This window comes from Dama dama, chromosome 3 (genome assembly GCF_033118175.1).
Source record: "Dama dama isolate Ldn47 chromosome 3, ASM3311817v1, whole genome shotgun sequence".
NCBI lineage: Eukaryota > Metazoa > Chordata > Mammalia > Artiodactyla > Cervidae > Dama > Dama dama.
The window spans coordinates 68,982,188-69,054,276 of NC_083683.1; the positions used below are offsets into that span (position 1 = coordinate 68,982,188).

Sequence of the window (72,089 nt, forward strand, 5' to 3'; positions counted from 1 at the left end):
AAGCAAGTACTGAGTGTTTAGCTCTCATTCTTGTCCTTGGATGTTAAAACTGACAGCTTAGCACCTCTGTTACTTTTTATCGGTTGAGTCATTGCCCTTGCCAGCACTCAAGATAAGAAAGTCTCACACTTGCCAGAGGGGGAGAAAAAAGAAAAAAAACAGGAAAACTGAGAAGTGCACTGGGGCTGGGCTGCACTAACCACAGAACGGACGGTAGGAGGCTGTTTGGCAAATGGATGGGCCTTGCCATTCTCCAGGACAAAGTTATAAATGAGAAACTGTCTGGTGTGATTTAGGTCATTTCCAATGGAGAGTCAATTTTCAACTGCCCAGTTAACCAGTTAAACCTCTAAGGAGCAGAGAAATTCAGCACTCGAGCGTTTTAATCCAAATGTTAAAAGACCTACATTCAAAATGAATCTGATCACCTCACACTAAATCCTTATTTATGAAAGATTAGACACAGGAGCTGAGAATTGCCATTTGATACTACAATACTCTGTGTGTGTGCATGCACGTGTGTGTGTGCGCATGTGTGTGCATGCACGTGTGTGCATGCACGTGTGTGTGTGTGTGTGTGCGTGTGTGTGTGTGTGCAGAACACCACCACCATGAGAGGGTCAGAGAATTCAGTGACACATAAAGGGTGTTTTGGGGATCATTGTTATTCACTGATAAATTTTGGGAAATTACACAAAATGTTATGTTTCTTTTTTCCCTCCAATACAGACCATTTTTCCTGGCACTGTGCCTTCATCCCTATTGTTCAGATATCAATACTAAAGGAAGCTACCAGGGCTGTGAGGGATCTCAGAAACAATCTGTTCTCACCTGCTCAGGGAGACAAGCCATGGAGGTTCTGCCCTGTACTCTGTGAAGGGTTTGGGAAGTTGGTGAAAACATTACATTGATTTAAATTTCCCACATAGAGCTAGTTCCTCTCTCTGCTGACTGCATGGCTCAGGATACACTGGGATGGTGTTCCTGCTCAGTCGCTAAGTTGGATCCGACTCTTTTGTGATCCCATGGACTCTGTTCCGTGGGATTTCCCGGGCGAGGATACTGGAGCGGGTTGCCATTTCCTTCTCTAGGGAACCTTCCTGACCCAGCGATCAAACCCAGGTCTCCTACATGGCAGGCAGATTCTTTACCCCTGAGTCACCTGGGAAGCCCACTGAGATGGAGAATAGCCATATTTAATGTGAAACACATCCTTCCCATATCATCATTGTCCACTTTCTCAAAAACCATGGGAAGTTCTGAATAAGCACAAATCACACCCATAAAACACCCCCCGCTAACTGATTCCCAGTTTAAAATTTAAAGTGGAACAAGAACTTAAAGATGCTTGCAAAGCAATCGGTGTGAAGAAATCTAGATTTCTAATTTCTCCCCAGTTTTTACAACTGTCTCATGCAAATCTAATCTGATAGCACTGGGTATTAGTTATTATCTGTAAAGAATCTTTCCCAAGCTTCAAATTCATTATGATAGAAATGAAGTTACTTTCTGGTTTCACTTGTATGTGGTTGATGCAATATTTAATTTAACTGTGTAATTACAGATATGAACAAGTCTGGAACTACAATGAGCAGGAGCAGACATGCACACAGAGGACTGGGGAGGGGCTGGTAGCCACTGGATTTCCGCTTGTCTTGGGAATTAGTCCATAAATCTTACAGGAGGGCAGAGAATGACAGCTAATGCAGTAAACAGATGAATGGAAATCAGGTAATAAGAGAGTGTTTATTGTATTCCCAACTTACAGATGAAGAAACTGAGGTACTGAAAATTTAAGTAACTTAATCAACAGCACAAACTTGGTAAACCCTTAAAGGATATACAGGAAGCGTGGTTATGTGGAAATAATTCTAAGCATGAGTTAGGAAGTACTAGAGTAGAAATGGCCAGTGACATTCCAGTGAACACTGGATGTTCTGGGAATGCATTAGAGGGATAGCCAAAACAGGACTCATGGAAACCGTCTCCAAAAGAAGATGCTTAAGTTGAAGGGCCAACCAATCAGACAGACCAGGGGCAGAGAGTGATCTGGACAGAGGGACCAGTGTGTGAAAGAAAGCCAAAGGCAAGGAGCACAGCATGAGAAGAGAACCGCAAATAGGTCCTAGAGTAAAAGAGAGACGAGCAAATAAAATGAGTTAAAGAGGCAAGCAGAGGCCAGGCCCACGCGAATACTGCATAAGTCACCCTCGGGAATTTAAACTCTACTTTGAGGACCATGGGAGCCCGAGAAAGGAACTAGGCAGTGGAATTACAGGAGCAGATTTGAGCTTTTGTGATATCACTTGACTGCACTGTGGAGAAAGGAGTGGAATGCCAGATGGGAAAGAGTCTGTGGCAGTCAACCAAGCAAGAGCTGATGAGGGGCTGAGTTTGCGTAATGTCTATGGAGATAGGAAATGCCTTTAGCTGCTAGCTTCATTAGGACTTGCTAATTGACCGATTGCAGCGGTGGTGGTGAGAATGAGGAAATCTAAGGGGCAGCAGTCATCTGAATGGAGGCAGGTATCCTTCCTTGAGATAGTAAATTCAGGAGGAAAAGGAATAAGCTTCAAGGGTGGTGAAATTCAATTCTAGAAATGTTGTTATATTTGAATATCCAATTTGAGACACCTATGAGTGGTTGAATATATGGGGCTTGAGTTTAGGAGAAAGATCTGGGCTAGAAATATGGATGTGGCAACTATCAGCATGTGGATGTAAGTGGAATTCCACAAAAGAAGATGAAATAATATAAGGAGAGGAGAGAATGCAGAAGGAAAATGAGCCAACCCACCCCCAAGAGGTAGCTATCTGTCACAGGCGTGACACATCAATGAGCAAGCCACCATACTGTGGCACCGTGCCATTACCTAATGGCATGTGTACACTGGCATCTTTCTTCTTTTTAAAAACTCCAGTTCAATTCACTAAGCCTGATTTTCCATATTTAAAATAGAAGAGAGCGACTGAGCTGGAAAATCTATACCGTAACTGGGGTATGCCTCGACCACTCCCAAGTAGGCAAAATGATCACTCAAAACTGAAGTGCCTTCATTATAAATATTTTCTAACTGTACTCATCAAAAAAAAAAAAAAAAAAAGTGGTGGGCTGGATGTCAACGGTCGCTGGAAAGAAGAAAATGGGATGTCACATCTAAACTTCCGAGTTGAATCTTTCTCCACCCTCATGAATCTGACTGTTCATTCAGGTAATTGGCTACAGTGGAAATCAGTGAGTGTGAGTTGCAATTAAACTCACTTCTCCGAGCGGCTTCCACTCTTCAGTAATGAGCAGCCCCAAGGGATGCTTTGGCAGATGACAGACACTCAAGAAACAGGTTGTGGAGGTGAATGGTTTTTGGGGTTTTTTTTTTCACTCTTTAGTTTTTGATTGTACCAAACAGCAGGTGGGATATTATTTCCCTGACCAGGGATCAGTCTGGTGCCCGCCTCCCTGCTTTGAAAATTGGAGTCAACCACTGCATTGCCAGGGCAGTCCACAGGGTGAACTCACTGCTGATCTGGTGGCACTTTATTACTTTTTGACCATGGCCACACAGCTTGCAGGATCTTAGTTCCCCGACTTGGGATCAAACCTGTGCCCCCTGCAATGGAAGCCCACGGTGTTGTAACCACTGGACTGCCAGGGAATTCCTGAAAGTTTAAAGTAAGTTTTCAGTTTTTGCTACAAAGAAGTTAGTTACCTTCTCTGGGTGTATCTCTTCACCCAGCGGAGGAGGAGGGCATTCCCATTTGGTCTCTGAGGTCTCCATCATTTCCTGTGGCCACAGTCACCTGCAAGGGTAAGTCAGGGTACAGACTTCACTGGTAAGTCCTGTAGGCCTGAATCATCCCCCAGCAGAGGGAACAGGTAAGTATTACTTCTAGTCTGGTAGCATTCTCAATCACAATTTGTCATCACTCAAGGCACAGGTGAACTATGGTGCATATGTCAATTTTTCCTCCAAGGTCCTTGTTTTCATTTGGCTTTAAAATATTATGGTGACTACTTTATTTTGTTTTGTTTTGTTTTTTACTCATTGCATGCAATCTATGATTGCCAATGCAGTATACTAGGTCATTTCCCACACTTTCCTCCCAGCTCTATCCAATGCACTAAGGCTGGCTATTTGTAACTCAGTATACCGTTTCTAATACCATGACTTTTACATTTTATAATTCGTTTTACTATTAGAGCTGACATATGGGAAAAAACCCAACCAGTGTTTAAGATTAAAAAAAAAAAAAAAAACCTGTATTTTTATTTAAACCATTGTTTCCTGTGTGGATGGTAAGATAATTTATACTTCTTTTTAAAATTTGGAATGCAAGGTCTCCTAATAACAGAACTTAACTTTGCTCTCCTGAAGTGCCCCGAAACACCTCCTACTCCGAAAGCTGGCCTAAAAAGTGCTCACTCGTTTGCTCACTCCTTTTTTCTCTTCAACTCCATTTGATATATGCTTCCCAGGACGTAGTGGAGACTTGTGGCCCGAGAGGCTGGAAAATATAACTCCGAATTTCCTACAATCTCAGCTCCACTTTCTCCCGCGCTCCGGCCGGGGGCGGGAACCTTGTTATTGTCACGTGGCCGCGAAGGCCACAGCCCCTGCTGGCCAATGGGCGCGCGCGGGCCTGGGCAGCACCGCCCCTCGGCCCCGGCGCACGGGGACTTGGCGCTCCGCGGCGAGGAGGAGGCGAAAAAGTTTCTTTTGCGTGCAAGAAGGGCCTCGGTGCGCGGACGCTGCTCCCACTGCAACTCTGCCACCGTTGGCCGTGGTTTTCGGTTTCCCTGTCGCTGCCCCGGGGCACGAAAGAGCTCCGCTGTCTGGACTGAGAAAAAAGGGGCTTACCTGCGAGCGCGCGAGGGGGGCGCGCGCACGCGGCCCCGAGCGCGGGCGTCCACTCCCGGCTGGAAGTTGGTGCCGGGCCCCGAGTGCCCGCCGCCTGCGGAGACCCGGGCCGAGCGAGGGGCTGCGGGACCACGATGGGCGCGCCAAGGCTCCGCGCGCTCGCGGCGGCGCTGGGGCTGCTGCTATGCGAGGTGCTGGGGCACGCGGGCCCGGCCGAGGGCGGCGGCCTCGAGGCGCTGGGGCCGCCTTCTGGGGTCGGCGCTGAGCACCAGTGTCCCGCTCCGTGCCGCTGTCTCGGGGACCTCCTGGACTGCAGTCGCCAGCGGCTGGCGCACCTTCCCGAGCCGCTTCCGACCTGGATCGCTCGGCTGTAAGTATTCTTCCAAGGGGCGGAGGGGGAACCGCGTGAGTTTCGTGACTGCAGGCTAGGGGCCGGGATGCTAGGCGCGCGGCAGCTTTTTCCGGGCACCCCGTCTTGGTCCAGGCCTCGAGCGGCGCCCCGCGGGGATGGAAAAGGAGTGACCGGGCCTCAGCCCCTCTCCATCCCCCGGCGCTTGGGGGACCGCGCAGGTGGGCCCTGGCCTGCCCCACCCGGCCGCACTTGGGCGAAGAGTTGGAGCTACTGACAACTCCCGGGGCGCAGAATCCGCGTCCTGCGTGGAGCTCGCCTAGGGGGGCTCAGATGCGCGCCCTTGCCCGTCCGGGGCGGGAGAGCTGGCACCCTTCGGCCGCCCTGAGTTCTGTGTTCTCACTTTACGAGTATGATCCCGCGGCTCAACTATAGTTTCTAACAGGTTTAAGTCACCTTTTGCGTTCCCAGCGCTATAGGAGCCCAGCGCGCTCTTTCGTTTGGGAAGCCCTTTCAACGGTTAGGTCACTATCCAAGCAATGGTAGACATCATTTTGTTGTTCTTTACCCTCGCTTAATTTCGCGTTAGTAAATTCCATAAACTCCCCTCTTCGACCAAACTGCAGCACATCCCCATTCCGGTAACAAGTTGGCAAGACTGAGCAGTAAGTATGGAAGGGAAGGAACTAGAGTTTTTTTTTCAGAACCGAAGGCGTGATTTCTGGGGCTTCTCAGCGCGACCGGGCGGTTTAGGAGAGAGCGCTGGGTGCTATTATGCAAGTTTTTGGATGCTAGCTATGAAGTCTTAAAAACCTGAAATCACTGCCAACTGCGTGAAAGAACAAGGAAGAAAATGTCGTTTAGTTGGAAAGGCTAATTTTTTTCCAAATGTCGTCTCCTCTCCGGGCCCTCGTTTTGTTAAAATTGGAGGACTGGTGCAAAATGTTAACAGTCAAAACTTGTATGTCTGTCTTTCTTTCTTTCTTTTCAAGTAGCTATCCTGTTGAAAAGAAGCAAAGTACATCGTTAATACTCAGATTTGGGCCTAACAGAGTGTAGTAGTGGATATTTGAAACTCTTGAAACTTCTAGTCAACTATCCTAACATTCCAAATAGTAGTGGTAGAAAGTTTGGACACGTTGTTTAAAAAACTGCGTTTTTAAATCTCTATGCTCACCAGAGTCTTTTTGTGAAATATAGAATTGTCAACTATGGAAAAGCATATGCTTTGTGTTGATGTGCCTTAATTTGTAAAGAAGTGAAGAGAGTTTTAGACTGATATGTAGTCTCTTATCATGGGATGTCTTGTTTAGTGGTCTTTATTACAGTTGAAGAAGGAGATAAGGACTTTAACCTAAAACAGGGAGACTTTCAATTAGTTGTGGCTAATTCTGTTCAATTGCCTCTTGCGGAGGTCATGCTGCCTTATTCATGAGATGTGAATGGCTCTGTTGACAACATGTGGAACTGAACATTTGAATGGCTGGAGGTGAACACGTATGAATAATAGAGGGTTGAGAAAGAATGGACGTGGTGCTTCCTGGGGTGTGTTGAGAATGGCTCAGATCATTCACATGCTCTGACTTTCAGTAGTTCTCTGAGTGAAGTGGCCTGTCGGATCGTGCCGGTGTGCAATATATTTTTGTGTGAATGTCTTTTTCAAAAATTGGACGTCTCAAAACTGTAGTGCTCTAGATTAAGAGTTGAGTTAAACCAAAAGGGGTTTGATACCTATTTAAACGTTGTCTTAAAAGTAGTTGACCTAATTAGGATTTTGTTTTCCAGATAATTTGGTGGCATACTAAAAACAAATTACAGTTTATTTGGTTAGCACAATCTTTAATTACATTTCCGCCAGCAGTAAATTGTCTCAGTACAAGTCCACATTCCTTAAATGTATGTGAAAATAAGTTCCACTTGTGCAAATAAGCACTAGGTCTGTTGTCAGAAGCCCCACCGTGATCACTCACTGGACAGTTCTGTCATTCTTGTACATGTGTGACTTGTAACCAACTTTGTAGTTGTCACCAAACCATGTGGTCTAGATTCTTTATTGTCAATGTTTCTTTTGTTTGTGCCTAAAGCTCTAGAGGTCTCCTTTCTCCACCTTTGAAATGAGCAGAAAAATGCATAGAATTGAGCTTTAACTTCTCTGTTATTTGGTGTTTGGAACAGGAGGCATAAGATAGCTGCTGCCTAAATTTTACTTAATTAGAAAAGCTTTTCGGTAGATTGGCCCCGAGTTTAGAAATACGTAGCAAAATGCATGTTGTTCTTCCCCATATCTTAACTTCCTTTTCCTCAGGTAATTAAGAAAGTAAAAGTTTGCCTTAGGAATATTTTATGAGAGCATTCTTCAGAAAAAGTTTGGTGTGTAGCTTCTGTTTCATTTGTTGAATTGGCAAGTTAAAAATTTAATCTCTTTAAGACACATGTGTGTATGTATTTTTTCCACTTTATTCAGTTGTGATTTAGGGCTATAAGAATCCCATGGGTGAAAAGTTGAATTGTTTGAGCTGTAAAATAATAATATCACAGTTCTCTCTTTTTTTTTTTTTTTTAAAAAAGGAACTTCTAATATTTTAATGAAAGTGGCTCTTAAAACAGTCACTATTTTGAGCGTTCCTTACAACTGTCTTTAAAGGCAGACTTGAGTTTACATCTAGGCTGTGTGCTTGCAAGGAGTTCTGAACCCAGAGAGGAGGGCTATTTAGAATATGTTTACTTAGCCAAAGGAGGGAAAAGTTGCCCAGTTGTTAATAAGAGCTTCAAGTAGTTTTAAAACCTCACTGGAATTTCAGAATTATTTGTCTTATCACAATAGAAAGGTTTGGGTTAGCTGAGCTCAGGCCGAAAAAAAAAGTTTGGAAGGTACTTTTTGCTGGTGTGACTTCTTTAGTGTCTGCTGTGATCAATCCTCTGGTCCGTACCAGAACTGGGGCTGGGGTTGGGGGGTAAAATCCTTCTGGTTTTCACAGCTGTTTTTCTGTATTTTCCAGACGAAAACTTGAACATAGCAGGCTGATTTATGAGTCACTTTGGATCAGTGTCTTAAAACAGCTACAGCCTGGCTTTTTGTTTTTCAGCTTTCCAGATTTCTGCTGAATTAGCAGCTCTGCAGGCCCCAGTGGGATTGATTAAGAGGCTGTGCCGGATTTGCATTTTAAAATTTGACTTGGAAGTCAGATTTCCAAATGCTAAAAGGAAGAAAACGAGGGCTGGGACCAAATGTTGTAAATGAATTATTTTCATATATATTTATCCGCTTGCTAATATGCAGGAAGAGAGACTTCTCTCTCCTATGTAGAGTTTGGTTTTCAAGTGTTTGGCCAGCTGAGTTTTGCGTAAATAGTTAACACCTCTCTGCCTCACCACCTTTCCCATTTATTAACCTCATTACAAAAAGTTTTTTTTAGAAAAGGTTTCCTGGGGAGGATGTTCATTACTGGAACTCCAAACACGAAGAATCTGCCTGCCTTACTGACTGTAGTGGGATTTCAGAAAACATTGACATGGTACAAGTTGAATCTGTTTTTAGTGTGATTTTTAGTGATCTAGCCATAAAAAACAATACAAGGGAAGATTTACAAAAATGTGACATCCTTGGATCATTTCTGAAACATAAACTGTATGAAACCTAAATTTAAGTGCATTAAAAGTTTCAAGGCTTCAAGTATTTAGCAATAAAAGTCACTTCAGGGGTGTTTCTTTTTCTCTCCCACATACGCTGTGGTTTTAATAGTATGCAAAACTCAGGAATGGAAGTGTGTTGCAGTAACTGAACTATTTCAGGTTACCTGCTCCTGCTTATGGATCAGAAATGAGGGGTCCCCAGCATGTGCCCTGTTCTCTGAAGGCAGTTTCTCATTTTAAAGGTCTTTTGTTGGAGATTTCATCCCACTACTGGTAGGGAGGAGGAAAAAGTTGAAGCACTCCATCTTTTTTAACTTTTATTTTTCTCACAGCATGGCCCTGAGAACAATGAAAGAGTGGAAGCTTTGTTTTTTTCTCATTAGAAAGGAAATCACCTGTGTAAGCTGGAAATGCCAGATGGGTGCCCCCTTTCCTCTGAACAATAGGGATGCAGCCTAACAGGCTGAGTGCAAGGTTCTTTAGTTAAGTGAGTCCAAATAAGCCTTTCTGTTGATTCAGGCTACCTCCCAGGTGAAGGCCTCTTTTCCTTGGTTGTTTTTTTTTAAAGCCCGTGGGAAATCTGTGACAGTCTGTGGTGCTAAAAGCACACAGGTTTTTGTCTGAGTCCCAACGTGAGTCGTTGGACTCACGGTTTCCTTGATGAACTCCAGATGGACTCGAGCTGGGCCGTGAGGGAAAGTGTCTGGCTCCAGCGTGGGGAGCATGCACGGCAGTGGTTGTAATTGCAGGACTTTTATAGTTTAAAGACTGTGCCAGGTTTTTTTTTTTTTTCTTTTTCCTTCATGTTATAACTCTACCAGAACAAATCTACTCGTGTCTGTTACTGTCTGGTAGGTCTTTAGGCAAACATGTTTCAAATAAAACCTTTGCAAAAAAAAAAAAATACTTTTTTTTTTCCTTTTAGGTGAAATAGAGAGATCCAGGTTTATTCTCAAAACAAAAAATGCAAAGACTTAAAAATGATCTCTGATTTCTGATTGTTACTTAATGGATGTACACTGGGCTTCTCTGAATGTGATTTCTCTGCGTTTTTCTTGGCAGGGGGCAGGCAGCAGGAGTGGCACACTTATGTAGATAGCACATGGTTCCTGCTCTTCGCCAGTCAAGTTTGGTTATCTCTCACTTGGGTTATTTAAAAATCCTCACTTTTAAACACTGCAGAAATTAACCTGGTAGGATTGGGTACACACTTTTCAGGGGCAGAGCTCTCGCCCATCCTGTTTGTCAGGCTGGTTTGCAGCAGATATTCAGCAATGTCATTTTCATTAGACCAGTTTGAAGGCACATAGTCATTATAACCAAGTATTTTGCCAGATTTTGTTTCACATTTTGATTCTTGAATGCGAGCTGATGGCCTGACCTAGAACCCTGAACATGTAGGAATTTGGTTTTGCTTTCTTTTGAATACTGATGTCCTGTAGAAATGTTACTAAATTATAAGGAATCTCTGAGTTAGAAGCAGATTTATTTTAATGATTGAAAAGAAATCTGATCACGGGTTCTGAAGAGTCTGCTTAACTGTGTTAGGTGGTTGATGTGCTTTAAGTTGCACATTATATTGAGATATTGAGATTAGGGGAAATTCAGGAAGGCAAAGTTTGGCTTGTTTCCTACCCTTGCAACACACGCACACGCACGCACACACACACAGAGAAGTTGGGATGTGTCCTACCCACTCAACACACACACACACCCCAGTACTTTAAATAATTTGGTGCCTTAATCCAGGGAAACAAATATGTATGAAAAGCAATTTCTACTTTCTTTGATTGTAATAAGGACTTTGATACTTAGTTTTACAATAATAAAAAGGTTTCTTTAGACGTTTTAGTTTCAGCAACCTGCCTAATTAGCCACTTTTCATAAGCTATGACTTCATCATATCAGGTTGGAAGTGAGGAGATGGCAAGGGGTGGGGAGGGTGAGGCAAAACAACCAGTTCACAAAGATCTGTTCACCCTGGGCCAAAAACCATCTCCCTAAAACATTTGCGGGTTGGAGCATTTGAATCTGCCAGCCTCCTAAACTAATTTTGTCCTCAGAGTTTGTATTTTGGATTTTGCCCTCTAGTTTATGGACAGGATAGACCAATTATTTCTCATGTTGTAGCTGGTGTTGAGAGAGAGAGTTCATAAATCCACTCTGTCTTGCACATCATTAAGCACTGTTAGTGATCTTTGGAAACTACTTACAATTTTATTTTTGTTTTTTTTCCACAGGGACTTAAGTCACAACAGATTGTCTTTCATCAAGGCAAGTTCCTTGAGCCACCTTCACAGCCTTCGAGAAGTGTGAGTTCAGCTCTTTCCTGTTTGAGGTTTGAATCAAATATATTACCCATCACAGTATTTGATTGTAAAGAGCATTTGGGTTACAGTAATTATTGGGTTGACCAAAAAGTTCATTCAGGTTTTTCCATACCATCTTACGGAAAAACTGGAGTGAACTTTTTGGCCAACCCAGTGTTTAAAACCTTTAACTTGGGAGAGGGATCTTTAAATGAATTTATAACGTTTTCACCTTTATGAAATACAGATTGTGTAATCAGCTTCTCTTTCTCTCTCTCTTTTTGGCATTTATAGGAAACTGAACAACAATGAATTGGAGACCATTCCAAGTTTAGGACCAGTTACAGCAAATATTACACTTCTCTCCTTGTAAGTGGATGTTAGAAGGATTTCACATATATGTTTGCATGGACCATGAGAGCAGTTTCATATGGGCTAGACTACTGATCTTACAAGCGCAATATGCTTCCTTTAAACTGGTTAACTTGTTTCCTAGCCTCTCTCTCTTTTTCTCTCACTCCTAAATTTTGAGTATCATTGTAGCAAAGACGCTTTATACATTGCCATCCTTTGCTGCTGTGACTTTCAAGATTCAGAGAAGCCACCTTCACATGAGAGATGTGTATTTGATTATGGTAGACTAGGACTTAAATTCGGGTATCACTATATGGTTGGCCTGGGATCTGTGGATTCAGTATTATATAGTTCCGTGGAGAATAATCTATTTGGGGAGGAGAAATGGAGTTGAAAAGAAAGCATTGGGGTATCCTCTTTTAAGTGTGGCGTCTGCGGTGGAAATCAAGTTGAGAAACATCAAATCAAACTATCTGCTACATACAGTTAAAATTCAGTAGGTGATTGAAGTTAGAAATATCATTGCATGTCCTTTTGCATATCTGAGTTTTCAAATAAGATTAAAACTGTGTTACATTTTTCTGTATTATTAGGGTTTTATTTTTATTAGGTGTGTTTATATTTACACATTGGAGATGTTTTAGAATAATTTTGACTTTCAGCCTTTAAAGTCATTTAGAAGTAGCATGGTTTGATGTGTAAAATGACGTAGTTTACCACATCCATCTTGATTAATTGAAAAATACATTTAAGCCACTGAAGTTAAAAATGTTTTCCTCCTTTAAACAACTTAAGGGAGAAAACCACCATTGTTAGTTGCATCTGGGAAAGGTGTTGGGAGGGTTGAAATTATACAGTAAATTTCAGGAAAGCTGTTCAATTAATTAAAGTGATCACTACCCAATTGCTTACATCTGGTGATTTATAGAGGTTTGTTTTTACTGAGAGCCCAGGTCAGCTAAGTCACGGGTGCAGCCGCTGTGTCTGCTTTCCTCTGTTTGAATAAGAACTGAGTGACATTTGATACTGATGTGGTTTTTCCAAAGATCAGAAACAGAAAGGAATAAAAGAAAAAGTTGGTATTTGACAAATAAACACTGAATTTAAAGAAAGATTTTTATGCTAGCATTCATACCTGTTTTGTCTTTCCCAATTGCTTAAAATGTTGGAGTCTGATGGAGTACTGCTTTTGGGATCTTTAACATCTTTAGCTGTTCTCGTTTGACCAAGGAGGCCTATTTAAATCCCAGGGAATGACACTTCCTCACCCCGCTGTCCTTGCCCTGTGTGTTGGCAGATCCTGTCAGCATGTTGAAAGGGTCTTGAGGGTCGTTGCATGCTTCATGGTTGAGAGGGTCTGCAGTAGGGTTTTGGAATCTGGGTGGGTTGAGGAAAAAACAGTATTCTTTTGGGCATGGTATAGAGTTGAAAGCGAAAGAACTTGTAAGGAAATTAGAAAGCTCTATCAGAAGTAAATAACCTGGTGGTTTTACATTTTAAAGCTATAATTTTGTAATTAGAAAACTGAAATGACATCTGGAAAATTAGAAACCTTCAATATTTGAGCTCTTCTCCATGTTTTTGTTTGCCTTTCACCTTAGTGAGTGCCGAGTAGTCTTTCCTGAATTTGAATAATCTCACTTTCTTTTCCCTTAATTTGTTGCAGTGCATCTAACCAGGGATTGCTTTGTTCCTGTAATAAAATGGTAGATACTGTTTATTACCTAGATTACACAGACTCTGTAAAGAGTAATTTATCTCATGGGGCTGCTAATTCAATGTGCATAGTAAAAATTGTTTTTATACCTATGAAGTGTCTTGAAAAATTCACTTTCCTGGCTGTTCTCCTCTATAAATGTTTTGTTTTCTTCTGTAGGCTTCTTTTTTTTCCTCCTGGATTTTTTAATACACAGTCATTGTTTCTAAAGCACTGTTAATTTCTGTCTGGTGTAGGGTAGACTGTTTTAGTTTATATAGATGCACTTGAAAAATAACCAGAGCTGAAAGTCAGTACTTAAATACGTTTCTGAAATTTCAAAAAAAAAAAAAGAAAATTGTTAAACTACATAATGTGGCTCAGATTAGAAATTTGCTATGGCACCACCATTAAATCCCATATTTTTCAGTAGGTCCCCAGACTGTTTGACTCCTGTCGAGATTTTTAAAAAACATTTTGTGAGGGAAGACATTTTTCTGGGTGATTTGTGCAAGTTAAGTAATTTGAAGATGTGTTGAAAAAAAAAAAAAACTCATTGGTAGTCTTGAGCATAAGATTTTTTTAAATTTTTATGTATTTATTTTTTGGCTTCCCCTGGTCCCTGTTGCTGCACCTGGGCTGTGTCTCATTGCAGTGAGCAGGGACTCCTCTCTAGCTGTGGTCCTCAGGCTTCTCCTTGTGGTGGCTTCTCTTGTTGCAGAGCATGAGCTCTAGAGAGTTCAGTCTTCATAGCTGTGGCACGTGGCCTCAGTTGCCCTATGGGACGTGGGATCTTCGCTGACCAGGAGTTGAACCCTTGTCTCCTGCATTGGCAGGCAGACTCTTAACTGCTGGACCACCAGGGAAGCCTGAGCCTGAAGGTTAATGTCAGTGCCCATACGCTTGCTGCTCTGCGTGGCGGGGGCTCCTCCCAGCTGGAGAGGTTGATGCAGGGAAGACTGTGCCTGCTAAGACCTTCCTCTTCTCAGCTGCAAGAGCCGGCGGCTAAGATTGTGTCAACGGTCACCCCTTGGCCAGGAGATGATTTCAGTCAGGGACCAGTTCTGGTAACGTCAAGGAAGCCTGGTGAAATGCCAGCATCGTGGGATGATGGGTGGATGAGCATTGAGCTTCCCCACTAGCAAAGCTCATCTCTGACCATCTTAGGGAACTTGCAGGATGTGAGAGGCCTGGATAGTCTTTCTTTCCTCTGAACCCCACACAGAGCTAGTTCAAAAGTCTGACCTGCCGGGAGCGAAATGTGGTTTGTGTTTTGTGTTTACTTTTCCTCATTTCCTAGCCACATGTGGCAGGATGGTATATTTTAAGGGAAGAAATGGAATAATTTTTGGAATGAGCATATTCTGTACTAAAACTGTTGACCTGGCATAAGCAAGGTGATTTTATCAGATGTGATAGTTCTTTAGGCGTCTTGTCACGTGGCATAAGCTGTCCAAGCATTGGACATTTTTGTTTTCCTCTTTTTGGGGGGAGCAGACATGTGAGATCTTATTAGTTCGCCTATCAGAGGTTGAACCCACGCCCCCTGCAATGGAAGTTGCGGCAGTCTTAACCGCTGGGCTGCCAGGGAAGTTGCATATTGGGCATTTTTGAAACCTGTGGCTTGAGTTAGGGCAGATTTGAATCTGTAAGTTACGTAACGTTACTGGTGAACCAAAGAGGCCTTATTGGTCATTCAGTAGAGCTAGTTGGGTCTTATCTTGACTGACGGTTTATATGATGCTGTCCAAAATGCAGATGCTTTGCCTGGTATCTTAAGACCTGAAAAGATTTAAGTCAAGGAATGTCAAAGATGTACCTAGATTAATGCTTCTTGGTGGGGCCCAAGTAGATCCGTTTTAAGACATCTACCTTGCTGAGACTCTGCTATTACATAAATATTTCTGAATTACTGATAAAGTCAGCTTATCAAGACTAAACAAGCCTTTTCTCATTATCATCTCAAAAGTGGATCATTTCCCTGAAGTCCATCCTTTTCTTCATAACCTGTCATTTTTCCAGAGATGACAGTATCATCCTTCTAGGGAGGTTATCACAAATATTGATCCCTTTTGCCAGTGGGACCTCAACATGCGTGCTCTATGGATGGGCTGCCATTGAAGAGATGTAAAGCAGAGTGAGACGATCAGTTTTGCCATTGGAAAATATCGCTCAGACTCTAGTGTGGAGAATGGCAGTGGCCAGGAGAGGGGCTTAACGGAGCCAGATGATGAAGGGGCCACTCCAGCTGCCCTGAAGTGATGGGCGCCCCGTTCTCCTGCAGCGCCCCTGCCATCAATTCAGCAGAACGGTGATTAGAAGCAAGACTCAAGTTGCATGGCTTGCAGTTAATTGCCAGCTCCTCTCTTTGCCAGTTTGCAACCTTGGGCAGGGTACAGTCTGTACTTCCTGCCCTGTAAAATGAGGAGAATAATAGTGCCCAACTCACTGGATTGCTGTGAAGACTGGGGGAGAGAATACAGTGAAGCCTGCCTGCCATAGACTGAGAGCTCCGTGGTCATGAGCCATGGGCATGGGGATGACGTCATTCATTCAGCCAGAATTTATGGAAGAAACCAACGGGGCCAGCTTCTGTTAGTGTGACGGGGACACAACCATGAGCAAAGCAGAAAAACTTCCTCTTAGCGTGAAGCTTCCATCCAAGTGAGGGATGAGAGAAAATTAGTAAACAAACTTTAAAAGATAGCTTCAGTTCTTCAATAATGGCTGTGAAGAAAAAGAAAGGGCCACGGGATAGAGAGCTAGGTCGGCTGCCCTTTCGGGGGGTCAGGAAGGCTGACGTTTGAAGACTTACCAAGATCTACTCTGTGCTCGGTGCTGTTTGAAGGCAGAGGTTCAACACTGAACAAATCAGACGCTGTGCCATCTTGGGGCTGACCTTCTTGGGGAAAAAGAAAGGAAGTAAAATAAGTGGAAATGTGGTCAGAAGATGCTCAGTGCCAGGGAGAGAGGATGTCAAGGAGTGTGTGTGGTAGATGAGGAGGGGGCTTTAGGTTTTAAATGGGATTGAATGGAGCGGCTCACTGCAAAGGTGACACTTGATTCAGGGTCTGCAGGTGAGGGAGGGAGTCAGGAGAAGGGTCCTGGGCGGTACGTGAGGGGAGGGAGAGGTCATTTCCTCAAGCCTCCCCGGTCCTGCCCGGTCCCTTCTTGCCTTGTATATCCACCTGTGATGTGGCCATGAACTGGTTTTGTCTTATTTTCCTTCTGGCAGGTTTTACGGCACACATACAACCATGCATGCACGCATGCGTGCTTAGTCACTTCAGTCGTGTCTGACTCTTTGTGACCCTACGGACTGCAGCCCGCCAGGCTCCTCTGTCCATGGGGATTCTCCAGGCAAGAAGACTGGAGTGGGTTGCCGTGCCCTCCTCCAGGGGATCCTCCCAACCTAGGGATCGAATCTGCCTCTCTCATGTTTCCTGCATTGGCAGGCAGGTTCTTTACCACTAGTGCCGCCTGGGAAGCCCCTATGGCATACAATCAGTGCTTAATTAATATATGAATTGATCTAAGGAGTATTTATGGAACAGCACCTACACTCAGTATTATTCAAACAAATCTCCTCCGGGAGACTTAGTCCATAGCAGAGGCTAACCATTTACAGTGGAGAAAAAGCATACCTGTATCTTATTGGTGTTCAGTTATGCATGCTTGGCAATGAATAAAATAAATGATAACAACCGCAATGATAATAATTAAAGGAAAGAAAAACACAAGAGAAGTCATTTAAGTAGCCACCGGATTCCGCTCACCAATCTTGCGTGGTGATCACATGTCCTGGAGTGTGTGTGAAATGCAAGTGTGCAGATGAAAGCTCCCTTTCTGTTTGCCTTTCAAAGTTTGTCTGTCTCAGCCCACGGAGGATGACTTTGGTCTTCAGAAATAGAGATGTTTTCTAGCCCACTGTGCCTGAAATGCATGTGAGTGAACTATTTCATCAGGTCCTGAGCTAAAAATTCAGAATACAAAACCGCAAAACACACAATTGATGTGTCCAAACACCAAAGGAAAAACTGGCCCTACAAGAGTTACTGAGAGAGACAGGGTACATGTCTGCATAAAAAAACCTCTGCTAGTGTTTCAAGGGTCCAAGGGCTTCCCCAACGGCTCAAGGGTGAAGAATCCACCTGCAGTGTAGGAGACACTGGAGAAGGGAGTTTGATCCCTGGGTCGGGAAGATCCCCTGGAGTAGGAAATGGCACCCCACTCCAATACTCTTGCCTGGAAGATCCCATGGACAGAGGAGCCTGGCGGGCTGCAGTCCACGGGGTCGCAAAGGGTTGGACACAGCTGAGCATGTGGTGGTGGCACTCGTGGTCAAGAGCCTGCCTGCAGTGCAGGAATGTAGGCGGCACAGGTTCAATCCCCGGGTCGGGAAGAGCCCCGGAGAAGGGCCTGGCAACCCACTCCAGTACTCTTGCCTGGAGGGTCCAGTATTCTTGAATAAATGGACAGGGGAGCCTGACGGGCTATGGTCCATGAGGTCACAAAGAGTTGGACGTGACTAAAGGGAGTTGGCACATGCATGCACGAGCATATGGTGTTTGTGGATTGGATTGGACCACTCGGATAAGGGTTCAGGGGTGTATCAATGATGGATGATTCCCACCCACCCCCCGCCCCCCACCACGGGCTTCAGAACCTGATGCTGCCTGAGATGTGGTACCATCTCATCACGTGTCCTCCTGCATGGGAGATGCTTTGGGGATGCAAGAAGGTGTGAGAGTCACGCCTTCCCTCAGAGGTCTGGTCAGATTTACATGCTACAGACAACAATCCGGGGTCATAGGGAGTATTAGCAATTCGTGTGGCAGGAACAGTTGTTCTTGTAGAATTTGGAGAAGGGTGATGACCTTTCTTCCTTCAGATATGAAAGTCCCACTGGTGAAGGCTATGTGGTTCTCCCTCGGCATTGGTCCCGTCTCACTGCAGGGTAGGACTTGGGTCTGTTCCCGCAGCAGCCCAGTCCATTCTCGGCCACATAGGAGGGTCTGATGGAACACCCCAGTGGACGAGAGGTCTCCCGCCCTTGAGTGGAAGTAGAGAGCTGAGCACGGGGCGGGGCCCCCCGGCTCCCTTTGACTCACGCTCATGACCCACCTGACCTGAGGCAGAGCTCATGAACTCGGCTCTGGCTATCGGGAGGAGCAGCGTGGATGCCTGCCAGTCCATCTCGTGCGGTCCCGGCGCAGGATCGAGTGTCAGGTTGTACATGAAAGGACTCAGGACGGCGCGAGCGGCCGCAGCTGCTGCGGATACCGTCAGAGTGCGCTGGGGAGTGGGGAGGAGGGGGCCAGCGCACCGTGGACTCTAAAACGGGAGGGTCACAGGAGGAAGGAAGAATTTAGAAACATCCTGGAGGCAATACATGAGGGAGGGAGAGAGAGCTTGGCGTGTGGGATGAGTGGTCAAGGAAAACTTTTGCTCTCTTCAAATAGTTTAAAAAGAAAATCAGTGAGCACTCAAATAAGAGCCTCCCATGTGGCTCAGCTGGTAAAGACTTTTCCTGCAATGCAGTAGATGCAGGTCTGATCCCTGGGCTGGGAAGATCCCCTGGAGGAGGAAATGGCACCCACTCCAGGATTCTTGCCTGGGAAATCCCATGGACAGAGAAGCCTGGCAGGCTATAGTTCCATGGGGTCACAAAAGTTGGACACAACTTAATGACTAAACCAAGACCACCACTCAACTACGATTAATAAATGAACAACTTTCCCAGCCAGAAGTTCCCATAACCGTAAGATGGATTCAAAGCACTCCAATGTGCTGCATTGCTGTTCAGCGGGTCAGTCGTGTCCGACTCTTTGTGACCCCATGGACTGTAGCCTACCAGGATCCTCTGTCCATGGGATTTTCTAGGCAAGAATACTGGAGTGGGTTGCCATTTCCTTCTCTAGGGGATCTTCCTGACCCAGGGATAAAACCTGCGTCTCCTGCATTAGCAGGTGAATTCTTTACCTCTAAGCTACTGGGGAAGCTCTATGTTCTGAATGCTGAACAAAGAAAAATAGCACTTGACCTCTGCTGTCCAGGGGCTTTGAATAAATGTAATGGGCAGACACAGTAAAGAATAAAGACATCTCCAAGGAGGAGATGCCCTGGGTGATAGAAGCAGAGGAAGGCTGTCCTTTCAGCGCGTAGAGTGAAAGGCTGAGTGAGGTCTAGACCCGAAAAGAGATTGGGTACTTTGACAGGCATCGGCTCAGGTGTTTTACAGGTTTGGGGAGTAGTTGACTTTTTTTTAAAGCAGGGGAATGAAGTAACTACAGTTCAATTTAGCACAGATTCTGCTTCTCTACTGTTGTTCAAGTAGTCATTAAGCAGGGTTCATATTCAGAGTCAAGGGCCATAGTCAACTCAATAAAGCAGCTTTGATAATTAACAGTTAAGACTTGCCAAGTACCTGTTATCCATCCACCTTTAGGGCTGTCTGTCCCCTGAGCCCTGCTATGTGCTAGGGCCACACTTCTATTTTAACACAAAAGGAAACTGACATGGAGTGGGAATCATGTAAGCCTTGACTTCTGTATGCTGAAAGGCGTAGAATTGAACTAATGACTAGAAATCAAATAATGCAGTATGATGTTATCTGTGTATTGAATCCAGAACTGTATCAAGTGGGAATTCTGTCTATGGGCATGCATTTCTCGTTATGTTCCCAAAATCAGATTAATGAAAAATCAGTTTGGGAGACTTAAGAGACTATTGCCTGGTTTCTTGGCACAGAGTTTATTTAAATGATTCATTACATTCAGTTTATAACTTTTAAAGTATGTTGATATTTTAATAGCCCACAGCTCAGAAATAAAGCTGCATGTGGGAAAGACAAGCATTTTTATGTTTTCAAGTGATGGTGTAGCTAAGTAATTTTATAACCATGAGGTAAAAACTCAAAGGTAAAAACAGTTTTGTTTTGTTTTTTTAAATCAAAGTCTGTATAAGTTAGTATTTGAAACGAGGTCATCAGTCTCTCATATAAATTAAGAGGAATTGCAGAGAAGCTTCAGCCAAAATTAGAACTTAAATTTCTGGGGAATCAAGCTTCTGATAAAGTGGACACAAACTGTATCCCATCTTTACCCACATGTGGTGTAGATAAGCCTAAGGAATTTGCATCTTAACTGAAAAATTCATCCCCAAATGTGTGCTCTCCAGATGAGAATAAAAAGGACTAGTGTTTTCATATGTGAAGGACTTGCATTCGAGGACCACCACCTTCACCAGGACAAAGAAACCAGACATTATTGTGTTTCATGGCAATGGGCTCCCTAAGCCCAAGTCTTACAAAACAAACACATAAGCATCTTAATATGATAAGTTGTAATCTTTTATTAGATTTTAAAATGTTTATATGTTATTTTGCACACAAGAGAGTTAACTGTACACAGAGCCACATGTGTAATACTCTTGAGTTTATCCTCACTTTTAGTCATGAACTGATCCCCAGAATACACATTTGCTAGGTTTTTGAATTTCCATTTACAGTGGCTGTGTTTGAAACATAGATTTGTGATCATGTTGTGGCTCTTTAAACCCTTCAGGAATTTCCCATTGCTCTTAGGTCATGAGCAAAAATCCTTCTCAAGATAAGCAATGCTCTGCGTGATCTGAGTCTTCTTTTCCCATTGAGCCTTCTCTAGAATCATTCCTCACTCCAGGAATGTGCCAGCTTGTTCCTGCCTCAAATCGCTTTGCCTGGAATATTCACCCTCCCCCAGTGAGATTGCTAAGTTCACCTTCCACATTGTTATAGCTGCTCTGTTTATAGTGTCTACCTTGTTACATATTCAGTCTTTTTTTTCCATTGTATGTTTGCGATTCTTCCATATCCATTTCCCTCATCAGAGTGAAACCCTAGAAAAGCTGAGATCATGTCTTTCTTCATCCCCATTGCTACCCTGCTGTGGAGCTCAGCGCCTGGCATATGGTAAAGAGTCCATGTTTGTTGAATGAATGACTGAATCAGTTTCCCAGTCCAAATTAACATAGAGTTAATTGCAGAAGAAACTAGTCAGTTAACCTTTTTGTTCTTATCTCTCTGCACACACTTAAAATTGTTTTCATTAACAGAACTTTGTTCCAAAGTGACAACATTCTTAGATTTGACTTGGTGGCCCATTGGGCACCTTTCTTCAGTGGTGATTTTGGAGCCCATAAAATTGACCCCCTCGCCCTCAAGCTTGATTTTCCAGTATAGCTTGCTGCAAGAGCTCCTGTATTACCGGTGTTTATCCTGAACCTATACCATTTTCTCATCCTTTCCCTCAATTTCACGTTAGCCTTTTGTTGGCGGCTTTGAAGTATCAAATGCAGCTCCTGCCAGAGACCTCTCTCTGCTGAATGAGGCTTGTGCTGCCAAGACAGACAAAACAGTAGTCACAGCCGGTTGCTTTTCACGTTTGGGGAGGCAAGACTGAACATGTGTCTCTCCTGGCCTCATTACTTTGGCTCCTTCTCTTCCTTCTTTCACAATCTGTGCTGTCTTCCGTAGCCCAGAGGTTCAGGCTCTCCTTGTTGGTTAGAGAGACCAGAACCATGACACAGGGCTCTAACCAGCACCTCCCTTTCTCTCTCTCTGCAAGTTGCTTAAGTACTAAATTTAAAACATGAAAAAAGGGGCAGTTATAAATACTAGCACCTCCTTTCTAGCACTTCCAGGCAACTGCCTTGCTTCTCCTTCCATCTCCAGAAACCTTTAGCTGATAGAGTAGTCTCTAGAGTGAGGTTGAAGGCAGCGTAAAATATGAAGGTAATATTCACGGCAAGTACCATCTAGCACAGGATAAGCCTGGTATACATTCTTGGACTGTCAGGTTTACTATGGGTAAGCAGTTTTAAATGGTTTTATAACAAAACGAACATATAGAGTTAGCATCAAAATGAGCATAAGTTTTTTAGAAAAAATAAGGTGCTTTTGTGTTTCATCACTGACGGCCGTGACAAGGTATTGACCTGGGAGAGAGGGCAGTACTCTTTAAAGACAAATGCATGTTTACAGAATCAGGGCATTCGTCAGTCCACCATATAAATCCCTCTCTTCTTTTATTCTCCCCCTCTTCTCTATCTTGCTTTCACTTCATCACCATCCATATGTAAACATCAGTAAAAGGGTGAGGGAAATGCTTTGCTAGATTATACAATCGGTCAGAACCCGTGTCTTGTTAGTCTTGAGTGTTTGCATGCAATCCTTGTAACTTCGAATTAGAAGAGACATTTCTCCCTGTGGAGAGATCTCTGGAAGAGAGATTATCCAGCCTCCTCTTCAGCACTTTCAGGGACAAAAGCTCACTCCTTCGTGGGGAGCCATTCCGTGTGGAATAGTTTTAACTGTTGGGACTCTATTGGTTAAGCTGGGCTCTTTCTCTCAGTGGCTTCTGCCTCTTCTCCTGGTTCTGTGCACTGGGGAGAACAACTCCAGTCTATTTTCTGCATTCTAGCACTTACAAGGCTGAACTTATCAGGGCTGCCTAAATCCAGCACAAGTTCCAGTTCCCATTTTCTGGATGGCATGGGTCTGGACCAGTGCGGTCCAGGAGCACTTCTGTGATAACAGGAGCATGTGTGGTCCACCACGGCGTGGCCTCCATGCGTCTCTGTGCTGCCGCACATATGGAGATCGCACGTGTGAAATGCGGCTGACGTGACTGAGGAATGGCATTTTTAGTTTTATTTTAATTTAAAGAGCCACACGTGGCCCGTGGCTACTATGCTGGATAGTGTAGGTCTAGACTCTGGAAGTCTTCCCCTCACACTCATCCTCTAGTATGACGCTAAAACCCAGTGCTCGGAGCAAAATAACCGAGATGTGTCTAATGCAGACTACGGTGGACCGTGTCTCTTGACCAGAATATGGGATGTTAATGAAGTGTAAGATTGAATTAGCTTCTTAAGGACTGTGATGTATTGTTGGCGCATATTGAGTTGTGGTCAGCCAAGATCCCCAAGTCTATTGTCATTCTCCTAAGAACTGCCTCCAAGTAGGCCTTTATAAATGCTTGATTAAAAATTTGAAACACTGCCTTTCCCCAGCTTAATTTCTCTAGTTGCTTCTAGACCATCATTTTAGTCTGTTGAGTGGCTTGGGATCATGACACTTGCAGTCTTATTGTGTGTGAACTTGATTATTCACATCTCTATCTGTATTCATACAAACATGGACAGCAGACTTAGCAGCAGCCACTTAGCGTCTTCCCAAAAGGTCCGCGCCAGTCTGTGACTAAAGACTCAGCATGTGAGCTCGCTTGCCTATAGGATCATCACCACCACGTGTACATTCTCTTGTTCACAAGGACACGTTAAGTACTTTATTAAACCAAGACATTCTGTGATGTTCCTAGTCCATTGGTCTGTGAACCATATCAGAAAAAATAAAATGACTTTCATTTAGCCTGATGTGTTCATTCGGGATGAATCCTCTGTCTGATAGCTCTTTATCAATTTGACGTTCAGAATAATGATGCCTTGTTGTCCGGTTCATAGTATCATCTTAAGGTGAAATTTACATAGGCTAATATTTTTGCTAGAGTATCTAACTTGAATGATATTTTGCTAAAAAACATTACAGTAACTTTTATGAGGGAAGGTTTTATTTTGGTTTTTAGAGAAAAACTGGTTTTATTCAATGATCAGATGCCTATTGAAGACATCTTATAAGGTCTGGTGGGCTGAGCACTTTTGCTTCACTCTGCTCTAATCAAGAACCCCCTTAAAATGAAAATGAAGGACTAAAATGCACACAGACAGGAATGAAGACAAACAGGAGGGGAGACAGTCCAAACAAAAGATGCCACAACAATTTTTCAAGCAAGAGCATGAATTGTAAACAGCTTAGTGAGAGTGGATCCCAAAATAAACAAACACTTTCTTGCTGCAAAAATGCTTCTCCAGATGCTTCAGGAATTCAAAGCCGGTCAAGAAAGAGGTGCAGGATGGGACTGAAAATGGGGGATTGGTGAAATGGACCTCCAGATTTCCTCCTCCAGAACTTAAAGCCAAAATGATCGTCCTCTTTAAAGGAGCAGAAAACTGGAAGTTTACTTTCTAGAGAGTTGAAACAAACTTCCTGGGGATATGGGGCACAGGCCCCGCCTGGGGGCTAGGGGTGAGGGTTGAGGATAGCATCTTCTGCAATCAGGGAAGTTAAGTCCAGTCTGAATACCAGGGTGACAGTCCTCCTCTCAGCTTATGTTTCTGTCCACCTTTCTAGAGACTAGCCGTCAGGCTTATTACACCAGCCTTGAGGCTGGAGGGCTTGAGCGTCAGACAGATGTGTGTGGATCCATTGTGAAACAGACCCTGCTCAGCCAGCTTTTGGGGGCTGCTTTTCGCTAAATATGAGCAGATAGCCAGTGATCACTGACTTTTTTTTATTGTTATTAATTTTTATTCGTGTATAGTTGCTACAGGGCAGCAAAGTGAATCAGCTGTGTGTACACACATGTCCACTCCCTTCTGGATTTCCTTCCCATTTAGGTCCTCACAGAACACTGAGTAGCGTTCCCTGAGGTATACAGCAGGTTCTCATTCATTATCTACTTTATACATAGTAATAATTGATAGAATTTCTATAAACAGAGTCAGTCTGAAATACATGGGAAAAGGGAACCAGGGACAAGGAAACTTCTAAACAACCTGTATCTCTAGAAAGAAGAGAGAACATGTTATATCCACAAAACAAGAAAAGTATGGTAAATAATGATAAATATTTCAGAAAAGAAGAACGGGACTCTTAAAGTTAAATGTAATACAGGCTGAAACTGAAGAGGAAATGGAAATTATTTTTTAAAAAGTAAGTATAACAGACACTTTAAAAAGGTAATAGAAGTGTTGGAAGAAAGTTGAAAAACTCTCTTAAAAGAAGAACCAAAAGACAAAAAGATGGAAAACAGGAGAGCAAAAATAAGAAACTTAGAGGATCAACTAGGAAATCTATATAATTAGAATTCACAAAGAGACATCTGTGGAAATAGAAAAGAGGAAATTATCAAAGAGACAAAAAAATTTCCCAGAGCCGAAGAACACACACTTCTAACTTGAGAGACCGTACTGAGTGCCTGCAAATAAAATTTAAACAATGACATATACTGAGGGAATCTTACTGTACAATTTTAGAATATCACGATTGAGGAGAAGCTCTGAGAGGAGGAAAATTAAAAGGCAAAGCCGGTCACCTGTAAGGGTCAGCAGTGGTCCTCCCCGTGTGGACCTCACAGCATCAGTGCCACCTGGGAACTTGGTAGAAATGCAGATTCTCAGGTCACCCTTACAGAAACACGGGGTGTGGGGCTCAACACGCAGTACCTCAGCAGGCCTCCACCCCAGTTCTGACGCCTGTTGCCGTTTAAGAAACACGCTGTTGAGAAGCAGTGTTTCTTCTGCTCCCCAGACTTAACATCCTTGGGTGTTGTGACAGAGTAAAACAGTCTTCAGAATCCTAAGGAACGGGATTTCTCATCTCAACTCTGTCCACACCCAGCTGTCAATAAAGACATTACCAAGTATGCAAAAAGAAAATGTCTCTACACTTGATTTTTTTAGAAAGCTAGTGAAGGATATGTTCCAGGAAAATAAGAATAAACCAAGAAAGACTGGGCAGCCAGGCCGTGGGACTCCCACAGGAAAGAAGTCCCCTGCCAGAGTGAGACCAGGTTCTGTTAGAGGCTACGATTTTATAGAATGATTGTGTGAAGCCTCTGTAGCGAACCTGGTCATTTGCAGAATTTGTCCTCCCAATCCACAACTCCTTAGAGCTGGAAGAGGACTTTTCCTTCCATTTCCTCCCACTAACAGAAAATCAGTTCACACAGTATGGTAGATCAAGACACACAAGTGGGAACAGAATCAGAATCTCCTTGCTGGGGACCTGTGGTAGGAACTGCTGCTTCAAAGAGATTCTGCTTTTGGCAGGTTGATTGACGTGTGGAATCCCAGTGTATGTTTACTTTTTCTGGCTGGAAGCTGTAGTGGTGATACTGCTTTCTGATGTACATATGCATCTTGAACCACAGTTTAGGTGCATCCTTACTGGCCAATCTAAAGCTTGATCTAGAGTTTTAAGACTGATCAAGATTTATTTGGTCACTTCATGGTCTTAAACCCATTTATTTAATTCTGAGTTTTGAGAACCAAAAGATGAATCAGAGATTTTCTTCTATCACAAGTAAACCACAAACTTGTGGGAAGACTTAAACTCACAGATTAGTCACAGCAGTGGTCTGACCTGTGAAAGTGACTGTGGAAGACTCTGCCTCAAAAGAGAGGTAGGGAAAAAAAATTGTGATTTATTAGAGTTAATTTTTGTTGTATATAATTCAGTTATTTCAAATTCAAACAGTTGTTCAGTAGGTGTCTTGTTTAGGATCCTGTTGTCTTCTAGGACCTTGTCCTTAAACTTTGTTTACATGAAAGGACTGAAATGAATGTATATTTGGGGGCTCAGAAAAAGGGTTGTTTTGTGTGTGGCACAAGGGCGTTTTCTGCCTATACTTCTTTTTTCATGCTTGTAAAAGTGAAAGTGTTAGTTGCTTAGTCTTGTCCAACTCTTGTGACCCCATGAACTACAGCCCGCCAGGCTCCTCTGTCCATGGAATTCTCCAGGCAAGAATACTGGAGTGGGTTGCCATTTCCTCTTCCAGGGGATCTTCCCCACCCAGGGACTGAACCCGGATCTCCTGCATTGCAGGCGGATTCTTTGCCATTGGAGCCACCTGGGCCCTGATTATTGGAGGATCTCAGTATTAAAACTTTGTGGGCATCTTTATCATGTTCTTGATCCCAAAGATAATTATATTTTTCTGTTGAACTGGCTTTTAGCTGAAAGAATGGATTCTGTGCTCCTTACAGACCACTAATGCTTCATCAGGAATCTGTCTCCTTGCAGAAGCTTCCTCAGTTGGCTTTATCCTTTGATGCTACAGGACCCAGTGGACCAGTCTAAACATGTGTTCTTTTAATGAAACTTCTTAATTATCTTTTTAGAAAAAAGATGAGCAGAGACAGTTTATTTTTATCTGCACGGGAGAGGTTCTTTCTTGCCAAGTCTCTTTGCTAAAAGAAGCCTAATACTACGGGGTTAGTTATTCCAGCCAAGGTAGTTTTCAAGGAAGCTTTCTTTTTTTTCTTTTTTTTGTGGGGATGGGGAGAGAAGGGAGGTTATTTTTGGAAATACAAATGATCTTTAATGTATTTGCAAATGTAATGTTTTCTTTTACAACTTGTAATACCTTTACAAATGGTGGTAAACTGGTGACTTACATATAACAATCAGCATTTCCTTGGGGCCTGGCCGATTGTCCCAGTTCGTGCAGTTAATGTGCTTGCTTCCTGGTTGTATGGAATGACCATGGACTCAGCAATTTGTTGGCTGCAGTAACTGAACTGGACTTCGTGGATGTGGTCAAGTAATGTATTCTAAGAACAGAGGGCATTGCAGCATGTTAAAAAAAAAAAAAAAATGGTTTCAGATTAAATTTCACTGCACATACCCTCTCTAAAAGGAAAATGCCACATGTGCATACCTTCTCTAAACAGCCAAGCTTGCATGACTTTACACAACAAACTGCAGAACCTTCAGCTGCCTTTATGTTGTCCAGCAGGCAGGAGACAGTTGAGACCATTGACAGTTATCTCTTATTCACCAAGAAGCTACAGTTTAATTGGTTTCAGGAATTCTAGTGTGATAAAACTTGATATTCTGGTTCCTCACAAAGAATCTTCCACTCTGGGACTCTCCTCTCCAACTTTGGAAATAAACTAACACAGCTTATATCCACTTAGGACTGCAAAAGGGCTTCCTAGGTGGCTCAATGCTAAAGAATCGCCTGTCAACACGGGAGGTGCAGGTTCAATCCCTGGGTTGGGAAGATCCCCTGGAGAAGGAAATGGTAACCCCCTCCAGTATTCTTGCCTGGAGAAGCCCATGGACAGAGGAGCCTGGTGGGCTCCAATCCATGGAGTCTCAGAAGAGTCAGACACAACTGAGTGACGAACACTTCTCACACCTTTTCATTCTTTGCAGGGTTCAGGGTATGAGAACAAAGGGACACATTTCTCACACGTGAGAATTACACATTTTGCCATGTTCCTAGGGCTTACAGACATGGAAATGCCAGAACTGGGCTATTCTGGTCAGCAGCATCTCACATCTGAGCAAGAGGGGGCCCTACTCTGCTTTCAGGGGGGACCCCCTGAGGACTCTCGTATACACGGACAACTCACAGGGGCAGCGAGTCACGTGGAGGGCACTGGGTCCCAGTGTCCAGAGGCTGCAGAGCGAAACCTGAGCCCCTGTGCAGGGGCAGGAGAAGGCACAGCCTGGGCCCTGCAAACCAGAGGAAGAACGGGGCTTCAGTTCAGTTCAGTCGCTCCGTCGTGTGTCCAACTCTTTGTGACCCCATGAATCGCAGCACGCCAGGCCTCCCTGTCCATCACCAACTCCTAGAGTTTACCCATACTCATGTCCATCGAGTCGGTGATGCCATCCAGCCATCGTCTATCCCCCACAAAGTGGGTCTCCCCCGGCAGACCATCGCTGTTCCCCAGCATCCCTCCTCAGTCGGCACCTCCTCCTGCCTCTCCCCAGCCCCGTCTGACGTTGTCAGCCTCCATCTGAGACCCCCTGTCCTCCGCCCTCCACGTGAGTGACCTGAGATAAAGGCCGGGTGGCTAGCGTGTTTTACGGGGTCCCACTTGACCTCCTCTCACCTCCCGGCTCCTCACTCCTGTGCTTCTTGTTTCTCCCGTCTCAACTCAGGACCTCCCACCGTCACGGCTTTCTCCCGTTTCTTTAAGGGGAAAAGCTTTGCCTTGCGCTCACTTCCTTGTTTAGTATTCCCTTTTGTTTACATTTTATTTTAAATGAGTTTTTATTGGCGTAGACTCGCCTTGCAGTGTTGAGTTGGTTTCAGCCGTACGCACACATGTAGTCCGTCCCGTTGGGATGCCCTTCCCATTTAGGTGACCACGGAGCGTTGAGTAGGGTTCCCTGCGCTGTGCAGTAGATGATCATGAGTCATCCGTTTGATCCCTAGGACTGGAAATATGTCAGCCCAGTCTCCCAGTTGGTCCACCTCCCCTTTGGTATCCATGTTCGTTCACTGTGTCTGTGACTGTTTTTGTTTTGCAAATAAAATCATCTATACCATTTTGCTAGAGTCCGCCTCCATGCATTAATATCCAATATTTATTTTTCCCTTTCTGACTTATTTCACTCTGTCGACAGTCTCTAGGTCCCTTGCTTCTGCTCAGAACACTAGCCTCCCCTTTGCCAGGGGCCGTTTGCTGGTGCCCACCCCCTCCCACCGCTTTTTAGGAGTCTGTCCTTTCGTCGTCACGTGTCCCGTGGTGGCGGCTTCCTCTTGCCTGCCTGGTCCCCCGACTAGAAGTCAGTGCTGTGAGGTCAGGGATGACATCCATCTTGTTCTCTGTCAGGTCATCGGCACACTCAGAGCAAACACCACCATATAAAAATGGTGAGTTGGGTTTGGTTTTGCTTAAAGGTATTTGGCAAAGTAGGCCAAAAAATGAAATTAGCGACAGAGTGAACCCATTTTTGTTGGACCTGAGAAGCCAAGGCTGGAATACCTAGGCCCCCTGTTTTTCCCCTGGCCTCTGAGCAGCTTAAGGCCACCATCTGCATTCCAACTGACCCGGCCCCCAAGTCTGTATTTGTCCACAAGAGACTGATTATACTTGACCTCAGCAATGATGTGACCAAGGAACGCCTTGTACTCTCAACAAGCATAAATAACCAAAATATTCGTGGTCCTTAAGATGGATTTGCACAAGGCTGAGATGCCTTCCATTGCTAAGAGTGCAGATTTTTGAACAATGGAAGGATGGCATTTCCACATTAACTTAAGTAATGGAAAAAGATACACAGTTTTGTTATCTGTTAAAAGATTGCACATCTTCTGCCAAAAATATTACTTAGCTGCAGTGCTTTTAATGTGTTCATCAATTTTGGCATTTATCCGTATTTGGAGAAAAATTAAAACTGGACTTGAATTGAATCTTTGTCTCCTAGAAGTGGTTATTTGTGACCCCACTCTGTTATGAAATATATTTATTTTGAGGGGTTTAAGTGATTTAAAAGATTTTTTAAACTAATTTTTTTAAATGTAGTTGTCTTTTTAAAAAACCCTTCTTGTTTGATAGAGAACAAGTTTGTTTTTTTAAACTGGTACATATCAGGTGGTTATTTGCCAGTTAATCTGAGAGCTAATATGAAACTGGTATTTGGATTTAATTCAGTTCCATGAGAACAGAGTTAAAATTTTGTGATACAGGGCCCATTATCCTGGCAGTTGTGAGGGATTTTTGTGCTGGGACGCAGGGCTGACAAAGAGTCACTGTACAGGCTCCATTTATAACTGAACACTTTCACACTGCAATTTAGGAGGTGTGCAGCTCAGGAAATTGTCGGCTTTGGCCGGAGCACACTTTAACTGCAAGGAAAATTTTATTCGTCACTCAAGTAATTGGCAGTTTTAATACCTTGTTCATAATTACCTTATAAACAAACGAATGCACAAACCAAAGATTGTGTGGCCTGTTATCTACCTTGCAGCCTTCTTTGAGCAACGTGGTGATAGACACCTGTGGGTCTCCCTCACCCTCCCGCCAATTACTAGCTTGCTCCATTTATTGCGAACCTGTGGCTATTTCTTCTTGTTGTTAAATAGAAGCGTAGCTCTGCTAGTCAGCCCCACACAACCTGGGGACCAAAACCAGATGCAGAGTTTGATGGGAGGCAGTGCCTACAGACCAGACAGGGAGGGAAGGAGATGAGGGGGGGTGCTTCAGGGTTACTCTGCTGTTTGGTGGAGGGGACATCCTGGTAATGCAAACATTTGGGCTAAATGCATTGAAGAGAACATTTTTGTCCCCCGAAATGTGGTTTTTTTTTTTTTTAAACCCACACACCCTGACCCTACGGCCTTGTGGCTTGTCTGTTGGACTGAATCCATCTCCGGAACGTGGAAACTGACTAATTGTCTCACTTGCCTTACCCTGTACCTCACAGCTAGATCAAGGGGTTTACATGATGATGAATCCAGATGCGGGAAATGGTCAGAATCAGAGGTCGTGGCTGACTTAACTCTAAACAAAGTCTGTTAAGACTTTATGGGAATCTCAGGAGCTTGATAATTGTAACTTATCCATGGGACTGCTAATCCCCCCGCCTTTTGCTGAACCTTACTATTTTCACAGAGTTTAGCTATTAGGGTATAAATCACCCATGCCTGTTGCCTTATGTAGGATTACTTTAAAAATGGTGTTAGATTTTCAGATGACTTGGGTTAAAAAAGACAATTCCCTGACAGTCCTTAGAGGTAACACATGGAGGTTTTTCAACAGTGTTTTGGGAGTTGTGTTAGTTCTTTGTTATTGGAACCGATTTAAAATGTATGGCCTGTTTTCTCCCCTTACCGGGCAAAGCAGCACCTTGCATTTGCAGGGATTTGGGAAGCTGGCCTTCTGCTCTGTTCGTTGCCAAATATACGCAGACTCCTGGGTTCCTCTTAATCCACCTGGGGTGAGACCCCGTTTTTAGGGCCTCCTTCGTGTTGGCATTGGAGAAGGAAGTGGCAGCCCGCTCCAGTGTTCTTGCCTGGAGAATCCCATGGACAGAGGAGGCTGGCAGGCTACAGTCCATGGGGCCACAAAGAGTCGGACAGGACTGAGTGGGTGGGCACTCAGTGTTGGCATGACGATGGCTCAGTGAGCTGGTGTGCATCCCCGGAGGAGTTTGGAATCAGTAGTTCAGCATGTTTGCAAGCGTGAGAAGTTGCAGGCCCTTCTGGAGGTGCATCTTTATGTAAGCACTCTCATACCAAAATATGTTTGTACTCAATGAAACAGCCGTTAGGGAGTGCTTTCGGGACCAATAGGGAATTACTCTGTGAGATGGGAGAGCTTAGACTTCTTAGGTTAAAAGCTATAGTTTCCTAATTTAAACACCAGAGAGATGTTATGATTAGATGGCATAATATATGAAAAATGTCTAGCATAGGTCTTGGCTTTTAATATGTGCTCAGTGTTACTAGATTACTTATATATTCTAAAACGGGATTCCCATCCTGCCTGCCAACACAGAAGATGTAAGAGACACAGGTTCGATCCCTGGGTTGGGAAGATCCCCTGGAGGGGAGGGCATGGCACCCCACTCCAGTACTCTTGCCTGGACAGTCCCATGGACAGAGGAGCCTGGTGGGCTGCAGTCCATTGGGTCTCACAGAGTCGGACAGGACTGAAGCGACTTAGCACGCACACGTGCACATTCCAAAACTGAGGGGTAGAGACACAGTTTCAAAGGCGCTCACAGTGTGGCAGAGACCAACAGCATAAAAAGAGGTGTGCCAGATGCAGCAGAGGATTTTCTGGAAATCCATGAGAGGTGCTCCTGTGGTGAGAGGCACATGAATCGTAATAATGCAAAAGAACTTAACAACTTACAGACCCAGAAATGCTTTAATGCATCTTTTGTTACCTGAACATTATTGAATGGAGTGTTTCAGTATTAACAAATCTCTGGCCACGGGCGTTAGTATTTGCAAAAATCCTCTGGTCAGAAATATATTAATGAACTCAAAGCACGTACGACTGTGGTTATTGGTAACAAAGATACACATACAATCTCATTTCTAAATTTTCCTCTTAAGTGAGTTTTACCTAAGACTGTGTCTGGAGATACGCAGATGACACCACCCTTATGGCAGATACAAAGAGGAACTAAAAAGCCTCTTGATGAAAGTGAAAGAGGAGAGTGAAAAAGCTGGCGTAAAACTCAGCATTCAGAAAACTAAAGATCATGGCATCCAGTCCCATCAATTCATGGCAAATACGTGGGAAAACAATGGAAACAGTGAGAAACTTTATTTTGGGGGGCTCCAAAATCACTGCAGATGGTGACTACAGCCTGAAATTAAAAGATGCTTGCTTCTTGGAAGAAAAGCCGTGACCAATCTAGACAGCATATTAAAAACTAGAGACATTGCTTTGCCAACAAAGGTCCATCTAGTCACATCTGTAGTTTTTCCAGTGGTCACGTATGGATGTGAGAAATGGACTATAAAGAAAGCTGAGCACCGAAGAATTGATGCTTTTGAACTGTGGTGTTGGAGAAGACTCTTGAGAGTCCCTTGGACTGCATGGGGGATCCAACCAGTCCATCCTAAAGGAAAGCAGTCCTGAGTATTCATTAGAAGGACTGATGCTGAAGCTGAAATTCCAATACTTTGACCACCTGATGCAAAGAACTGACTCATTTGAAAAGACACTGATGCTGGGAAAGATTAAAGGCAGGAGGAGAAGGGGACCACAGAGGATGAGATGGTTGAATGGCATCACTGACTCAATGGACATGAGTTTGAGTAAACTCTGGGAGTTGGTGATGGACAGGAAAGCCTGGCATGCTGCAGTCCATGGGGTCGCAAAGAGTCAGACACGACTGAGCGACTGAACTGAACTGAATGTCTAGAAATGGCAGCACGTGACTTATATAACATACAAAGTTCCACTTAGAGCCTTCAGATTGTTTCATTGTCCTTCGGCTGTGAAGAAAAGACCTTTCTTTTTAGGTACACTCTGCCGTCATCCAAGCCTCTCTCCCTTGACATTTTACTTTCTCTTGTCTGCTGCTGCTGCTACTGCTAAGTCACTTTAGTCGTGTCTGACTCTGTGCAACCCCGTAGACGGCAGCCCACCAGGCTCTGCCATCCCTGGGATTCTCCAGGCAAGAACACTGGAGTGGGCTGCCATTTCCTTCTCCAGTGCATGAAAGTGAAAAGTGAAAGTGACGCCGCTCAGTCGTGTCTGACTCTTCACGACCCCATGGACTGCGGCCTACCAGGCTCCTCGGTCCATGGGCTTTTCCAGGCAAGAGCACTGGAGTGGGGTGCCATTGCCTTCTCCGTTCTCTTGCCTGGTAGATGATCTAAGAAGCCCAAGCTGGCTGGTCTGACATGACAGTTAAGATGGTTTTTGCACACCAGTTTGGTTCCTGTTTTCTAGCAAGCTTGTCATTCAGTGTTGAATCTCCCCTTTGAAAACTGTTGCATTGATGACCTTTTAATAGCTTTGACTTGGCCTCTGGCTTGTTTATGTTTGTTTTTTCATTTGTGGTCTAGGGTAGTGATCTTCAGTAGAACTTTCCACGATAGTGGGGATGTTCTGTGTGTGCACTGATCCGTTTGACAGACACCAGGCTAATGTGGCTGTTCAGGACCTGACATGTGGCTGCTGTGACTAAGGAACTGAACTTGAACATTTAATTTTAATTTAAATGTGAAGAGCTGTAGAAGCTATGTGGCTCCCATGATCTGGTGTTTAAGACTTTTTTAAAGTCTCAAGCTTTTTTAAAATCTCCTTGTTCCCAGAGATTGTTTAGACTGGCATGCTCTTAACTAATAACTTTTGTAATATTCAAAGCCTTGGAGTATATCCACTGGTTTTGAAGAATACAGCAATGCTTTGAAACTTGCTCTTTCTTAGAGAAAAAGAGAGTTGTCCATGATGGCTTTTAAAAAGCCCAGTCTAATGAGTATTTTAAGCTCATTTGCACCTACAGTATGTATACTTTCCAAGAGAAGAAGCAGAGATGGATTAGTAGGGAACTAACAGACCAGTGTCCAGAAGGCCAGCTTCCTGCTGGTCATTTCATAAAATGATAAGGAAGAAAGACCATTAACAAAGTCACAGAAAGAAAAAAAATCAGTTTAAATGCATTCCATTTAGATAACCACAGCTGTTAAACACACCAGATTTATATAGGAATGTTTTTCATATTTCTAACTTTATGATCTGTTATTTAGCGAAACATTGAAGTGACTAAAGAGTTGCTGTGTTAAAAGTGCTCTTTAGAGCAATCAGTTTTCCATATTTGTGAAGAACAAGTTAGAAATAGTATTTTTCACCTTTCAGATTGTTGTACCATTCATCCTGTTATCTGTGCCATTCTTTAAATCCAGAGCTGGAAACAAAATTGTGGAAATATTACCTGAACATCTGAGGCAGTTTCAATCCCTTGAAACTTTGGACCTGAGTGGCAATAATATTTCAGAACTTAAAACTGCACTTCCACCCCTACAACTCAAGTATCTGTAAGTCCAGTTGTTTTTAACAAAATTTTCACCTGTGATGAAAATATTGTGCTATATTAAAAAAGAAACAACTTTTATGATAGAGACCAGAATGCTAACTTTTTTTTAAACCTCTGTCTTCATTTAATTCTTACACTTTTGGATTGCAAAACAATGAGATCTCCTTTGACTACTATAGAGGAACCAAGTGCTTCTTTAAAAAATTAATCAAAAGTAAGCCACTGGTGTGTTTTATTAATAAATGAATTTCACAAAAATTAGATAAGCGTTTCTAACAGATGCTTGTAATCTTCAAATGTTTTAGTCACTCTTTCCCTAGAAATATGTGAATCATAGTTGACATTGGCCTTCAGGGACCTAAAGAGTTAATTATATTAATGTCCATTGTAACAAATAATGGCTCAGCCCTCTGAACAAGTGTTTCTGCACAGAGAACGCATGCACTTTAACTTCCCAAAGAGAAACTCAGCTTCAGACTTTCTACAGGTATATCAACAGCAACCGAGTCACATCCATGGAACCTGGGTATTTTGACAATTTGTCCCACACACTCCTGGTATTGAAGCTGAACAGGAACCGTATCTCAGCTCTTCCACCCAAGATGTTTAAACTGCCCCAACTGCAACACCTGTAAGTAAAATGTTCTCTTAGATATGGCGTCCTCTAAACCCTTGGCATGGTCCCCCTAAAATCCACCACGTGGCAGAAGGAGTTTAGCAGCAAGGAGGTAGCTCCCTTTCCTCCCAGAGCTGGAGATGCAGAATCTGAATCAGAAAGAGCCTTAGAAGTCACCCAGCGTAGTCTTCTGCATGAGAAGCAGGTTGGGTGTTCCCAAGAGCGGAGAGTGTGGTCATCAAACAACCTCCATACAAAGACATCATGATGGCACGGAAGATGTGACTCTCCATGGAGCTGCAGAGGGCGAGGATACTGCCAGCGACTGACTGCAGGGGCCCTGGCAGCTTAAGGAGCTACAAAGAACTGTCTCATTAATAACGGTGGCGCCCTCTCTGAACAGGCTCCTACCATATAGTGGTTTTCAGCCTTGGCTGCATATTATAGACACTTGTGGAGCTTTTAAACATCCCAGTGCCCAGGCCACACCCTACACCAATTACATTAGAACCTCTGGGAGTAGGATCCCGGCTTCAATAATTTTTTAAAACTCCCCAGGTAATTCCAGGGTGCCAACAAGATTAAGAATGACTGCCTCCAAGAGAAAGCATTAAACACAGGGCAAATCGTGACAGAGGGGAATCAACTTTTGTAAGCAGTTGGACAGGATGAGCTTGACAGTCCTGCTCCTGAATAGACCTCATGTTTTAACATGATATTCAGTACTCCCATTCTGGATAACTTTAAAAACCAATATTAACATGTTTAGTTCTACACTGAATGGACAACAGTTTAGAAACTCTAGTGCAGTCTGGTGTCCGTGTTTTATCGCTCTGAAAATGCATCCCATGTGTCAGAAGGAAATTTGTTCACTGCTAATAAATCAAAATTCTTCTCAATAAAAATGTTCAGAAATTTAAAATAGCCTCTGTAATTTAATGCAGGCTAGTTTAACTGTATTGTCGTAATGTCACATTTTATTACTGCCTCCAGAATTTGTCATATAAGCTAACTGTTTAACATCCAACGCAGTGAACTCAACCGAAACAAGATTAAAAACGTAGATGGACTCACTTTCCAAGGACTTGGTGCTCTGAAGTCTCTGAAAATGCAAAGAAATGGAGTGACAAGACTCATGGATGGAGCTTTCTGGGGGCTGAGCAGCATGGAAATCTTGTAAGTGTGGGTGGTCAGTTCCTGCTCAGGCAGTGTGATCCTGAAATGCTCTGTAAGCATTCAGCAGCTTTTCTTTGAAACCCTGTGTTACAGCCTCATCATTGGTAATCTTATCATTTAATATTTAGTTTTGTTTCAGCTGTTGTGACTGGGAATGTAGAAGCGTAGTATTTTCTGGTGATATCTCTGTATAACAAAAGCTACACACCTCAGTAGGCATATCTAATAGGTCGTAATCGTGTCCCCTTTGAAGAGTCTCAATAATAAACTTAGGATCCTGCTTTTGACTCTTGTTGTCAATGTAGGCAGCTGGACCATAACAACCTAACAGAGATTACCAAAGGCTGGCTTTATGGCTTGCTGATGCTGCAGGAACTTCATCTCAGTCAGAATGCCATCAACAGGATCAGCCCTGATGCCTGGGAGTTCTGCCAGAAACTCAGTGAGCTGTGAGTAGCCTGCTATTCTCCTCAGGTTTGAGAGCAGGAATCATGCCAAAGCATGAGCTTCTTACCAGTGATCTGTGAAATTTTCATAACAGAGTTTCCAAGGTGACAGCTTTTTTCTTTTTTTTTCACATGCAACCTAGGCATAGTTTTTTTGTGAGAAGTTGAAGCTAGCTTCAACATCAGCAACTGCTGTTTCAATTCCGTGGCACAGGGGCTAAAGCAATGGTGGTGATTTTCAAATAAAAAGATTTTAATTACTAGGATTAGGAATAATGTTTACCTTGGTATTATTAAGAAGGAGGAGTTTTAAAATAAGGATTATTGTGGTAATATATATTACCTGTTTTTGTCTTGTTTTTTCTCCTACAAATCACTGCTTTGAATTAGAAAATAAAAGCTATTGTTGGTTTTTTTGTTGTTGTTCGTTTTCTCTTTACAGGGACCTAACGTACAATCACTTATCGAGGTTGGATGATTCAAGCTTCCTGGGCCTAAGCTTGCTAAATACATTGCACATTGGGAATAACAGAGTCAGCTACATTGCTGATTGTGCCTTCCGGGGGCTTTCCAGCTTGAAGACTTTGTAAGTTACACATTTTGCAGGTTACACATTTTGCTCTCTGTGCATGAAGCTAATTGGTTCCTAAGCATAACCTACTTTTCTCCAAGCAGATTTCCTTTGTTGTGAAGGAAATGTGTACAGCCTCAGAAGAAGTGTCTTAATTTTTCCCAGATCAGTTTGATTAAAATCAGTCCATTTCATCCATATGTGCTTCTTAGAGGGATTAGAAGGAACCGTGATCAGATTGGTGAGGTCATTACAGTTAGCCTTCTCAGGATCTCCGGGAAGTTGGTAACTGCTCAAGAGGCAAACAGTTTTAAATCCGCTCATTTTTTGTTCGTAAAAATGCAGATTAAAAATTACCCAGAGCAGGAAAGATATATAAAGGGCAGCAAAGGAAGATGCCTGTTGGTGAGACCAGTTCTATCCAGACTTGATCTCTGTCCCAAGAGAAGGAAGAGGGGGTGGGATTAATTGACCTTTGGAAAAGCTCTCAAATATTCATTTGAATGTTGTGCAACGGGCTCTGAATTTTTGCACTGTCAGAAACTTTTGCTCTGTACACTATTTGAAGCATTACATAATTGAAAAGTATGTTGTATGCCTTGGCACCCTGCTCCTTGTGTGGTTGGAACGGTGGTTTTAAAGTTCACCGTACTTTTCAGGCTATTCAAGTCTTTCAGAATTTAGTCATCTTGATAGAGGAGCTCATAGGACCAGAGTCAGCTATCCTAATTTCAGGCAAAAGTGTAAAATGTTGTTGAGGGAGGAGGTAAGAAGTACGTTGAGGGGAGAAAGAGTTTTCTATTGTTTTGAAAGGGGCAGAGATGATATGGGGAGTTATGAGGGATTTATTAGAAATTACATGATCTTAGCTTTCTGAGCATATCTCTGATAGAGGATGCTTCCTGGTGGCACAGTGGTTTAGAACCCGCCTAGGAATGCAGGAGACACTGGTTTGATCCGTGGTCCGGTCGGGTTTCACATGCCACAGAGCAGCTAAGCCTGTGAGCCACAACCACTGAGCCCATGCTTGAGAGCCCGAGGACCACAAGTGCTGAAGCCCACACACCCTGGAGAAAGCCCAGACACAGCAGTGAAGACCTGGCCCGTGCAACTGTAAATAATTAATTACATAAATAAAAACCCATCTCCTCTGGGCCACTTTGATTAAAAAAGAAAAAGAAAAAAGCCTGTATCTTTTGTTACATATCTGGTACCAGTTTCAGTATCTTTCCTTTTTAACTAGAGATCTGAAGAATAATGAAATTTCCTGGACCATTGAGGACATGAATGGTGCTTTCTCTGGGCTTGACAAACTGAGGCGCCTGTGAGTATCGTTTGCTTCATAATCTGTGTCACTCTTTGACGCAAATATGTTGTTTTTTGTTTTTGGCCATGCTGCATGGCTTGAGATCTTAGTTCTCCAACCAGGAGAACTAAGGGGTGACAGCATTTGAAGCCCTGAGTCCAACGACTGGACCACCAGCGTGTTCCCTGAACATTTTATCTTAATCTAACTCAATTCCACACACAAACTGACATCTTTAAAGAGTTGTGAAAAGAGGTGCTTAATCTGGTTGCTACCTTTTATCATTTTCCCAGATGACTACTGCTATACAGGAAGTGTATTAATTAGGTTTTCTTCCTTGGTTATGGTGCTTTTACCCTACAACTGGGTCATTGCAGCTGATTTTAATATCTAGATAAAAATTTTCAGTTGTCTCAAGAGCTTAGACTCTGGGGATTACTGTTGTGTAAAGGTTAGTGCACTTACTAAGTTCAACATTTGAAATGTCACAGAAATGTTTAAATGAAATGATCCAGTGACCAGTGATCATTGGTGGTTTATCAGTGGATTCCAAGCAGCACAGGATAAAAACATTGTTTCTATTTGGCCACAAAATGGCCTTGCAGATGGCCAAATTCTGTATTTTAAATGAGTAACTTTCAAATTGACATCCATTTAGTTCTAAACTTCTGTGAGTGATGAAGGTATCCATGGAGTGGGTGGGTAAGGAGACAGTCTCCACTGTTACCTGCTTTATTTATGAGTGTTTTGAGACATTTTACTTGGAATAAGTTTCTGCCTCTTTGAAAATAATCACTGCTTTACTTTACCCATCAGAGTAACTTTTGAATACCTGTTTTTGCTGGGTTCTCTGTCAGATGCTTTGCAACCATGCTGAACTGAAATCTGTGTCATGGATATGTTTTTTAAGGATGTATTGTTTAATTGAAAAGGGAATATTCACAAATGGTTTAAAAAGCAGTTCTTTTCATGACAATTGCACTCCAAAATGGCTTTTTACTAACTGTTCTATTGTAACTTTTTTTTTTTTTTTAAAGAATACTCCAGGGAAACCGGATTCGATCCATTACAAAGAAAGCCTTCACTGGTTTGGATGCGTTAGAACACCTGTGAGTAGCAGTTTAGTTACCTTAGAGGCAGTCTGCGGTGGTTATCCCCTTATTTGTCATGAAGATAACACAAGCGAGAATGTAATTTTGTTGGTACTGTCTCATATAAAATGTGCACATCTATCCGCCCTTTGTCTGTCTATGTACCTACTTGTCTGTTTATACCTGTATGGAAGTGTAAGTGCACACATACATGTTTCTTTTGCATTTAAAGGTGTTTCTTTCCATCATTTTGGGGTTTCCTTTAGCTATGTTTCTCAAGCAGTGGCATATTTAAATTTTTTTAAAAAACTACTATTTCTTATGTACCCACTGCACATCAAGCATTATGTCAGGTATTTATTTATATTTCTCAATCCTCACGAGAAAACTATTTAATAGCTATCATTATCTGAATTTTTAAGTTAAGACATGGAGGTTCTAAGAGTTCTTGCTTAAATTGAACAGTTAAGAGGGTGACTTGCAAGATCAGTAAAGACAGTTCCCCCTACGCCAACCCCAGTTCCTGAGAGTGACTGGAGAGTTGTAACACTACTTGGAGAACTTCTGTTTGTTGTTGCCGTTGTTTAATTATAAAAAGCACGCAGCCTGTTTTTCCTCCTTTTTTGTTCTTTCTCATCTCTTGCTACTGACCTCTAAGTTAGCCGCTGGCAGGAGCAGAGCTCAATCCAGGGCAGCCTCTCCCATCACAGCAGCTGTCTCCTTCACGACCTCGGCCTGCCCGGGAGCTGGAGGCACGCGTTTCTGAAATGACAGTTAGGGACTCGGATGTTTTCAGGCACGAAGAGTGGAAGCGCGCAGCCTCAGTGGCAGTCAGCACCCGCAGGACCACGGCCGGCCAGCTTCTGATGACCGCGGGCGGACGTCTGTGTCGACACGTGCAGTGGGAGCCTGCGGCCGTGTGCCGTGTGTCCAGCCTGACTTTTAACGTTTATAGCCGAGGGTTTTATTATCTGTTAACCTGGACGGTAGAAGTTATCATTTCAAGTACACGGTTGGTTTGTACCGTCCCTGGCGCTGTGCGCGTAGTTATTATCTGGGCACCACTTTCTCGTCATCTTCCCACGGAGCCCCGGCCTGCAGAAAGCTCTGGACGGCCAGCCCCGGCAGCCGTGCCGCGGCCCGGGTTACAGTGGGGTGCCTGCCGGGCAGAGTGTGGAAGGGCGGCCAGTGTTGCCGGGCTTCCGGGAGCAAGTTACTTTCAAAGGGAAACTAGCCAAAAGCATTTGTCATCTGACCCTTCCGCTCTTGGGAAAGTGAAATTAGTGGATCTTGGAGCATTAACGTCTCCTTTCGTTTCCTAAACCTTCAGAACTCTCCCAGCGTCCTTCTTTTCTCACGTTTGGGACCTGGGTTCTGTCTTCTCTTGCCCCTCATCTCATTCGGAATCGCCTTTGTCCACTCTGAATCCTCTAAAGGAAAACAGTAGTTCAGGCGGGGAGGACTTTAAATCAGCCTGCTTGTCAGCACCAGTGAAAAAAAAAATCAGCCCAGAATATTCTCGCATTTTATGAATGTCCTGCCTGAAGTGGTTGTTTGTTGGTTGGTGTGTTTTAGTAAGTACCTCTTGTCTGAACACCTGCCTGTCTCGCCATTAGTAAGTTGTATGTGTCAGGAGAGGCTAGTGACTAAGAACAGCGGTTTTGAAACTGAAAATAATTGAGTTCAAATCTTATCTGCCCCTTTCATGCCGAGCCAAGCTGGTTATACCATCTTCTTTTTTGTGTTGCTGTGAGGAATAACATGTAATAATGTGTAAGCAAAAATCACTTAACATGGTTGCATGTCATAGAAGATATTCTATACGTGATGGTTTTTTAAAAGCATAATTTATTTAATGAGGAATTTTATATGTGTATTTAAGTAACTAAAGTTTACTAATTTGAATAGTGAGAAATACAAGAAAAGAACACGGTAGAACGGCTTAGGCCCTTAGGAGTCAAAAAAATCTGTATGTGGTGATGTAAAATCTCTCTCAGCATAGTAGAATCTGCCTCTGAATCAGATATCCTTGTTCTAGAACACAAGCCTCCTGATGAGTTCTGTGATCACCCTGTTGGGGCATTTCCGCACATAGAGTATTTTGGGGGTGAGTTGGGGGTAGGCATCATGGGCCCAACCTGTGCCTGAAGGCACACAGTGACCGTAATTTCCTCTAATGTGTTTGATTTGGTGGCTTTTTCAGAGACCTGAGTGACAACGCAATCATGTCATTACAAGGCAATGCTTTTTCACAAATGAAGAAGCTTCAACAACTGTAAGCATTTCTTTTCTTTCCAAGAGTTTCACATAAAACATTGAGGGGCCACCTGTCAAGGGATGGGGCATCTGGATTAGGTATCTGTAGAAAGTATGTGGCACGTTCATCACGTGACTTAACTTTTATTTTCAGAAGGCAGGAGGAGTGGGGTTTTGTCCCATTTGTTGCAACGAGGAGTTTCTTTTTCTTAAATATGCGATTTAAATTTGTGAGACCCAGTATAGCGCAGTGCCTCATCATAGTAACCAGTTTTCAGGACTGAGATATTTTCAGCGTTGCTATACTTCTGTCTCTCCCACCAATAAGAACAACACCACCACCACCAACAAAACAATGGTGCTCGTTCCCTGTCTTGCATTTTAAGATGCACTACAGAGTATTTATTCCATGGGATGTGTGTATTTGGTTTCTCCATTCAATGCTTTGTTAATATTTACTTGAGTTTAGTTTACTTGTAGAAATCTGCATTTCATACAAAACAGACTGAATGGAATTACTCTCCTCAGGCACTTAAATACATCAAGCCTTTTGTGTGATTGCCAGTTGAAATGGCTGCCACAGTGGGTGGCGGAAAACCACTTTCAGAGCTTCGTAAACGCCAGCTGTGCCCACCCTCAGCTGTTGAAGGGAAGAAGTATTTTTGCTGTTAGTCCAGATGGCTTTGTGTGTGGTGAGTGCAACTGTGGTCTTTGCCTTTTATTCATTTTTCTTTTTTTTCCTCCCATTTGTCCAAAGAATGGATTTGCATAAATGTATATACCCTAAATGAAGCTCTTATTTCTGCTGAGGTAGATGAGAATGGATCTGTAGTTTGCTGATGATTGCAGTTTTTCCTGATGAAAACATTTTTTTTTCTGTAATTTCTTCCTCTTTGTGTTGGCATCAGGGTGGTCTGGTGGAAAGAGAGTGATGTTGTTGTCTTGAGAGAATTGGAGGATAGTAGCAGCCCTGCTCCTAAATTGCAAGTCCCTAACTCTCAGTCTTCTAATCTGTGAAATGGGAATACTGCTGTCTGCCCTCCCCAAATCCAGGGGTTGTTGAGAGGTTCTCTTGAGTTCAGTGAATAGACTGACTTGAATCTTGTGCAGATGCTGTTTACAAGGAATAGAAAGAGACAATTATTAGCTCGTGATTTATAGACTACTAAAAATTTTATTGTCCTCGTTCAGTCGCTAAGTCGAGTCCAACTCTTTGCAACCCCATGGACTGCAGTAGATCAGGCTCCTCTGTCCTCACCTGTCTCCCAAAGATTGCTCAGATTCATGTCCACTGAGCCAGTGTTGCTATCTAAAATTTTACTCTTGGTGAGTAAAACATTACAAGTAACACAAAGTTTGAGTTTATTGTTAATAAATTTAAGGTCCATTGTTTTTTCATCTAAGCCTCTCAGCATAGAAGCCTGCTTACTCAAATTCAGAGAGCTCGTTAGCAGATCTGGCTCAGACACCCAGGTTTCCATCTCTCTGGTGCAGCCTCCTGTTTACCGCATTCAGTTCAATTCAGTCATTCAATCGTGTCTGACTGTTTGCGACCCCATGGACTGCAGCATGCCAGGCTTCCCTGTCCATCACCAACTCCCAGAGCTTGCTCACACTCATGTCCATCGAGTCGGTGATGCTGTCCAACCATCTCATCCTCCGTCGTCCCCTTTTCCTCCCGCCTTCAATCTTTCCCAGCATCAGGGTCTTTTCCAGTGAGTCAGTTCTTCACATCAGGTGGCCAAAGTATTGGAGTTTCAGCTTCAGCATCAGTCCTTCTAGTGAATATTCAGGACTGATTTCCTTTAGGATGGACTGGTTGGATCTCCTTGCAGTCCAAGGGACTCTCAAGAGTCTTCTCCAACACCACAGTTCAAAAGCATCAATTCTTTGGCACTCAGCTTTCTTTATAGTCCAACTCTCACATCCATACATGACCACTGGAAAAACTATGGCCTTGACTAGACGGACCTTTGTTGGTAAAGTAATGTCTCTGCTTTTTAATATGCTGTCTAGGTTGGTCATAACTTTTCTTCTAACGAGCAAGCGTCTTTTAATTGCATGTCTGCAGTCACCATATCAGTGATTTTGGAGCCCCAAAAAATAAAGTCTGTCACTCTTTCTATTGTTTCCCCATCTATTTGCCATGAAATGATGGGACTGGATGCCATGATCTTAGTTTTCTGAATGTTGAGTTTTAAGCCAGCTTTTTTACTCCCCTCTTTCACTTTCATCAAGAGGCTCCTTAGTTCTTCTTCGCTTTCTGCCATAAGGGTGGTGTCATCTGCATATCTGAGGTTATTGATATTTTTCCTGGCAACTGATATTTCTCCCGGCAAGTCTACTGCATTACTCTGCTGTTTACTATCTGATGTCGTGGAGACCTTTGTAAAACTAAATTTGCATATAGAACATGAAATCAAAATTCACTTGAATTTTAGTATGTGTGTTAAGATATTACAGAGCCCAATTCTACATTTGCCTTTAAATTTTATTTAAAACTGCTTTGCCTACAATTGTTTAGTCAAGTACAAGAAAAACATATTTTTATTTTACATTGCTGCATTAAGTGGTGCCAACAGTTTCTGCAAATAAAATATCTGATGTAGCTTTTGGATCTAAGTAAGCATTTGGTATTCATTTGTAAGGGCCTGGGCTATTCCTTTTACGTGGTCTTTATTTCTCAGTTCTCTATTACTCTCTCTATGACTTTGAGAAATATATATGTGTAGATGTAGGTTTGTGTTTGTGTATGTGTCACATCCATGGATTTTTCACTCCCTCCGTTGTGAATCTGAACCTTGATTTACCAGATGAGAATTTTAGAATAGTCCTACAGAAAAGGAAACCATCCTGGTTACAACATGCAAGTATGGCATTGGAAATTAGCTACATTGGAGTTGTCAAAGGGTCCCCCATGCCCTGTCCATACACACACACACGCGCGCGTGCATCATTTTTTCAGTGCACCCAAATAATACATTTTGGTTGATTTAAGATGCTTCCTTCTGGGTACAGACCATCTCTGAGAAACTGAAGTTCAGAAAGGTAACTTTTCCAAAAAGCAACAGAACTAAATATAACTGTTTGGAATGACAGAGCTGCTTATCTGTAATTATAACGTAGGTCTGACAGTGCAGCGCAGCAGCCTGATGGACTGTCCACCCTAAACTCCAGGCTGGAACCCAGGGCCCACAGAGAACTTGAGGGATGCTTTGTCTTTCACTGCAGAATCATTTTCTCCTGCTCTACCTAAAAATGACTGCTTTTTGGGTTTCCTGGTGGCTCAGATGATAAAGAATTTGCCAGCAATGCAGGAGACCCAGGTTCAATCCCTGGGTTGGAAGGATCCCCTGGAGAAAGGACTGCTGCTCACTTCAGTATTCTTTCCTGGAGAATTCCATCCTGGAGAATTCCATGAACAGAGGAGCCTGGCAGGCTGCAGTCCATGGGGTCTCAAAGAGTTGGACACGACCGAGTGACTAACACTTAATGAGAGTTCTAGTTTCGGTGAATGGAATGTTTATTGCTGTCTTTAGTGATACTGATTATCATTATTGACATTAGATTTCTTGTTTTTCTGCTGCTTATTTGTGGAGAACATGGGGGAAAATGCAGTTCCAGATAGTAGCATTTAAAGGTGATCCATGAGCCTGAATGTGTCTTAACTAATTTCTTCTCGTATTTCTGCAAGAAAAAAAAGAAAAAAGCACAGGAGGTCTGGAGTAAACTGTATTCCAAAATATCAGTCTCCTCAGTTAGTGATGTGTAAAGAGGTCTCCGTCTCTATTTGGAATGAATGACCGACTTTATACACTCTCTCCCGGTCTATTGTTTCAACACTGGGACTGCTAGTCCATCTGTGAAGCATACACAACGTGTAAAACCTAAGCCCCTGTTTGTTTTGAGTTTCTTGGTGTTCCAGTCTGAGTAGCATTTGGACTCTCAAGCTTTAAAGCTGTTTCGTTTCCTCCTCTCCATTTTGAACAGATGATTTTCCTAAACCCCAGATCACGGTTCAGCCAGAAACGCAGTCGGCAATAAAAGGTTCCAATTTGAGTTTTATCTGCTCGGCTGCCAGCAGCAGTGATTCCCCAATGACTTTCGCTTGGAAAAAAGACAATGAACTACTGCACGATGCCGAAATGGAAAATTACGCACACCTCCGGGCCCAGGGTGGCGAGGTGATGGAGTACACCACCATTCTTCGGCTTCGCAACGTGGAATTTACCAGTGAAGGGAAATACCAGTGTGTCATCTCCAATCACTTCGGTTCATCCTACTCTGTCAAAGCCAAGCTCACAGTAAATAGTATGTGATCTGACTTTTTCCTCTTGCATTTAAAGATACGTTCTTATGAAACAGCAAGTACCTGGTTTCTTCTCTTATCACCAACCCTGTCCTCTGCTCTCAGAGGTCTCCACCTAAACCCTGCCTTTCCCTACCTCTCAACCCACATTATTAATATTCTTGGTTATGTGTACCTAAGCTAGCTGTTATTGTATTGAAGACCCCATGCTTAGCATGGTGGGTAACCCAGATAAACCAGACACTTTTTGTTCTTTGAGAGTTCATGGTGTGGTTCGTCTGATGAGGAAGACTGTGAAGAACAGTGTTAAAGGATATCACCTTCTTTTTTTTTTAATTCAGATATAGTTGATTTATAGTGTTGTGTTAGCTTCAGGTATGCAGTAAAGTGATTCAGTTACAGGTATATTTTTTCAAATTATTTCCCATTATAGGTTATTACACGATATTGAATATAGTTCCCTGTGTTTTATGGGAAATCCTAGATGCTTGTCTGCTTTCTGCCATTGGTATCTATCAATCCCAGTTTCCTAGTTTATCTCTCAGCCCCTTTCCCCTTTTGTAGCCCTGTGTGTGTTTTCTGTGTTTGTGAGTCTGTTTGTTTTATATACATAGATTAATTTGTATTATTTGTTTGGGCTCCAGATACATGTGATATAGTCTTTGTCTGTCTGACTGACTTCACGGGTATGAGAATCTCTAGGTCCCCACCGGTGTTGCTGCAAATGACATCATCTCATTCTTGTTTATGACTCGTATTCCATTGTATGTATTTACCACATCTTAAATCGTCTGCTGAAGGGTACTTGGCTTGTTTCTATGTCTTTGTTATTGTAGATAGTGCTGCTATGAACACTGGGGTACATGTATCTTTTAGAATTCGAATTTTCGTCTTTCCTAGGCATGTGCCCAGGAGTGGAATTTCTGGGTCATAAGGTCACCGTGTTTTTTGTTTTTTAAAAACCCTCCATACTGTTTTCTGTAGTGGCTGCACTGGTTTACATTCCCATCAACAGAAAGCCCACCGCCTTTAGCTTAGAGATTTCAGTTTGAATCCTGCCTCTCCTACTATCAGCTGTGGGACTCTCAGCAAGTTACTTAACCTCTGTCTATCTTCATTTCTACATCTTTCAAATAGGAATAATAATACCTACCTTACAGAGGTATACTTGTGAAATAAAGTAGTTTATGTAAAGGACTCGGCAGGATGCCTGGACTAGAGTAAGTGCTCAGTAGATGCAATAAGCATTAGCTGCTGCCGATGCGGGGGTCTCATCCTGCGTTTGTGTGGCAAGTAGACAGTTCTGCAGTTTATCATTTCATTGTTTTTATTGTCCATGGTAGAAGATATGGCTCATTAATGTGTTCATTCCACAAATAACTGCTGAGGCCTGAACAGAAAATTGTAGGCCAAAACGTGTGTCTAAAGTCATAGAATGTTAGAGCCAGGAGGAACTTTTAAAAAAAAATAAAAGATGGAGTGGCCAGGGTACAAACAGATAACTGATTTGCCTAAGGTCTCACAGATAATTATTAAGGAAACTAAAAAGTGACTGGGAAATAGCAGAAAGACCATCAGTGTGAAGCTCAGGTGACCTGTTTCCTCCTGACTCGGTCATTTCTGTACCTGTGTAACCTTGAGGAGCTTCTCAATCACTCCATGTCTTGCAGTTGGAAACAAGCCCTGCCTTACTATGTCAGGGAAATTTTAAGTATCCAAAAAAGCGGGGGCGGGGGGTGATGAAAATGAGCCTCCTAACTCCAGAACGCTAATGCTCCCGTGTCGTATTTCTTATTTCAGTGCTTCCTTCGTTCACCAAGACCCCCATGGACCTCACCATCCGTGCCGGGGCCATGGCGCGCTTGGAGTGTGCTGCCCTGGGACACCCAGCCCCTCAGATAGCCTGGCAGAAGGATGGGGGCACGGACTTCCCGGCCGCGAGGGAGAGACGCATGCACGTGATGCCTGAGGATGACGTGTTCTTCATTGTGGACGTGAAGATAGAGGACATCGGGGTGTACAGCTGCACCGCTCAAAACAGCGCGGGCAGCGTTTCTGCAAATGCAACTCTCACTGTCCTCGGTGAGTGGGTGCTTTCAGATTCTGTAACACTTGTTAGTCTTTAGGATACCAGCTCACCCAAAGGCCCTAAGAAGTGTCAGAACTCTGGAGGGTGAGGGCTGATCTGTAGGACAGTGCCCTTTCCTGGAGGCGACAGTGGCTTCTCAGAAGCTTTCAGGTTGGGGAATGCATCACGCCTTCAGACCTGTGGGCAGTGAGATGAATCTGCCCCCTCCCTTCTGAGCAGGGGGAAGAGTAACGCTTTGATGCTGTCCCTTTTTGCTGGAATTACCTTTCTCTACTCTTTGCATTATACAGTCTGTACTTAAAGTCTTAACAGTATAAAGAATATAACAAAAATAAGTATCTGAATAAATTCAGAGAGACCTCTTTTTCTCAGCCTCCCATGCCACTCTGGAAATGAGTGGATCCTTTATCATTTACTTTGTTGTGATTCAGCCACTCAGTCATGTCCAGCTCTTTGCAACCCCATGAACTGCAGCACGTCCGGCTTCCCTGTCCTTCCCCATCTCCCAGAGTTCACTCAAACTCCTATCCACTGAGTTGACAGTGCCATCCAACCAGCTCATCTTCTGTCTTCCCCATCTCCTCATGCTCTCAATCTTTCCCAGCATCAGGATCATTTACCTAAACAGATGCCTTTTAAAAATGTGAGCATGTTAATCATATATGTGTATTTTTGAAAGAGTAAATCAGGGTAACCTTATGAACACCAAATAATAAAAGCAAATTATTTTCAGAATTTTAATACAGGTGGGGACATCTAGCGCTAGGAAGTTTCCCTTTAAAAATTTAAACATTCTGATTTTTTTCATCCATCAACACACCCTTGTGCTTAATGTTATTTTTATGCATTTTCTGTTTCTAAAATATGTCTAAAATGTTTTGCTTTGCCCGACTTCCATCATTCCCCAGCCTTGCCAAGAATGAGGGAGACTAAGTGAGAGAAACTGTAAATATTATCCTTAAACTGGTGTTATAAGGAGATGACAGGCAGATGATGAAATGAAAGCCCAGGTGTCATATCCATGTTCAGGGTTTTAAAGAGGTGTGGGCGTGAAGCTGTGGGAGAATCCAGTCTCAGCTCCCCTTTGAATAAATTGAAGCAGGAGGTCTTAGGCTGTGTAAACCCTAACTTCATGTCAGAGATTAAAAGCATAACTTGTCATTTCAGAGACACCGTCGTTCTTACGACCCCTGTTAGATCGAACTGTGACCAAGGGGGAAACGGCCGTCCTGCAGTGTATTGCGGGCGGGAGCCCTCCGCCCAGACTGAACTGGACCAAAGATGACAGCCCCTTGGTGGTCACCGAAAGGCACTTTTTTGCAGCCGGCAACCAGCTGCTAATCATCGTGGACTCGGACATCAGCGATGCCGGGAAGTACACGTGCGAAATGTCCAACACCCTGGGCACCGAGAGAGGCCACGTGCGCCTCAGCGTGATCCCCACGCCCACCTGCGACTCCCCTCAGCTGACGGCCTCGGCACTGGACGACGACGGCTGGGCCACTGTGGGCATTGTGATCATCGCTGTGGTTTGCTGCGTGGTGGGCACCTCGCTCGTGTGGGTGGTCATCATCTACCACACACGGCGGCGGAACGAAGACTGCAGCATCACCAACACAGGTGTGTCCGCGGAAGCCTGGCACGGGGCGCCGGAGTCGTGTGTGCGCGCAGGAGGCGTGTGTGCGCGCGCAGGAGGCGTGTGTGTGTGTGTGTGTGTGTGTGTGTGTGTGTGTGTGTGTGGGCGCCGGAGGCGTGTGCGCGCTGGAGTCTTGTGTGCGCGCAGGAGTCGTGTGTGCGCGCAGGAGTTGTGTGCGCGCGCAGGAGGCGTCTGTGCGCAGGAGTGGTGTGCGCGCGCAGGAGTCGTGTGTGTGTGTGTGTGTGTGTGTGTGTGTGTGTGTGGGCGTCGGAGGCGTGTGGGCGCCGGAGGCGTGTGCGCACAGGAGGCGTGTGCGCGTGCAGGAGTCGTGTACGCGCAGGAGTCGTGTGCACGCGCAGGAGGCGTGTGTGCACGCTGGAGTCGTGTGTACGCGCAGGAGGCGTGTGCGCGTGCAGGAGGCGTGTGCGCGCGCAGGAGTCGTGTACGCGCAAGAGTCATGTGTGTTTGCAGGAGTCGTGTGTGTGCAGGAGTCGTGTAGGCGCGCAGGAGGCGTGTGCGCGCAGGAGTCGTGTGCGCGCAGGAGGCGTATACGCACAGGAGTCGTGTGTGTTTGCAGGAGTCGTGTACGCGCGCAGGCGTGTGCGCGCAGGAGCGGTGTGCGCACAGGAGTCGTGGAGGCGTGTGTGCGCGCAGGAGGTGTGTGTGCGCAGGAGTCGTGTGTGCGCGCAGGAGTCGTGTGTGTGTGTTTGTGGGACCGCCGAGATTCCCTTCCGAGTGTGTCTGTAGCGATCTGAGGCCACGTCAGGAGGGTGATTCATTTGTTTCAAGCTGGGCAACTATGGTTAGCTAAACACAGCACCGTGGCCCGGAATGAAGCTGGTGGGTAAAGATGAGTGCTCTTTGTCAGAGCCGCCTCAGAACGGCATGTGGGCTGTGACAGACCATGCGGAGCTTAGGGCAGCGCGCACCCCCAGATGGTGGTGGAGGGCCTGAAGCAGCCTGCGGTCATGAGGCGTCTGCTCAGCCATCGTCTCGTCCCTTGCGAGCATGTGTGCGTATGCAGGCATCTAGGGGCAAGGGGCTTTGACTGTACAGGCAAACTCCTGTATCAGTGAGTAATACAGAGTCAGGAATATGGCAGAGATCAAGCTCAGATAGTATCTAAAATACTGTCTCTTGAAAATTATCTTTATCTTTGTAAACATTTGTTGTCTTTGAAAGTTGGGAGGAGTGAGACTTCCCCAGCGGCCCAGAGGTTAAGAATCCATCTTCCAACGCAGGGGACGCAGTTCGATCCCTGGTCGGGGAGCTGAGATGCCCAGGTGGCGCAGGGCCGCTAAGCCCGTGTGCCACAGCTAGGGAAGCTTGGGCAACGCGCTGAAGAGCCTGTGCACTCCAGTGCAGACAAAAATGTAAAAAATGAAAATAGAGGTAAAGAAATACGAGAGGAGAATCCCACAGGCCGCAAAGCAGAGCATCTGCTGAGGTGCCCCAGAGCAGCAGGGCCCTGGTGTGCTGTCCAGCAAGATGGTTTTGCAAGGGTAGATTGATTTGATTTAAACAGAAGACAAAACAGAAGGATATCTACAATTCATCAGGGAAGCCTGTGTGGCAGTTGTGACCACGCTTGGTTCATCGGACACTGTTGTTGATTACAGATGAGACCAACTTGCCAGCTGACATCCCGAGTTATTTGTCATCTCAGGGAACACTAGCGGACAGACAGGACGGGTACGTCTCCTCAGAAAACGGAAGCCACCACCAGTTCGTCACTTCTTCTGGAGGCGGCATTTTCTTACCACAGCACGATAGTAACGGTACGTGTTTAAAACGAACATGGGCTATTGGCATTTTGAAATAACCCTTTGGAAAGTTCAAATACAATGTTAATTTCCACAGGGCATTGAGACACTCATATATTTAGGACCTGGCCCAAAATCACTAGCAAAGCTGATATTGAGTAGTTCTAAGGCTTTCTCTTAAATACTAGAAAAATCTTTGTTTCTAGCGCTAAAAGAAGACAAGTAGGTTAGGTAAAATTTAATTCCTCCATGCGATGTAGTATTTCCTTTATGTCATAAATGTTCTTTGACCCTGAATGTTCTTCTTACTTCAGTGACACTAACTGGTTTCATGCATGGTCTCAAAAGTCAAATGATTTAAAATCACTCTGTTAGAGACTTATAATTCTGACTCTCACTTTAAGAGCTGTATAAAGAATTATAATTGAGGCTGCATAGTATAAGAGCATCAGCTTGGTTCAAGACCCACGTCTGACACTTACTCCCTGTGTATCCTTGGGCAGTTACAATTCTTCCCTATTAGGTTGTTGTGAACATTAGATAAAATGATAGTATATGCTGCTTGGCACATAGTAAGTGCTTAGTAAGTAGAAGCTATTGACCTTTTACCAGCTTTTCTCATGAGTGTTGATTGAGTATATGCTCTATAGTGGACTCCATAGTTTGGAGGGAAGAATGTTTCCAGTTTCACAGTTTAGTCAGCAGTGAGACAGAAAAATTCAACAAATAATTGCCAAGAGCTTGACAAGGCAGTGATCAGAGGGCATAGAAATAGAAGAGAAGATTTGAGCATAAAAGTAGTTGTTCTGATTCGACTCATTTGCTTGCAAAGAGCAGAAGCCCAAGCTCACTTGGATAGAGCCAGGTTTACTGAAAAGACATTTTAAAAAGTAAGGGGACAGAACTGGAGCGTAATAGTGGCATGTCTGCCGGGTGCTGGGGCTGGAGATCAGGCCGCTCTCAGAATAGCCCCGGAGGTAGCCAGTGGTAGTGAACCGCATTCATCACGTTTGCTTCTCACTGAGACCACCCCCCAACAAGGACGGCCCAGTTCCCGCAGCCCAGGTACACGGTCCGTTGCGGCATCTCTAACCCTCATGATATCTCTTGTCCTTCAGCTGCTGTGTCCCCTGCTAACCAGAATATCAGTTCTGGATTGCTTAGTGCAGGATGACTCATGATAGGTTTCCGTTTGTTTGTTTTCTCGTTTTGGTCGACTTCATCTTTGAGCCGGGCATTAAGAGGTCATTGGTTAAGTGCCAGTACCTCATCCTGGCCATCGGTGAGTTTCTGGAGGAAGCAGGCCGTGCTGGTAGCATCATGTGGTTCAAACCATCGCTGCTTCAGCCACAGTGTCCATGCACAGATCAGTTCTCTTGAAAACCAGGGGGTGGGGTCAGCAGTGAGGTTAACACATCCAGTTCCATGGTTTATTAAGTTCTCTTCTAGTAAGATATCATAAACCTACTTAATCACTAATCTATAGGCATCATTAAATTTTGAAAAAACCCTTCTGTAAATTTCTGCAGTGTTTCCTTTGTATAATATTCTGTCTGAACTTTTCATCTATAAATATGGAAACTGTCAAAAGTGAAGAGACGGCTGAATGGTAATTGAACTTACGGTTCAGTGATTAAGACATGTGTTTTAAAGGGACATGCCATGTTGACAACAACAGTGAAGCCGATGTGGAAGCTGCCACAGACCCGTTCCTTTGTCCCTTTTTGGGGCCCTCAGGCCCTGTATATTTGAAGGGGAGCATGTATGGCTCAGATCCTTTTGAAGCCTATCATACAGGTATGTGGTTTTCATTTCTGAGTTCTGTTTCCTGGAGAGACCTCTAGAAGCATTAACTCTGTCTCCCGATATTGTCCCCAAATGTAAAAGGTTGTGGTCCTGACCTGAGATCAGCTTTAATGGACCACTACGAGCCCAGTTACATAAAGAAGAAGGAGTGCTACCCATGTCCTCATCCTTCAGAGGAATCCTGTGAGCAGAGCATCAGTGATACAGGATGGCCTTCTCACGTGAAGAAGTCACTCAGCTCTTCTTATTCTCAACATGAAGGACCCGGAATGAACAACTTATGTCTGAACAAGTCTTCTGTAGATTTTAGTCCAAGTCCAGAGCCACCATCAGTTACTTTGAGTAATTCTTTCATGGGTAAGTTTATTAAATTATTAGGTACCTTGACTCCAGACCCACATTGCGAGTTGCATGGGGGAGAGCCATGAGAGTTTTGAACGCCAGACTGGTGAAGAATAGTTTCTGGTGTGTATGTATCTTTTTTAATGGTGCTGTCGTGACATCCTATTAATTAGCATCCTTGTTTCTAAAAGCAGAGGCAGACATGGGGATTTTACTTGATTAGGTATTTAATCCAGCGCTAAGCCTTAGGAACTTGCTGGGCAACTCTGTGTGTGGCATCGTCTTGAAGACAAGAGTTTTGGAAGTGACTGAGGAGCGCATTTGTCAGTCATGTGGAAAACGTGGTTTTGGGCTCCAGCAGCCTCTGGGGCGGAGCTGTGTGCACGGCATGACTGCGGTTTGGGATGTCTGCTGGCTTATAACTAAACCCACAGTCAGAGTGCAGACGGCGTCCTACCTGGCAACGGCCGCTCGTCGGCCAGGCTGGGCTGCCTCCTACAGAGGAGGCTGTTGGAATCTAAAGCCCGCGGGGGTGGCGCTGGACACTGGCTGACACCGAGATTCATTTCTGAAGTTTTTGGTCTAGTGCTTGGGGACGATGGAGTGGAAGAACTGAGATCATCTTTTTGCTGCATGGAAATATGGAAAAATGAACCACAACTTGTCTTCTTAAAAAAAAAAAAAATAGAATTTTTAAGTATTTTACCCAACTTTTAAGAAATGTCATGTTTTCTCATGGTATAATTATTTATATCCCTTTTTTAAAAACTGAATCATAATTTTTATAGGACCTAGGAGAGAATTTGAGTCAATAGAATTATTATTTGCTACTGAGAAAGAGAGGGCAAGACGTACGGATTATTTTGAGAGAAGCTTTCTACACTGAGGCACAGTTTACTTGTACATGACTATCCAAACGCACTTTGTGGAGAATGGTGGGCCTCTCGTGAACACAGGATCTGGAAGAACTTCTGTCGGGGAACTTGTTGCTGACGTTACTGCTGCAGGTCCTGGAGGTGAAGGGCTGCCTATGTTCAGTGGGTGTGCGTGTCAGGGCGCGTGCCTCAGCCCCACTCCGTAAGGCCTGTCTCCATGGCACACGTGTCTGGCCATCCACCTGAATCCCATAACATGGACTTGAACGGTCCCCCCGTATTTATGGGGCAAGGTGCCCCTTCGTTTGAAATACATTCTGCTGATTGCTCCAACAGGCCCCATGTGCTCAAGGGGTTTCTTTTTTTCAGGAACCTTTGGAAAGCCTCTGAGGAGACCTCAGCTGGATGCCTTTTCAAGCTCTGGGCCGTCATCGGATTGTCAGCCAAGAGCCTTTCACTTGAAAGCTCGTTCTTCCCCCAACTTGGACTATGAGTCAGAGGAAGATGGGAAAGAAAGGACAGATTTTCAGCGAGAAAATCACACATGTACCTATAAACAGACCTTAGGAAGCCACAGGACTTCAAATTTTCAGTCCTACGACTTGGACACATAAAGTAACGAGACCAAGGACTGGTTCTAACACACTACCTCAAGTGGATGTTTATTTAAGAGACAGAGAGAAGCCTATGTTTTTAAATGGAACTATGAATTTTAAAAGGATAAAAGGTCTTATTTATACAGATAGACAAAAATTACAAAAAGGCATAAAAATTTTATACTGGGAGTAACTTTCATATAGGAATACCTTTACTATTTTATAACTTTGCTTTATGCAGAAAATATCTTATGTAAATTAATGGTATAAATCCATGACTATTTTATGTATTTTTATAATGCCAGATTCCTTTTTATCGAAAATGAGTACTAAAGCATTTTAAACAATAACTGTCTTGTACGTTTTTTGAATAGAGGTCACTTCATTTTATTTTGCACGTTCTTCTTAATAAAATGTCTCATTTGATCCCAAACCCCATCTATCCAATAACAATCTTCATTGTTTTCAGCACATTTTAGGCATAATTAGTTCATATTATCATGTCTCACATTGGTGGAAATTACATTTAGCACATTAAAATACAAGCAAATGATCATTCTGCATACCTCCCAGGGCTGTTGTAATATAGACTCAAATCAAATTAGTGTATGTGAGAGCCCATTGTAAAATGAGACGGAGCTACGAAGATTTGAGGAACATTCTCATTTATTTCTTAACTCTACAAACAAAAGGATGCGTTGTTGCAGTCCAGTGTTAAATAGTACAGCCACCGTTAAGTCACTGCTCAAGCCCTGTTTCCTTAATTATCATAATGCTTTGTGTGGTCTAATGCTTTGTGCGTTTCCAGATAGTTTCACATACCCCACCCTTTTAATTATAACAAGACAGTGGTTTATTGCCCATTTTTATAGTTAAAATGTCTGTAGCAGATGTGGGGTTTCATCGTCTGTTCCAGGTTGTAATGGGATGCTGGTGGAATTCTTTCCTCATCTTATTGATTTTCTGCTGGACAAGCAGTTCTTACAGAAAAGGCACTCTTCAGCTATTCGGCAACACTGTTTAAGAATTAAAGTGCTTTTCTAATTTGGTCATCATGGCTCTACTTGTTAAAAACTCAGTATAGAGTCTGTTACTTAAACGTATACAATTATTTTAAATACTTGTTTTAAGCAGTGTTGAGGTGAAAATGTTGTTATGTGACTGGCATATATACACACACATACAGAAAATTACACATTTCCAAAATTAAATAACATAGTTTGAAGGAATTGAAACAAGCATTAAGTTTAATAATTTAGATGATCAAACTGTTTTTCCCCTCAGTAAATCTTAAGATTGGCATTGAAGAAGTTAATATAGTACATTAAACTTTAAAGTCTACTAACCTGTTGAAGGTGTGACTTTGTCATTGTCAGTTCTTTGAACTAAGTTTAAAAACACATATTAGAAAAGCAGATTCATCTCACAGGATATGTTGGGGGTGACGTTTTCCTCTTTAGTGAGTTTTTGCATTTTGTTGTTTGTGAGCTGGAAGCCTGGAACCCAAACTGCAATAACATTTTCCCTCCTTTAATTTAGACACCAGAGTCCGAGACAGGAAGTTGATCCTTCCTGGGACAGCCAGTGACTGAGAGCAGAAAAGTGATTTTGTATGCTTTGGCTTTATCATACGGCCAAATTTTCAAAATCTTGTTAATTTGTCTTCATTATTACCAGACGTGATCCAAACATCAATAAGGGGTCTCCTCAAGGATTATGAACTTCTTTTAAAGGATTTAATTTTTCCGGACTTAAATGCAAAGGTTAAATCATTCACACTTGAAATTCAACAATTAGATTCACTCTCCATTAACATGACTTTTTTTTTTTTTTTTTTTTACTCTTCTTGAATGCTGCTAACTTACGGATTACATATAATCCTAGTGGTCTGGAGAAGCAGCAGGAGCTTAATTTCTCTTTGACACTTGCAAAAAAAAATATATATATATATATATATATGTGTGTGTATATATATATATATATATATATATATATATATAATTTTGAGATTCCAGATTGAGTTAACAAAGTGAATCTAGTAGGTGTTAAGATATCCTAAGAAAACACAGACTTCATTAGAGATGTATATAAATATCAAATCACTTGGCTTATTTATGAGAGAGAATGCTTAAGTTTTTCAGTTTAATCTTTCCTTGCTTTCTGATGGAAGACTAATTCTTTTATAACACATCTTTATAGATACTCTCACAACTTTAGTATATTTTTCCTCAATTCTACTGTTGACACAAAATGAAAGGACAGTTCCTGGGTATAATCTTACCTGTGTTTTTTAAAATATTGAGGGATAAATATTCCTTAATTGTGGTAGGCAACATTTTATAAATACTAAATTCCTGTGGAGCATCACCATCTATTGTCACAGTGTTCCTACAGAAAGAAACCAAAAGTTACTTCTCAGAATAAAGCCAATGGTAAATACCCTTTGAAAAACTTGATAGAAAAAAAGAGCGATTTGGTATTTGTACACACTTGAGGAGTTCTAGTCCTTTGATTTAATGTGATAGGAAGTACTTTATAACCAACATTACAATACAACAATAGATGAACTAGCCTGGTATTTTTCAAAAAGAATGAGAACCAAATGTCATTGCAGAATGCCTGCTCTGTCTTCTCTTGGAATGTGCAGTGGGTGGAGCACCCCAGGCTTCCCTGTCCTAAAGTATCTCCCACAGTTTGCTCAAATTCATGTCCGTTGAGTCGGTGATGCTATCTAAACATCATCTTCTGCCGCCCTCTTCTCTTTTGCCTTCAATCTTTCCCAGCATCAGGGTCTTTTCCAGTGAGTCATCTCTTCACATAAGGTGGTCAAATTATTGGAGCTTGAGCTTCAGCATCAGTCCTTCCAATGGATATTCAGGGTTGATTTCCTTTAGGTTGGACTGGTTTGATCTTGCAGTGCAAGGGACTCAGAAGAGTCTTCTCCAGCACCACCATTAAGCATCAGTTCTTCGCTCAGCCTTCTTTATGGTCCAACTCTCACATCCATACATGACTACTGGAAAAACCACAGCAGCGGAGTGATGTCTCTGCTTTTTAATAACACTGGCTAAGTTTGTCACTAGGGCTTACCTGGTAGCTCAGTCTGTGAAGAATTTGCCTGCAGGGCAGGAGACCTGGTTTCAGTCCCTGGGTTGGGAAGATTCCCTGGAGAAGAAAGTGACAACCCACTCTAGTATTCTTGCCTGGAAAATGCTATGGAAAGAGGAGCCTGGCAGGCTACATACAGTCCATGGGGTTTCAAGAGTTGGACTTGACTTAGCGACTAAACCACCACCAGATTTGTCTTAGCTTTCCTTCCAAGGAGCAAGCGTCTTTTAGTTTCATGGCTGCAGTCACTGTCAGCAGTGATTTTGGGAGCCCAAGAAAATAAAGTCTGTCACTGCTTCCACATTTTCCCCTTCCCCTTGCCATGAAGTGATGGAACCAGATGCCATGATCTTAGTTTTTTGAATGTTTTAAATTTTTTGAAATGTAGGTGTGTGTAGTTGCTCAGTCGTGTCTGATTCTTTGCGGCTCTGTGGACTGTAGCCCACCAGGCTCCTCTGTCCTTGGGATTTTCCAGGCAAGAATACTGGAGTGTGTTGCCATTTCCTTCTACTGGGGATCTTCCCGACCCAGGGGTCGAACCTGGGTCTCCCGCATCACAGGCAGATGCTTTACCCTCTGAGCCACCAGGGAAGCATCAAATACATTCTTAGTATTGCAAAAATTGCAAATTCTATTTCCCATTTCTGTTCTATTTAATATCAAGGATCTGAATTCTGTATTCTGAATTTCATATCTTTCCATACAATGATGGATACCTGTGAACAACAGAAATTATAACTAATATTCATATGTAACTTTTTATTAGAATTATTTTTTTAATTAAAGAATTTTGAGAATATATTTTAAAGCATAAGTCTAAGCAATTCACAAATGTACACACTTTCATTATTGAATTTCTTCTCCAGTTTTCTCTTCTGTCTTTATTGGGCTTCATGGTTGATTCTGGCTTTTAAAAAATAAGTTTAACTTTTCTCTTAAAGCATGTTTGAATATAACACCCAGTGCTTTCATGAGAGTATTGTCATTGATTTGGTGGTAGTTTTATAGTATCTCTGCATATGGCTTTCCCCCCACTCATTATATCTTCTGTGTTTTTCTATAAATAATAGTACAGAGTAAAACAACATATAATAGATTTATGTATCCATATTTTATAATGTATCATGTACTGCTCTTCTTAAAAATGTTTTTAATTGAAGTATAATTAATTTGCAACATTGTGTTAGTTTCAGATGTATAGCAAGTGATTTATTAATACATATACACATTTATTTCATATTATTTTCCCATATATTCTTTTCCCATTATTACACAATATTGAATATAGTTCCCTATGCTATATCATAGTTCCTTGTTGGTTATATATAGTAGTGTGTATATGTTAATCCCAAATTCCTAATTCATTCCTCCTCACCCCTGCATATAGCTTTATTTTGACCTGTCTACAACTCAAAGAGTTGAAATTTGGTAACAATGCAGTATTAACTGTCAAACTTTTTTTTAACATATTTAGCTGTATGTTTTGCATAGGTGATGTAAAATGATAAAAAAAATGATCCTCGTCCTAATTACCAGTGGGACAGGAAGCAGATTCATAAGTAACTCCTTACAATCCAAGGTGTTAAATGCTATTGGGTTAGTAGCACAGGCACTGATTGTGTTTAATTCTAACTGAACTGCCTCAGCAGGTTACAGGCAGTCTCCCAGTGTGTCACAGAACAAGCTGATTACCTGGTTTTCCCACCTGCGTCCCAGAACAATGGCAGATCCCATACTCTCTGTTCTTGTTTAATCATCAGTCACCATTCCTGCTGTTTCACACCTGAATTTTCTCAAGGCTGTTTATATCTTCCCTCCTATCCCATCGCCACAGCCAAGTCCAGACCCTTGTCTGTCTCTTGCAGCGGCGTCCTCTTGTCCCTTGCCTCTCTCTTACCCAGTTCATTGTTCACTGTTACCAGAAGTATTCTTCTAAAATAGGTCTGAAAGGGTCACCTTCCTGTTTGAAAACCTCTGGTGGCTAAACCTTCAGTCCCGGTTGCACTGTGTAAGACCGTTCACCGCTGACCCAGCCCGCCTTTCACACCGTGACTCCTCCCCGCTCCCAGCTTTGTACAGTGCATCTCTGTGACTAGCCCCCACGCCCCTCTGTGGCTTTGACATCCGTGCAGCCCAGACTTGGAATTTGGTAACAATACAGTTTAGACAAATATCAGGTGTCCTTGTGCATGTATTATCTTTGGTTCAGCAATTTTAAGTGGCTACTACACTAGGCTCTGTCTTAGATGCTTGAGCTGAATGTAACACCATTAAAACAAACTCTTCTCCCAAGAAGCTCCTAGACAGACGGCAAAATTACTACCTTGAAATGTTTTTTCTCTTATCTGGCAGAATCCAGCTCCTTTTCCAAACCAAGCATTTCCTTTTATCCCAAGCATAGCAACTTATTCCCTTAGGACTTTCTATGAACCATCTTGAGAAAACCCACAGGGAAGCTGTTAATTACAGAGCCAGCTGTGATGTCATTGTATGGGAAATACTAAGAGCAGCTAACTTGTCTGTCAATAGGACATTTTCTAGGAAGACATAAAAGATCAGTGGATTTTTTTTTTTTTTTTTCCAAAAAAATCACCAGGTATTTCGGTCTATCACTCAGCAGGAAAATCAATTTACATTCAATCTACTAAAGGTCTACTGAACAGATACGTTTTCACAATAAAAGATGATGATGTTGTTCAGTCACTAAGTCATGTGCTACTCTTTGCGATCCTGTGGACTACAGCATGTCAGGGTTCCTGTCCTTCACTATCTCCGGGAGTTTGTTCAAACTCATGTCCATTGAGTCAGTGATGCCATCCAACCATCTCATCCTCTGTCACCCTCTTCTCCTTTTGCCTTTAAGCTTTCCCAGCATCAGGGTCTTTTCCAGTGAGTCAGGTCTTCACATCAGGTGGCCAAAGTATTGGAGCCAGATATTAATATAATAAATATACTAATATGATCAGTTTATTAGTGGATGTTGCAGAGTCTGACACCACTTAGCAACTAAACAACAATTAGTGATTGTGGTTTGCCTTTCTTATGAAATAACTATCACTACCAAAAAAATAATAAAAATTAAAAGTGCTGTCGCCCACACAGCATAGTTCCTTTAAGTAGCCTTATAATTCACATTATTTTATGGATGCTAATATCTAAGAAACTCGACTCTGATTATAATAACAGCAGTATAGGAAAAGAAAAACCATCAATCTGTGCAAAATCTTGTGATCAAAAGTTAGAATTTTCTCCATAATATTTAAATGTTTATATATTTATAACTTTACAACTTCATAATTGACATTTTTTATTATCTGAAAACAAATAGCTCCTAGACCTCCACTGATTTTCCTCATTAAAATGTAATTATTGAAACAATAGTTGAAACAATTGCTTTCAGATTTTATACATCAGGCATCACAGGGCAGTGATACCCAAGAAAAGGGAAACAAAGGAGATGAGACCTTGATACCAGATGAACCCCATGTACCAGGTTGCAGCTCAGGGAAAAGGGGAAAACTCTCTGAGTCAAGGAGGCCGAGCTGGGAGTCTGGAAGGCCAGGGCCACGAGGGCACGACAAGAGAACTGCACAGATAGGGAATCCCAGAGATCTGTGGAGTATTTGGTTGAATACCAATCAGAATCTGTATGTGAGGCCACTACCTACGGCCAGGGAAAGAAGAACCATCTGAAGGGATTCGAAGCAACAATTCTTGAAGCTCCCACAGGGGCGGTGGTTGTTCCCACGGACCAGAGTGGAAACCCTCATGGTTCACTGGGCAGCAGGTTGAGGACGAAGGACACGGCATCAGGAGTGGGACAGAATTAACCCGAGGCTGGAGACAGCTCTTGTTCAACCGAAAAATGCTTCAACAGCAAGCCTTGACAGGATCAACCCATTTCCAAGTAACTTTTGTGTCTTTTAAAACAAAGCTCAAGAATATTTACAGGGATTCAGAAATATATCCAGCACTGAACATGGTCAAATTCACGCTATTTGATATACAATAAAATCTTACCAGGCATACAAGGAAGCAGGAAAATATGACTCATAATAAGGTGGGAAATCCATGGCTTGAAGCATATCTAGAAATGACACATAAAAATAATAGATAGGATGTTTCCTATCCCACCTATAAATAATATCTTACATTGTTATAGAAAAATGGACCCTTTTTACCAACTTAATGGTAATGGATACAACAGAAGGAGGGTTTTTTTTCCCCCTAGGAGAGGTCAGAAGTTTACCAGAGGAGGGCACATTTGAGCTGAGTCTGGAGGGATAGGTGTGTGTATCTGTTCACTCATGTCCAGATCTTTGCGATCCTGTGGACTTCAGCCCACTATGCTCCTCTGACCATGGAATTTTCCAGGCAAGAATAAATGGAGTGGGTTAGAACTGGCAAAAGAGGGAAGGAAATCCAAGGCTCTGGAAACTAACCAATATCAAAAAGAGGTGAAGGTATAATGTTATTCAGGGACCAGTGAGAGGACTTGTGTTAAAGAGAATGTGATTGGGGGACTATTAAAAAGCAGAGACATTACTTTGCCAAAAAAGGTCCGTCTAGTCAAGGCTATAGTTTTTCCAGTGGTCATGTATGGATGTGAGAGTTGGACTATAAAGAATGCTGAGTGCCAAAGAATTGATGCTTTTGAACTGTGGTGTTGGAGAAGACTCTTGAGAGTCCCTTGGACTGCAAGGAGATCCAACCAGTCCATCCTAAAGGAGATCAGTCCTGGGTGTTCATTGGAAGGACTGATGCTGAAGCTGAAACTCCAATACTTTGGCCACCTCATGTGAAGAGTTGACTCATTGGAAAAGACCTGATGCTGGGAGGGATTAGGGGGCAGGAGGAGAAGGGGACGACAGAGGATGAGATGGCTGGATGGCATCACCAACTCGATGGACATGAGTTTGGGTAAACTCTGGGAGTTGGTAATGGACAGGGAGGCCTGGCGTGCTGTGATTCATGGGGTCGCAAAGAGTCGGACACGACTGAGCGACTGAACTGAATGAGATGTAGCTGAAAAGAGACATTGCCACCCCTCCATCTTGATCTCTTCATTCTCAACCTATAGTTATATGAGTCCTATTATAAAACAATATTCATCTTTCTTAACCTCACCTCTAGGTAGCCCTCTCTCCTATTTTCCCTCAAACTTCTCAAAACCAGAATTCCTCTTTGACTTGGGAGATAGGAATTTTCTCAAGTTTAATTGAATTTGCCTTTGCTGAGATCACTGAAAGAGATCACCAATACCCCAACTTCCATATTTGATAACTTCTTTACAGACCTTATTGACCAGACCAATGCATTGCCATTTGCTTCTTTCTTTCTGAGTCACTACATTCTTCTGGTTCTACTTGTGTTTTGCTGATCAGCTTTTCTCGGTCTCTTTCACTGAATCTTCTCTCTTGACCCACTCCTTAAAAATCAGCACTGGGCTATATGGTAGTTTTATTCCTAGTTTTTAAAGAAATCTCCATATTGTTTTCCATAGTAGCTGTACCAATTTACATACCCACCAATAGTGCAGGAGGGTTCCCTTTCTCCACACCTGCTCCAGCATTTATTGTTTGTAGATTTTGTGATGATAGCCATTCTGACCAGCGCAAGGTGATACCTCACTGTAGTTTTCATTTGCATTTCTCTAGTAATGAGTGACGTTGAGCATCTTATCTCTTCTTGTCACTCTCCATGGAACTTTGTACTGCATGGCCTAAGTGTTTAGGAGATTCACAATAAAAAAAGAAAGGCTCCTGTTTAAAAGGAAATTTGTATGTGTGGATGCGTCCCTTTGCTGTCCACCTAAAACTATCACAACATTGTCAATTGGATATACTCCAATATAAAATTTTTAAAAGAATTTTTTTAAAGGAAAAAAAAGCAATGCTGCTCAGGGCTTAACCTGATTGGAGGACCTAATGTCAATCTGTCTAGTCTACACCAGTTACATTTTTTATTTGCTTGGTGTATCTTGTCCATCTGAAGGCAAAAAGAGAAGAGAGAAACAAGAGGATCAGATAGTTAGATAGCATCACCAACTCAGTGGACATGAATTTGAGCAAACCTTGGGAGACAGGTGGTGTGCTGCAGTCCATGGGCTCACAAGAGTCAGACACGACTGAGCAACTGAACACAACAACAACAAAGCATTGTTAACCAAGATATAGAATGTGGTAAGTTTGAAGGGAGAAGGTAATGAGTTTTATTTTACACTATTTGATGGAACTTAACCAGAAAAGCACAGAGAAGGCAATGGCACCCCACTCCATTACTCTTGCCTGGAAAATACCATGGACAGAGGAGCCTGGTAGGCTGCAGTCCATGGGGTCACGAAGAGTCGGACATGACTGAACGACTTCTCCTTCACTTTTCACTTTCATGCATTGGAGAAGGAAATGGCAACCCACTCCAGTGTTCTTGCCTGGAGAATCCCAGGGACAGCGGAGCCTGGTGGGCTGCCGTCTGTGGGGTCGCACAGAGTCTGAAACCACTGAAGCGACTTAGCAGCAGCAGCAACCAGAAAAGCAAGTGAAAATTTTAAGAGGCTGTTCCAAAGAGCATATAGCTCAGGAGTGTGAAGTTCAGTTCAGTTGCTCAGTCATGTCCAACTCTTTGCAACTCCATGGAATGCAGCCCGCCTGGCCTCCCAGTACATCACCAACTCTGGGAGTTTACTCAAACTCATGTCCATTGAGTAGGTGATGCCATCCAGCCATCTCATCCTCTGTCGTTCCCTTCTCCTCCTGCCCTCAATCTTTCCCAGCATCAGGATCGTTTCAAATGAGTCAGTTCTTTTGCATCAGGTGACCAAAGCATTGGAGTTTCAGCTTCAGCGTTAGTCCTTCCAATGAACATTTGGACTGATTGCCTTTAGAATGGACTCGTTGGATCTCCTTGCAGTCCAAGGGACTCTCAAGAGTCTTCTCCAACACCACAGTTCAAAAGCATCAATTCTTCAGTGCTCAGCTTTCTTTATAGTCCAACTCTCACATCCATACATGACTACTGGAAAAACCATGGCTTTGACTACACGGACCTTTGTTGGCAAAGTAATGTCTCTGCTTTTTAATATGCTGTCTAGGTTGGTCTTGACTTTCCTTCCAAGGAGTACGAGTCTTTTAATTTCATGGCCGCAATCACCACCTGCAGTGATTTTGGAGCCCAAAAAAATAGTCTGTCACTGTTTCCCCATCTATTTATCTTGAAGTGATGGGACCAGATGCAATGATATTAGTGTTCTGAATGTTGAGCTTTAAGCCAACTTTTTCACTCTCCTCCTTCACTTTCATCAAGAGGCTCTTTAGTTTCTCTTCCCTTTCTTCCATAAGAGTGGTGTCATCTGCATATCTGAGGTTATTGATATTTCTCCCAGAAATCTTGATTCCACCTTGGGCTTCATCTAGCCCAGCATTTCTCATGATGTACTCTACATATAAGTTAAATAAGCAGGGTGACAATATACAGCCTTGACATACTCCTTTCCCAATTTGGAAACAGTATATTGATCCATGTCCAGTTCTAACTGTTGCTTCCTGACCTGCATACAGATTTCTCAAGAGGTAGGTCAGGTGGTCTGGTATTCCCATCTCTTGAAGAATTCTCCACAGTTTGTTGTGATCCACACAATCAAAGGCTTTGGCATAGTCAATAAAACATGTTTTTCTGAAACTCTCTGGCTTTTTTGATGATCCAACAGATATTGGCAATTTGATCTCTGGTTCCTCTGCCTTTTCTAAAACCAGCTTGAATATTTGGAATTTCACGGTTCACATACTGTTGAAGCCTGGATTGGAGAATTTTGAACATTACTTTACTAGTGTGTGAGATGAGTGCAATTGTGTGGTAGTTTGAGCATTCTTTGGCATTGCCTTTCTTTGGGATTGGAATGAAAACACATTTTCCAGTCCTGGGGCCACTGCTGAGTTTTCCCAAATTTGCTGACATATTGAGTGCAGCACTTCCACAGCATCATATGTTAGGATTTGAAATAACTCAACTGGAATTACATCACCTCCACTAGCTTTGTTTGTTGTAATGCTTCCTTGACTTCGCATTCCAGGATGTCTGGCTCTAGGTTAGTGGTCATACCATTGTGATTATCTGGGTCATGAAGATCTTTTTTGTATAGTTCTTCTGTGTTCTGGGTTCTCTGACAAGAGCCACTTGTCCTTAATATCTTCTGCTTCTGTTAGGTCTATACCATTTCTGTCCTTTATTGTGCACATCTTTGCATGAAACTTTCCCTTGGTATCTCTGATTTTCTTGAAGAGATCTCTAGTCTTTCCCATTCTGTTGTTTTCCTCTATTTCTTTGCACTGATCACTGAGGAAGGCTTTCTTATTTCTCCTTGCTATTCTTTGGAACTCTGCATTCAAATGGGTATATCTTTCCTTTTCTCCTTTGCTTTTTGCTTCTCTTATTTTTTCAGCTATTTGTAAGGCCTCCTCAGACAACCATTTTGCTTTTTTGCATTTCTTTTTCTTGGGGATGGTCTTGATTCCTGTCTCCTGTACAACGTCACGAACCTCCATCCATAGTTCTTCAGGCACTCTGTCTATCAGATCTAATCCCTTGAATGTATTTGTCACTTTCATTGTATAATCATAAGGGATTTGATTTAGGTCATACCTGAATGGTCTAGTGGTTTTTGCTACTTTCTTCAATTTAAGTCTGAATTTGGCACTAAGGAGTTCATGATCTGAGCCACAGTCAGCTCCCAGTCTTGTTTTTGCTCACTCTATAGAGCTTCTCCAACTTTGGCTGCAAAGAATATAATCAATCTGAAAAAGGCTCCTAATTTAAAAGTGTGAGTCATTATCACATGAGTTAGTCTCAGCCCTGAGAGATGATGAGACCAAGAAAGCTAGTAGGGTGAGTAGATAAGACAGCCAAAATTATAGGGAACAAATCAATTAAGTGGAATTAGCAATGAAGCCTGGAAAGAGTTTTCAGAAAGATGAAAGAAAAATAAAGAAGAAAGAGGAGAATTAAAGTGCATTTATTGCCTGATATTCATCCATTTATTTAACAAGCATGTATTGACTACTTTTTGTATGTCACAGGGAATATGAGGACAAATGAAATAAATGAAAGTCACTGCCCTCATTGAACTTAATGTGAAGGACAGACAGTAAGCAAAATAAGTTAAATATACAGTATGTTACATAGTGAAAATACTACAAAGAAAAATTAAACAAATATATTTAGCAGAATAGGGATGGGGTCTAATATTTGTCATGGGGTGAGCACGAGAAGTCATTTCAGTCATGTCCAACTTTTTGCAACCCTATAGACTGTAGCCAGCCAGGCTCCTCTGTCCATGGTATTTTCCAGGCAAGAATATTTGAGTGGATTGCCATGCCCTCCTCCAGGGGATCTTCCCAACCCAGGGATCTAACCCACATATCTTACCTTTCCTGCATTGGCAGGCAGTTTCTTTACCACTAGCACCACCTGGGAAGCCCTTATATGGAGTGGCCAAAGAAAATTCACGATAATTTGAGTTGTCTTAAAAAGTGAGGGATCCAACCATGTTGATATCTTGGGGGCAGAGCAGACCACTCAGAGTAGAAAGATGGAAAGCACAAAGGTGTTGAAGCAGGAGCCTTTGACTGGTGTGAGGCGTAGGGATAGAGGGGCAAGGAGAAAAGAGTAGGAGGTGATGCTGGGGAGGCAACACATGGCTCAGATCTCAGGGCCATTTCAAGGACTTTTGTCTTTTCTCAGTGGGGCAGGCAAAGACCTCAAAGAGCTTTCATCAGAGGAAAGACTTCTATGTTAACAGATAGCTCTCATGGCTGTATTGATGATTGCCTCAAGAGGGCATTTTGGAAGTAAAGAGACTAATGATGTGACTGTTTTATTAATCCAGACAAGATGTGATAGTCCTTTGGGCTAAAGTTGTAGCGTGAAGGAAATAAGGACTATATTGTTTATATATTGTGAATTTGGAGTCAACAGAATTGCTGATGGGTTGGATGTGACATGTGAGAGGAAAAGGGGGAAACAAAGATGACCATAAGGACTTCAGTCAGAACCACTGAGGGATGGAGTTTTCTTTTCTCAGATGGGGAAGACTATGGGAAGATCAAGTTAGAGAATATCAGCTGGGGCTTGTGTAGATCCATGAACTCTGAGTGACTAAGTGGAAATGTCAGGTTGGTAGTTGAAAATGAGTCTTGGACGAATTTACAAATTCAGAAGTCATTAGCATAGAGATAGCATTTAAAGGTTTTGGACCAAATCTTCACCTAAGGAGTAAGTGCAGACAGAGAGGAAGTCCAAGGCTGAGCTCTGGATTTCTGCAATAATGCGGTCTGTGAGATAAGAAGAATCCATATATGCCAAATAAGAAGAAACCAATAGTTAAGTAGGAGGAAAAGAGACAAAGACTGTGTCTTTGGAAGCCAAGCACCACCCCACCCCACAAAAAAAAAAAAAAAAAAAAAAAGGTGTCAAGGAGAAGGGAATAGCTGACCAAGTAAAATCTACTAACACAGATCAAGATAGAGCAGGACTGAGAATTTATCATTGGATTTGGTAACATGGGGATCATTTGTAACCTTGACAGTAACCATTCTGGCGGAGTCATGTGTGTGAAAACTCGATTAGAGTAGATTCAAGAGAGAATGGGAAGAAAGAATTTAGACACAGACAGCATAAATGATTATTCCAGGGTGTCCTTCTGTAACAGAAAGATAAATAGGGCAACTACTTCAACAGAAAAGCCAGGTAGAGAGTTTTATTTTTTTTATTTTGTTTTATAAGACGGTTGATGTAGTCCCAGTATATTTTTTGCTAATGAGAATTGCTAGTGGAGAATTAAAAATTGCTAATGCACAGAAGAGAGAGGGCGATAGAGAGAATCTCAGGAGCAGCGTTCAGTGGACCAGTGGGCAGCCATAACAAAGAGCGTGGGTGACAATTCCAGCCTGGTATCAGGAGGGAAGCTGGACCACATGGACAGTGATACTGGGAGGTGGGTACACAGCGGTGGAAGATAGTGGGCTTTCTCTTTCGATATCTTCTAACTTCTCAGGGAATAAGGAGTTGGCTGAGGTTGAAGTAAAGGAGGAGGTGTTAGAGACCTATTTGATCTCAGACAATGCACATACACCAGCCCAACACTTTTTAAGAACCTGAAGCGATGGCTCATAAACTGGATTCCTCTTGACCACATTTTAAAGCTTCATGAGTGAGAGGGTAAGCTAACTCTTTAAAGATGTAATTGTTGTATAATTAAATTACTATTTTCTGACCACTTTGGTACCTATTGGTAACTGTGGTCAAATTATTTTTTAATTTTTTAAATTATGACAGTATGATAATACACTTAGAGGAGACTTGGAAAATACAAAGTCACATATAGTTCCACTATATATTAAAATTATTTTTTATTTAGATAAATTGAGATTTTTAGTTGGAGTTTCAGTATCAAACCCTCAAAAATTAATAGGATGAGTAGACAGGAAAGTAGAAAGACATAGTAGACCTGAAAAGCAGTGTGAACAGTGTGGTCAAATTAGGTATCTATGTTTCCATAATCAAATCTCAACAACTTTCTGAGGGAAAATTTGGAAAGAAATGTATGGATGAAACCTACCTAATGTTTTAATATTCACATTCAACTTATTTTCAGGGAGGCCATATTTTTGGGAAAAAAATACTGATATGTTGGCCAGATTCACTATTGAATGAGTGACAAGTGTGTGAAAGGGGTGAGAATAAGAGAGAAACTTTCAATACAAATAAATTAGATTGAACCTCATCAGGGACTTGTATTTATTTGTGGAACAAGCAATAAGACTATTATACAAATAAAACAAGTATTCATAATTAAGTGGGACACGTTGGTTTAGTGAAGTCCTAGATTCAGGAGTCAGACATCCCTGATCTAATTACCTAAAATGGAAATTAACATTTCCAAGCCTCAGTTTCCCTGTATGTCATCTGGTGATAACACCTACTTTCTAGAGTTTCTGTGAAGGCTATAAGTAATACGAAAGAATATGGTTCCAAACATCTGCTTAAATAAAAATATCTACTATTATTATTCATTTTACTCTTACTATTTCTATTATTGAACAGCATAGAGCAGATGGGAAACCTGGCTTCATTTCTGCCAGTGAAAATCTGGACAAATTCTCTGTTGTGGAAAGAAAGAAAAAAGACCTGCGCCTATGCTTATCTCACTCTGAAATAATAGATGTAAATGAAAAACCCTATGTTTGAGGGCAGAGATTTGGGTTCTGCATTTGACCTGAAACTATACCTTCCCTAGTGGCTCAGATGGTAAAAACGCTACCTGCAATGCAGGAGACCTGCGTTCGATCCCTGTGTTGGGAAGGTACCCTGGAGAAGGAAATGGCAACCCACTCCAGTATTCTTTCCTGGAGGATTCCATGGACAGAGAAGCCTGGTGGGCTATATACAATCAAGGGGTCACAAAGAGTCAGACATAACCGAGCGACTAACACTTTATACTTTGAGTGTTTCTGGGAACTATCTTTTATTTCCTCACTTTAAAAATATGACTTTTAAAATGAGTAAGGTTTTTATCACAGAAATGTTGTGGAGATCAGGGAAATGCCATATTTGAAAGCGCTCAGACTATGGTGCCCTATATAAAGGCTGAGTGTAAAGGCCCAGGGCCCACCGCTGAAAATGGATTCCATGTTCTTATTATGTTTAAACTGATATACTTTTCAGATTTTTTGGTATGGGGGAATTGAATCTGTGGCCCCCTTCATTGGTCGCACAGGGTCTTAACCACTA

At 42.8% G+C, this 72,089-nt stretch overlaps 1 protein-coding gene across 1 annotated transcript; it reads left to right on the plus strand.

The window, feature by feature from the left end:
* The first annotated feature begins 4,990 nt into the window (after positions 1-4,990).
* Positions 4,991-56,548, plus strand: LRIG3 (leucine rich repeats and immunoglobulin like domains 3). The gene is made up of 19 exons (XM_061131073.1): positions 4,991-5,226; positions 11,079-11,150; positions 11,442-11,516; positions 35,190-35,321; positions 35,808-35,951; positions 36,969-37,112; positions 37,418-37,561; positions 38,001-38,144; positions 39,373-39,453; positions 40,473-40,544; positions 42,730-42,801; positions 43,311-43,474; positions 46,773-47,093; positions 48,892-49,173; positions 50,348-50,800; positions 52,436-52,594; positions 54,233-54,376; positions 54,467-54,742; positions 55,972-56,548. The coding sequence occupies exons 1-19, from the start codon at positions 4,991-4,993 to the stop codon at positions 56,214-56,216; spliced, it is 3,360 nt and encodes a 1,119-aa protein (XP_060987056.1). The 3' UTR covers positions 56,217-56,548.
* Positions 56,549-72,089: the final 15,541 nt, after the last annotated feature.

Bases quoted from the DNA above. Each gene is read 5' to 3' on its own strand.
- LRIG3 (XM_061131073.1), top strand. From the start codon at position 4,991: ATGGGCGCGCCAAGGCTCCGCGCGCTCGCGGCGGCGCTGGGGCTGCTG. The intron at 5,227-11,078 runs GTAAGTATTCTT...TTTTTTCCACAG, and splicing joins CCGACCTGGATCGCTCGGCT to GGACTTAAGTCACAACAGAT. The intron at 54,743-55,971 runs GTAAGTTTATTA...TCTTTTTTTCAG, and splicing joins TTTGAGTAATTCTTTCATGG to GAACCTTTGGAAAGCCTCTG.